The sequence below is a fragment of the Vanessa tameamea genome, chromosome 21, assembly GCF_037043105.1.
Source record: "Vanessa tameamea isolate UH-Manoa-2023 chromosome 21, ilVanTame1 primary haplotype, whole genome shotgun sequence".
Lineage (NCBI taxonomy): Eukaryota > Metazoa > Arthropoda > Insecta > Lepidoptera > Nymphalidae > Vanessa > Vanessa tameamea.
Window position 1 is genome coordinate 6,942,952 of NC_087329.1, and position 56,583 is coordinate 6,999,534.

General features: G+C 32.3%; 1 protein-coding gene across 1 annotated transcript; it reads right to left on the reverse strand.

Annotated features, from left to right (window-relative positions):
* Window positions 1-9,758: 9,758 nt before the first annotated feature.
* LOC113395618 (very-long-chain 3-oxoacyl-CoA reductase-B) lies at window positions 9,759-39,927 on the reverse strand. The gene is made up of 6 exons (XM_026633257.2): window positions 39,645-39,927; window positions 20,558-20,604; window positions 19,189-19,264; window positions 16,742-16,910; window positions 11,376-11,544; window positions 9,759-10,271 (listed from the first exon to the last, which is right to left on the reverse strand). Exons 1-6 carry the CDS (start codon window positions 39,796-39,798, stop codon window positions 9,942-9,944), a joined length of 945 nt encoding a protein of 314 aa, XP_026489042.1. The 5' UTR covers window positions 39,799-39,927; the 3' UTR covers window positions 9,759-9,941.
* Window positions 39,928-56,583: the final 16,656 nt, after the last annotated feature.

The window sequence follows — 56,583 nt, forward strand, 5'->3', positions numbered from 1 at the left end:
GGAGAGGAGGCCTTAGCCCAGCATTGAGAAATTTACAGGCTGTTAATGTAGAGGGTTAAGTGTTAGTTATCCTATGTCTTCTTCACCCCTGCCAACGTCTATCCAAATTTACATGACGATCAGTGGAGTAGGTAAGGTTCATAGTATTAGTTACGATTAGAAAACTATTATCATATTATGCAATATTATTATAAAACTTCACTACGTTAGAAAACCCAAATAAATAAATAAATATAAATAAATATTGGACAACATCACATACATTACTCTGATCCCAATGTAAGTAGCTAAAGCACTTGTGTTATGGAAATCAGAAGTAACGACGGCACCACAAATACCCAGACCCAAGACAACATAGAAAACTAATGAAGTTTTTCTACATCGACTCGGCCGGGAATCGAACCCGGGACCTCGGAGTGGCGTACCCATGAAAACCGGTGTACACACTACTCGACCACGGAGGTCGTCAAAGAGATCATGCAGCTCCTCCAATTCTGTAAAAAGTCACTTCGTTCTCACTCGTGAAATTTTGACAAACGATATATGATGATACGCCATTTTGATACGTGTATCCTGTAAATTATATAATTGTTGTAGTCAAAGTCGCATATCACATACTGACTAAGCGCTCGTGCTCTGCTGTGTGTTTCGAGTTTCTTACTGAATAGTCCTACTGGTCTCTCTCAAGTCCTGTTGGATTATCTTGCAATCAGATTCAGAAGTAAGGTTGCTGTTGCATCTTTGTTCGTGCTTCTAGTAAGTAAGGAGTCTATTTTATACAAACTGGAATAAGTGATGTCACAAACAATTTTCTTTTTTCATCATAAATATATTATAAGAAATAAAATTTCTTCAAATTACTCGTAAATGCCGCTCCGGCATGTCACTCGAATATTGAGTCGCCCGTTACAAATTTATCAAAGCCGTATCAAAATGATTTATTATTTGAGATTTCAATGGAGATTGGACTCGAATTTTACGGTTTTGGAAAATCAATCAATCTATATTCACATAACGTCAGATTGAAGAAGAACTGACTCTCCTGTTTTCTTATTGATTGGTAAATTGTTTTTTTAGACTGTATTCAAATCAAATTTATTTTATTCAAGTAAACTTTACAATAAAGCATTTTTGAATCGTCAATAATTCAATAGTTGCTCTTTTAAAAAAAACTGATTTACAAATATGTTATTCACAATACTATTGTTCAAACAGTCCTCTTATGGAATCCGAGCTGAAATCTAGGCATTTTTGTGCAAAAAGTATTGATAGTTTAATAAATAATAAAATTTATTGATTAATTTAGTCTTCATACTCTTCAAATTTGTTAAATGGTAAATTGATTATATTTTGCTATATCTTTTGTTTTATATATATATATATATATAATTAATAATAATAATAATTTTTATTTTTTGTATTAATATTATGTATTTATATACATAACAAATACATTTAAGTATTTATAACACATATACATATTACTGTAAGTATGCACTGCTAACTTTGTCATTGTTGTTTATCTTTCCACCGACCCATCAACCCTAAGTGAAACCTATCTGTAGACAATGTACTAGATTGTTCAAGTTAAAGTATAATAACAATTGATTATGTCTTTTTTTTTCACATATTTTACCGACTTAAATAATGGAATTAGTTTACTTACATTCTACACATTTATTAAAAATAAGCTAAGTTAATAATTTTAACTGATAAAACCCATAAAAAGTCTATTTAAAATTTAATGATTTTAAAGTTTTTAATACTCCGTCGAGGGGTATGTTCTCAGAGGTAAATTCTACTTCATTCTTGGGAACGTAACGCTTAAGGAAGCCTAGGGCTTCATTGGATGACGCATTATACCTAATATGCCCTTTTATAATAAGTATTCGCGAGTAGACCCTGCTTAGGCCATGTGTTCGCTGTTATTACAGGTCTCGGGCCCTTCTTCTTTTAAGAAGATCATGTCCATGAGAATATAAGTCGATGAACAGCAATTATCGAGACTGACTATTAGTGTGACTCGGACTTCTAGCGGCTTAAAGCGCTTAAAATAAATTATATTAGTGGTAAGGTTTTGGGCAAGCACATACCACTCATCATAATATATTCTACCGTCAAGCAGTAACACTTAGTATTCATGTATCCCGGTTTAAAGGATGACGAAGCCAATGTAACTACAGACATAGGGGCCTAACATTTTAGTGCCCAAGATTGATGGTACAGTGACGATGTAAGGAATGTTTAAAATTTCTCACGGCGCCAATGTCTTTGAGCATGGTGACCACGTAACCCGCTTGACTATGCTATAAAAAAGCTTTTTTTTATGGCATTGGTTGGCGGACGAGCATATGGGCCACCTGATGGTAAGTGGTCACCACCGCCCATAGACAAAGGCGCTGTAAGAAATATTAACCATTCCTTACATCACCTATGCGCCATCAATCTTGGGAACTAAGATGTTATGTCCCTTGTGCCTGTGATTACACTGGCTCACTCACCATTCTAACAAAAACGCTAAAAACATTAATAGTAAGCAGTATTCCTGTATTCCACCAATATCACTTTAGAAACCCCTTCGGGCGCTAAAGTAATCTTTTTCTTTTACTTTTTGATCTTTATTTTTTGTTTGAATGCTTAAAGAATGTAAAACAAAAAAAAATATATATTTATTCTTATTTAATTGTTAAGAGTCTTTACATGTATCCTAAACTATTCGCGATCACTTTTGAATGTTGTATAATTACATAATATGCTCAAGATAAATGATTTTTAATCGGGTTTATAAAACTAACCAAAGTTATAAGAAACCATACATATTATTCTTAAAATTCTCTTCAAACACCAAATATAGTTGTCATAGCCACAGAGTCACAAACAAAAAAAAAACTGGAATATATAACCACTAGTACGATAGTTAAGACGTATTCCATTATGATCCAGTAAATTTTTCTTCTTTTCTTCGTATCTTCTCTCTTCTATAGTGTGGACAGTGAGAGGGCAACGAAAAAAAATAGTGTGCAATGGATAGATTAGGAAGATTCTGCCTTTTTTGCAGAATCCGATTTGCTTTAGCTGAAAGGAATTTAATCGTATGCAACCGTTAGATATAAATCGTTACATACGGTGACATATTATACATATATATAATAAAATTGTAAATACAGTTAGATTATAATCTCGCGAGATTTTAAACTGTCGAAAGATTGTTTGGACACGTGTATCCAAAAAACATGCTCGTTGTTGAAAGACAACATCGTAAAAATATTATGTGTTGGATGAATCTCAGCTATATATACAGTTTATACATCGATCCGCACTGAAACGTGATTAGCTAAGAAGCATCTCTTCGAGAAGAGAAGATGATTTGCCCGGGTGCTTGTCAATAATATTTTACATTTTCTTTTATCGAACTTTTTTATGCTCGAGTTCCATTTCAAAGAATCCTAACTAAATTTAATTATTTTAATTAATATATATTAATGTAATCAGTATTAGATGGACAAATGAATACAATAGAAATGTAAAGAATCTTTTTTAAAGTCGAAGAAACAATAAAATAATAAAGCCCCACAAACACTGGCGTGGGTCTGGAGAAATAAAACAAACTAATTAACTTAAAGGTGATTTAGTAATATCGCTTGATATTAAGCAATATTTTATTAATGTAAACAGAAAATGTTTTTTTTTATTTGCCTTATTTAATATTTTGCCTCAATTATTGATAGTCAAAGTAAAATACCACCGATTTGGAAGAAAAACCGTGAAAGAACCGACGTTAATAAGTGGATTTACGAAAAAAGAAAGCCAGTCAATTCTACATCTGAACTCTTAACATCAGATTAAAAGAGTGTGCGAAAAGGAAATGCACTTGTATTTGCGTACAGACTTGCTCATTATAAATTTAGATGTGTCTTGTGCTACTGACTACTAGACTACCCTCAACTACAGCTGCCGTGTCTGACATCGGTCAGGGCGCAAATTTTACCAACAAATTGGCACTTTTCCGCAATCGAATCGAATTTCCTGTTCGACTACTATACAATGATGCAGTTGCTGTTCTGTCGAAGTTGGATCGAAATATAATCGGGATCTGTCATAACTGATATAAATAATCAGAATTTGCCCTTAGTTTGGATTATGAGAGGCTGCTAAGGCTGAAATTTATTTTTGTGAGGCATAGTTTAAATTGGATCGGAATCGATTCGAGAGTTACCCCTTAGGAGGAAACCATTATCATAAAAGCATATAAAAATCGAAACATTTTTTACATAACAATATAAGTGAATAATTTTGTGTTAACCTCCGCATTTGAATATTCAATTACATTGCAGAAGACAAGCAGTTATAATAGAATTAAACTTATTAAAATTTCTGAGATCCACCGCTACGAAGCCATCTCATTGTTGAAGTAAAAACGAATGCGCCTTATTTAATAAAGTTCGTTAGTTATAAATGAATATAGACAAAATTTATGCTAGATGATAATTCATCTTTTTAGTCAATTAAAATAAACATATTTTGTTTGAAAAAACATGCAAAATATATTTGAAAACGAATGCATTTTATTCAAATAATTAGAAAACTGTTAGGAATTCAGAAAATTAGTAAAACGCAGTAAAAATGAATATGTTTAAATCTCATCTCATCATTGTCTTTGACTTGTATCTATTTATTCTATATTTGACAGTTCGTCAGGATATGTATGCGTAGGGCTTATGCTGACGTACTCTGTAATATAAGTTAGTGCCTATATAGAGAGATCAGAAGTTAAAAATATAGGTAAATTGTTACAAAATTTGTTAACGACACCAAATCCTCATTATTAGACTTTTTTTTTAATTTTTTTAATAAAATAAATGTTGTTTTCAAGATATTACATAATTTATTGTTTTAATACAATTTAAACTTTATTTAAATTAATACCATTAAAAGTTCGGATTGTTGACAATACAAGCGGATATGTGGATAGCAATTACAATTTCATTTTGGTTTGCGGCAGCCTCAAAATATGCGGCAACCCGCAAAGTGAACGGTATTATGAAAATTTCCAACTACGGAGGCAATTCCTGTATGTATTTGCACATGTATTTCATACCGATAAGCAATAACACAAAAGAGAAAGCAATAAGTATTAATTGAAATTCATCGTTCGACTCTTCGAATCTTTTCATAATTTCATTCGGGTATTTTGTACATTAAATTGCAGATAATCACGAAAAGTAATCCAAGTACGACCATCGATCCGATGACAGTTAGTAGTTGGTTTAAATTAAACGTCAGACCGCAATTTGCTCCCATTGTCGAATAAAAATAATCACGTCCCTTGGAAATATTTACACATCCAGCTCATTACCATGAGCAGTGTAACAAATGCAAATGCTATCAGAAGAACTTGTAGGATATCGACGTTGTAGCATACGTCACTCTTCCGCCCCATATTTCGTATTTATCGTCCGTTAACGATGTGACACACGATGAGGAATAATAACACAAGAATCACTATTGAGCCGATGATCATGAGAAGTTGGTTCAAATTAAAACTAAGTCCGCAAGCTGAATCCGCTGTTTTCCTACCCATAATTATTCAAGTTAAGGTCTACATATCTTTTTTGTATTCGTATCCATCGTGTTTATAAATTTTTTTTCATTTTATTTGTATTACAGATAATTTTTACTTTTTAATTTGTTTTACAATTATACGTCAGTTTGACGTACTAAAAAAGTGTCGCTTGTCATTAAAAAATATATAATAGAAAGACGGTTTTATGTAAAAAAATATATATATAAATCGTTACTAATATTAAAGCTGAAGTGTTCGTTTGTATGGGTTAAATTCGGAATTGACCACTCTGATTAAAAACTTTTGTGAGATAGCACATTTCTTGAGAAAGGCTAATATTGTTTTGCTTATATCTTATAACTTTGTAGTGTTTATTTTTTTAACCATAGAAGGCTAATCATACTTTGCTAACGTAAAGCTTTATGAATCGTTATTTAATTTATCGAATATATAGTAATCAAACAATATTTTGAATACTACAATTTAATCTTATAATTGATAAATAAATCTTTTTGAACGTAAAAGCGCGTTATGATTCTCACTGGTTGGCAGTAGCGTTTAATGCAGGTGATCCGCGCAGAGCGGCTAGTAAATAATATCTAAAGTACTTCTAATTAAGTGTAATTTCGTTTACCGTTCTCTTCTTGAAATTGTTTATATGTTACCTCATTTATAGCCTTGTGATTTCGTCTGCACCGATGATTTGTTTCGAGTGTTTTCCATCCCGCGGTATTAGCTTTATAATTTTATATAATAACCTTTTTTTAAGGCTACGTACATTAGCAGCCAGTAAATTTCCCACTGTTGAGCTAAGGCCTCCTCTCCCTTTGAGGAAGAGGTTAGGATCACGCTACTCCAATGCGGGTTGGTGGAATACACATGTGGCAGAATTTCGTTGAAATTAGCCACATGTAGGTTTCCTCACGATGTTTTCCTTCACGCCGAGCACGAGATGAATTATAAACACAATTTAAGCACATGAAAATTCAGTGGTGCTTGCCTGGGTTTGAACCCGAAATCATCGTTAAGATGCACGCGTTCTAAAGACTACGTAGGTGGTGGGTTTTTATGGCTGGACCACTTATGCTATTTTTATTTATGACACTAGCGCCGTTAGAATGCTTTGTCATTACTCGACAGTAACACTGGTTCACCCACCCTTTAAACATTAATATAACGCCACTAATCATAGCAATACTAAAAAGTTTCTTTTAAGTGGTAGAATGTTTGTATTTGTGGTACCTACCCAGACGGGCTTGCACAACACCCTGTCACCAAGTAAAATATATCAGTGCTCATTTGTCTAAATAAATCGCGTTTGTGAAAAAAAAAAATATGTCGGAACTGTTTAGTGCCACGTCCCGTGTCTTATTCATTACACCTGCCATAGGCACAGTATATAACTAATTAAAATAAAAAACCTTAAGTAACAAATTTGTTTAATATTTTCGTAACATAAAAAACACAGACAAAATAAATCCTAGAAACAAATAGTAGCGAAAAACAGTCTTTAAAAAACATAACAAGCGTGCAAATACCTTATAACCAACGATTACACCCAAAACAATACAATTAAAAAACATGTTTAATTCAAGGTTATATTAAGAATACGCACAAATCCGAAAATCACTTCAAAACACGATTGTGAAATCACATATGCCAGTCTAATTTTACAGACCAAACATTAGACATTTTTAAAACGAACGTATAATAACAACCTATCAAATTTTATAATATATTTCATACATCATTGCCGAATATTCCATTATATCCCTAATTTAACGAGTGAAGTTGCACTCAAGGGGTATTGTTACTACCTTCACACATTTGAACATTGACAGGAGCGACGGGAAGACGAGCGGAACTTGGCAGATAGAATTTACTCGTGGTGCCGTTCGGACTTGTACTATTTACAATTTTGCCTTACATTGTGTTTTAGTTTATAGAATTGTTAGAGTAATTATGATTTATTTACTTCTGCTAATTATAGAAGTAATCGTGTTTATTTGTTCATTATTTAAGAAAAGGAAGACTTTATTAGTTTACAGTAATCTTAGAGAGCATGTTTATTTTAGTATTTAAGAGAGGACTTAATAAAACACATAATAATGTTTGATTGTAAAATAAAAAAAAAACTGGTTGAATTAATAAAAATATTGGTATAATTTATGCTTATTTTATAGTCATATAGACTTTAGACTAGTGCGAAGATACTTTAATTAGGATAATTCTATTAAAAGTTAAAAATATCCAACAGTCGTTTATATTCTTCGTCATATAAACAGTATCATGCTTCCAGTTTTGATTTCCTGCAAAAAAAGGTAAAAACAATTACGTTCAATGAAGGTCAAAATTATCGAAATATACGCGATGTACAGTAACACAAACTGCCCAATTATTTTACAATGTTACTTTAATATTCAAACTATTGACAAAAATCCGTGTAACTAAAATTTAACTAATGAAATTATCAATATATCTGGGTCCTATGTTATATGAGACTGAGAAATCCACCGACTCATTGGAGTAGCCTGGTGGATGCCCAATTTTCATGGAGGAGAAATGATTAATTTAATTGTATTTAATTAACATACATATATACTGGCGAATACATAAATATTGGCGAAAACAAGTAACTACTGAACATCCTGTACACGTTCATGACTGTATTGTATTATGAGTTTACTTGAATAAAGAATTTCAATTTCGACAAAATTAAATATCGTTTGCCATATATTGTACAGACGGTACAACCACTTATTCCACCTAGAAACAAATCTTCTTCCCAGGACCTTAATATTTCTATTGCAAACAGCAAATTCATACAGCTCTATTTTTTGTACATTTTTATTAGTATTAACATAAGTTCTTATGGTGATCTATACATATAATAAAATTGGAGTGTCTGTTTGTAATATTAAAATAACCGCGTTTAACTAAATGCATCTGTATGTATACACGGTACATATACCTAAATAACATTTTTTACAATTTTTGTCTGTCTGTTTGTTCCGGCTAATCACTGGAACGGCTGGACCAATTTTGACGGGACTTCCACTGGCAGATAGCTGATGTAATAAGAAGTAACTTAGGCTACTTTTATTTTAGAATTATATGTAAAATAATAATAAAGTCACGCTTTTTTATTAAATTCAAACGCGCACGAAGTCACGGACACAGCTAGTATATAATATAATAGCTGGTAGAATTTTTTTTATCGTTATAAAATATTCGATCAAAATTACTCCACTACTTTTCGAAATAACCGCCAACGAAAAATATTTATAATATTATTATTTGGAGCACAAGTGTGGAAGATAGAACTTATACACAATACTAATATTGTATTACAAAAGGACAAGAAAATGTTATTAAAAAAATGGGCGTATATTCTAAAAGAAAATGATGTCGTAATTATTTTGTTATCAAATTTTTATCTCTCATTTTTCAGAGGGATATGGCTATCACACAGGTCAAATCTTAAATTGACAACAGCAATGTTAGGAACTTTCGAATGAGACGTGATTTTATTAGAAGTGCGAAAGTGGTAGGTAAGTAGGTGGTGGTAGTGCAAAAGTGGTAGGTATTTAGGCAGTCTACTGTAAATTTCTCGAGCAATCCTAAATCCTATTTGTTATCAGCCCGATCGTGCTAGTTGGTAGTGCTAGCTACTAGCACAAGACCCACAACTCAATAGAGGCGTTTATGTAGTCGTAAAAAAAATATCAATTAAAATGTACAACATATTTACAGTTATAATAATTAGTACTTACACCAAAGCGAGGTTAATAAAACACATATATATTTAAAACCATTTTAATATAACTAAAAACGAAGCATTTATTCTAGTACAGTCCCATCTACTAAAGTTTTTCCACACATCCTTAAATAAAGTAAATTGACTACGTAACGCCAACCCAAATGCCAACTATTAACAGTCTTAGGTATGGAGTATTTACATTGACTTTTCATAGACAATATCTACGATAATAGGTAAAGAATTAAAGTAATTAACTTTACACTATCGGGAACCCAATTTGAAATTTATTATTTCGAAAAATCATTGCACATTTTTTTTTTCTAATATGTTTTATACATAACGTCATTCCATTCTAAGTCTAATAATATTGTAAAAAAAAAAAAAAAACTTTTATAGTCTTTACTAAGAAAAAATATTTATTTAACCTTCGATAACAAAGACATAATTTTATGCGAATGTATGTATTCGCAGAAAGATTGTTTAAGCAGAAGACTTAAGTGGAATGACGTACGTACAAAGAAATACGTCTTTGGCAATAATAACATGCAACTTAATTCTAGTGCGTATAATGTAATATTAGTAATTCCAATTTGTTTATACCCAATAAACTAAAAAGAATTATTGCTTTTTGTACTTTCTCAACGCCTTCCTGCGAGTGTTCTCCATACTCCTGGTTACCAACCAGACGCTGAACCGAGTCGCCAAGCCATGGATGGAATTGATGACGTAGAAGAAAACAGTATGTGGCAAGTAGCCCGGAGTCTTTGAGGTAGTTCCGACTAGGCTGATGGCGGATTTAACGAAGGTCTTCGCGGTTGGAGCAATTAATGTGCTCCTTCGGATACCTGACATGTTTGAGCATACGAACCCAGGAAGAACGCATTGGACTATGACGCCCTTTTTACCGTATTCCATATCCAGACCTTCTGAGAACTTATCGACGAAAGCCTGAAAATAATGTTTACAATGAAGCCAATATTGGAAAATTGGGAAAATAATTAACATAATCCTTTACTGAGCAGATATAATACTTTTAAGTGGTGTAGATTAAAAAATACCACTCATTAAGTTTACACTAATAATAAAATATTACGTTTGATATAATTAGGTAGATTAAGAACAGTAAAGAAATATTATCTTGGATTAATTAAAAACACTCGGTAAGTTTTACGGCAATTTGCAGGAGGCGAGAACGGGGCTGAAAGTTACCGGATAAAGTTACTCCGATTGAGATAGTTTAAATGAAAAAAGATAATATCACACAGAGTTCACCGGGAATTAGTAACAAGAACATAACGAACAATAACGAAGAACGTAACAAAATGCCGCCATATTAATCAGACCGGTGTCGTTCAATTAACAATCGAAGTTGATTAAAAATCATCACCTTTAACCCCTCGCTCAATTAATTAGCAAACTGCGTATAAAACTCATATCACCTATTTCCTTCCGTTACAATGACATATTTCTAACAAAATTTACTTTATATTACTAAATTTTAAGCCTTAGAGTTGTAACATTAATATTTCATAGCATGAACCACGAAATTGGTCAGCAGAGTCCTCAACTGTGGTCAATTGGAATAATGTTTCAACTAAAACCACAATTGAGATGCCAGCGTCATCATCGTCGAATTTAATCGAATGAATGAACCCCCCATTATTGTGTCATCTCAACTTGTGACCACAACCGAGTTGAGTTGATTTATTTTATTATAATCAAATGATAATGTATTAATTTCTACTATCAGACACGAAACCATGTTACATCGTTGGCTAAATTCAATTTAATACTGGTAAACGTATCTGCAGACGATACAGACGTAATTTATTATTGATTTTCACAAAGTCCCGAGCAGATCAAAATTATTCATCGACTCTTAATTGTTACAAAATCAAACAACCCCAAAAGCTCTTAGTAAGTAAAATTATTCTATAGTTGATTCTATTGAGGTATTTTAAAATTACTAAAATAATTGAGATCGTTCTATGTTATCTACTATATCTGATAATAGAAAACGTATAAAAACTTAGCTTGTTTAATATGACCTACCTTCGCAGCAGCGTACACGGTTAGTAGAGGGCTCGGTATGATTGACGATCCTGAACCGATGTTGATAACCACACCTTTCCCGCGTTTCACCATGCCCGGTAGAACGAGAGCGGTCATCCGAGTAACGCTTACAACGTTAGCTTTGATCATGTTGTTGACAGATTGCTCCCTGATTGAAGAAAAAAAACAATTTATTAAGACAATTTACATACAAAACTACCAAGTCTCTCTACCAATCTCACCATAAAACAAGTAAAAAAAGCAAATTTATCTCGATAGCGCAAAATAGCTTTATTTTTCTCTTAATGAATTAGCAAAAGAACAAATTAAACAGTCAAAAGAATTAAATTTATCTCATATGTTTGAAATGTAAGCGCGGCGTTATAGCATTAAAGGATGTAAATTACATTTTATTTTATTAAAAAAAAAATCAAAATATACTTTATTCCAGTAGGCTTTTACAAGCACTTTTGAATCGTCATTTAACAAACTATTTGAAGTAAAACTACCACCGGTTCGGAATGTAGATTTTACCGAGAAGAACCGGCAAGAAACTCATTTTATTTATTTAATATATAATAAGTAATAAATAAAAAAAAATTTTAGTTCATTGAAATAGCTAAACGTAGTATTCATAAGTTATCACATAATGGATATAATCCTAAAACGTATTAAGGTTAAATCTATACATATATATATATTCATATATAGAGGTAAAATTTGTTTGTTTGTATGTAGAGGGTAATGTCAGGTACTAATAATCCAATTCTTAAAAATATTTCTATGTTAGAAAGCTTTATTGTTCCTGAATGGTATAGAGTATATTATATATTATTAACACATCATTTTCCAGGCAAAGCAAAATCAGTACAGAAAATGATTAATAATTAAATTGCTTGTATTCAAAAAGTTATTCTCCGATTATCACTTTCCATTGACGCCCAAATTTAAACAGGTGACCGACAAAAAATTACGTAAATGGAATTAGTACCACTCAATAAATGTTTCTTCGTAACAATCTTATATTTTTTCTCAATGGAATTACTTCGTTGAATACATGTTTCTATATTAAACACAATTTATAATTATTCGAATTAAAATTTAGAGAGAAACAAGAAAATGCTGAATAATGAGTGTTAAGTATTGACGATACTCTTCCTGACAAATTTGAGTCAATAGCAAACTGCATAGGAGACGTTGCAGCGCCCTACTGTGTGCGCAAACACAAGTAGATTACATTCCTTTACTTTCATATTTCGACTGGACTACGATTCGTCACGACCAGAGTAAGATTATGTACACGGTCATCACAATGTCCATTCCAAAAATACCGGCTAATATTGAGAATAAATTATGAGTCGCCAGACCCAACGACTGACCCAAGACATCAAGAACTACAATTTCATAAGCTAAACCAGCGAAATTCATCATTCATTAATTCAATCATCAGCAGCCCACACTTGTCCACTGCTGGACGTAGGCCTCTCCAATTGCACGCCACTGTGATCTATCTTTGGCTACTCGCATCCAGCTCCTGCCAGCCGTCTTCCGCAAATCGTCACTCCACCGTGCCTGAGGACGTCTTACCCTACGTTTGCCGATAATATATAATATATAAAACTTGAACGCTAATTTATCTAAAGAAGAAAATATGTATCCACTTAATATTTCTTCATATTTATTTGACGATTGATATCCAATTTTAATCGTTTTTAATCTTTTTTTTATAAAATCAATCAGCGTGCTTCGAATTAATGCCGTTTGAAGTTCTGACGTCAAAGTTTACGTTACAGAAAAACCCATCACCTTTTTTGCTCAACCCGGTACTTGTTATCCGAAATCTGTCTAGTCAATACCTGAATCAAAATAATTATTCTACACGTTATATACACGTTAAAATGTTTTTTTAAGATTGTTAAATAAATATTATAAAGTAAATACATAGGCGATCTCTGCGTCCGTAACTAACTCGTACTTACTTCTAGCGTTACAGAATCATACATTTCTAAACTACTAATTTCAATTGCAGAGCATAAACGCCAATTTTTGATAAACAGAAAACGCCTTAAATTTCTATACTATTCATATCTATAAGGATTGATATTGCGTGGCAAATTAATTGGACTAGTTTTATCGTTCATTGTTCTCAATTTTTTATGCTTATTTAGTTTCTGTGACTTAAATTTCAAGATTTTTTTATAAAATAAGCGTATAAACAGTCGTGACACTGAACCATAAAATAAAACGAAAATAATTAGAGTGGCATTGGTGATGAAGGGAGGATGGCTAATATTTCTCCGATGCTAATATCTATGGCCTGATGACTATTTACCATCAGATTTCCCATTCGCCAGGCCTACCTATTTAAAAATAATATAATTATGGCCCATGTCTGTATTACGATCTGACTATAGAGTACTGTTCTTCCAGAATAGCTCTAATAGGTATGTATTCCTGCAGACCACGAGTCTCAGCCATCAGTCCACTATTCTAACCAGTTCCTATCATCTTTGTGAAGATATATCGTAGTTTCCATCAAACATTCTCTAACATTTATCTACTTCAACGTTCGATAGCAAGAAAATGCTTCGTATAATATTTCAATTTCACCGCAACGGACGCTCGTATGAGCACCTGCTGCCTTTGAAAATAGCTTTAAATTGTGCGGTTGTTGCGTCCAATATCAATAGAAAGATATTATGTGACTATTTGATGTATAACTCTCCTTATGGGACTGCCGAGTAAATGTTTACCGGTTGTGTGTACAAATGTTATGTTTATATTTCTATTTCTTCGACAAAAGTCAAAGCTTCTGGCATATGATGCGTCGTTATATATACATACATTATTTTTTATACATTAGCAGCCTGTAAATTTCCCACTGCTGGGCTAAGGTCTCCTCTCTCTTTGAGGAGAAGGTTTGGAGCATATTCCACCACGCTGCTCCAATGCGGGTTGGTGGAATGCATATGTGGCGGAATTTCGTTGAAATTAGACACATGCAGGTTTCCTCACGATGTTCTCCTTCACCGCCGAGCACGAGATGAATTATAAACACAAATTAAACACATGAAAATTCGGTGGTGCCTGCCTGGGTTTGAACCCGAAATCATCGGTTAAGATGATTTCGGGTTATATATACGAGTACGTCTTAATTATAAAGTGACTTGCAATATAATATAGTGTTTGCCGAAATTGCATATCAGACACGATCAAAATGAATTCAGACCAATGGCTTTACGTGCTTTCCGAGGCGCGGGAGTGTACACACTTCCAACGTCCATCTCCGAGCCTGTTGCTGAACATTTTTCGACAGAAAACTTAATATTTTTTTATCGGTCCGACCTGGGGTTTGAGCACTAAACCACGCAATCTGAGGCCTTATATCTAGCCACTAGACCAAGCAGGCCTTCATGGCTGTACATTGCTTAGTTGCTGACATTTCTTTGAACCAAATTAAACTCCCTATCCAAAGCATAAATATGCTACTTAATATAATAACACTAACATATTATAAATAACTAAATATATTCAGAACAAATAACAAGCCGTCTTGTAAGACGAAGCCCTTTTTTGTCCTCTCAATGATATTCAGACACCGTTAAATAGGACGCGCAGTTTAATTCATAACGTAGTTCTACTGAGATTTGTTAGATATATACTAAAATGTCATCAAATAGGTGCAGATTTACTGGCGCTTTCCATCGATGCTCCAACGAGATAAAATTTAAATAAAAAATCATTCACGAATAACTTATATGATGGACATATATGCCAACTACCTATTTAATTATAAAACCTATTTTAATTCTCTCCAAATTTCGAAAATTCTAGAAATATGCATTTCTTGGAAGTAGGGCTTTGTGCAAGTGTGTCTTAGTGCTACAGTAAAGAAGCAATGCTTAGTGTAAACGCTAGTATTATGACAGGCCCAATGATATAACATACATAGTTTCCAAAGTTGGTAACGCATTGGCTATATAAGGAACGGTTAAAATTTCTTACGGTGCCAATGTCTATATGCAGCGGTAACCATTCACCATGACACATTAACCCAATGCTATAAAAAATCTATCTTTTTTTAATTGGAGATAAAAGAGTCCTCAAACATTTGTTTCAAACCATAGTTCATAATAAATAATGTATTCACGAAGGCTATTTGCAAAAAATTTTGAATTAATATTTTATAAAATGAGTACAGTCCTATTATGTGCACGTCTCTCACGCTCGCGTAAGAAATAGAAGTAAAAACTAAATACAAAAAACTTACTTAAAACATACAAAAAATGACAACAATTTAAAATTGAAATAATTTCGATTGTGACGCTGCCTTGAATAATTAAATCATACAGGCATAGTTCACACCATTATATAATACGATAAATTGATATTAAAAAAATATGTAACGTGGGACAAAGTTTGTTGGAACGAAATTGATTTCGCCGTTTTATGTTTATTAAACAATAGACAACTAAATAAATTAAAACAACAACAAAAAATAAGTCTAAACAATATTATATAAAACCCAATAAAATGGTAATACGAATAAATAAACGAGAGGTGTCGTCGGTTAGAACGATATATATGTACATATATATATATTATATAAAGCGAAAGCAATTTCGTATTCGTAACAAATTACAGACAGAACGGAATAAATTAATAAAATTTGAGATAAGTTAAATGACAAGAAATAAAATTATTATTCAAATCCTTTGTAAATTAAAACAATACCAAAATATTACTTTAAACAATATTTTATATAATACTCTATCTAGAAAGAGAGAGAACATAAAAGATCAGCCAGCAATAAAAGGTCACGTCTGGTGAGGACATAGCGCATTTTCCTCACTTGACGATTTCTGCCAATTACTACTGTAAGTCGCGTATATCCTGTTCAAGTTAGCTTGATCTTTTTGACAGACGGGCTAGTGATGGGAAACAGAAAATATAACATATATAACAGTCGATGAAACGATGGAATGCGTAATTCAAATAAGAATTCAATTTTTTTTAAACTTATTTTTCTAAAAGGAGTTATTCCAGCTAAAGAGACCCCAACCACTAGCCAAAGAGACCGATGTAACATTATACAAGCGTCTATTATTTTCAGTGTTTCTATTTAAATTTTACTTTGAAACAATAAAATGTCTTAAAATTTTCGGATAACGCTTGAATCTTTAGGGCATTTTGTATTATATGTATTTTTTAAAATATTTTTTTTAATACAATTTTTAAAATCATTAAATTAAGAAAATAATATGTTCGTCATTGCAAAGTTATGTCGAACACGAAAAATTGACACCTGTCAAAAATATCGAGCTAACTCGTATAAGGTATGAGAGAACTTCGATCGAAAGACTTACCAATCGGGCAGGTCCAGGAAATATTCAGGATAGGAGTACGATATCCCGACGTTGTTCACCAGCGTGCCGATCTCGAGATCGGTTATCTCTTTCGATATCCTGTCGAATATTGCGTCGCCATCGCAGAAGTCAGCTTGCACTGTCTTTGTATTTACTTTATATTCACTCTCTGTGGAAAAACCGTTTTATAAATAAAAAATTTCAACGTCTTTTTATCAATGAAAACAATTATTGAAGGCGAATATTGTTTTTAAAAGATAAATGAAACAAATCATAATCTGATAATAGCGTCAACGGCGCAATGATTTATGGCCTAGCGGTGTACGCAATCGCAGATTCAATCCTGACCACTTTGGCTATTGTCGTATAAGCTTTAGGCTTAATCCTGAAAACGAGGCATTGCTACTATACTTTAAACTCCTTGCTGTTGCTTGATAAAATGAAAACATAAATTATACTGTATCAAAAACACAGCCATAAAAATGAAGAGATCTAGTCAAAAAATTAACTTTAATAACTAAATTTATTTTAATGGCAAATTTTATTACAATCCATTCTGTGATTTAGTCCTGGTGTAGTAACAAACAGACATACTGTGCGATTTGAAACATTATTCAAATTAAAAAAAATAAACATCCAACAGCATGTAAACGTACTACGACGGATCTTCTCTACTCCAAATATTTTTTGGATCTAATTCCACTACGGTGCTGTAATGCGGTTTGGGAGATAAACATGTGGCAGATTTTCATCCAATATGTGCAGGTTTTACAATGTTTTCTTTTACCACCAAACATAAGATGAATTAAAAACACGATAAATCACTTAAAAATTCGATGGTGCTCGCCTGGTTTTGAATCCAATTCATTTCTCTTGAATTCTCGTATAAAAGTCACTTGGATGCAGTAGTTGAAGACGTTAATTTATTATCTATACCTATACCTAAATCCCTTCTTTTATTGTTTGAATTTTAAATTCTAGAACTAACATTCGATTTTGAAATAAATATTCAGAAGGCTAATTAACTTAGGGCAATGACGGGGGACTGCAAAACGTTGTACGCGTGAAACTATGTGGAGTGGAGCTAGGTTATAAACAAACATATAAATATACATTACTTGTTAGCTTACTATGTCATTTATGAAGCATATAAAATAACATAACATAGTTGTGTGAAAATCATTCGTAATTATTTATAAAGTTTATGTACAATAATAATATAATATGCGACAGGTTATACCTTGTTCTTTTTATATTTAATAGATAGACAGACGGTAATGTACCATTTAATTGTATATGGTCACCACCGCCCAAAGATATTGGCTTTGTAATAAATATTAAACATTCCTTCCATCGCTTTTGCGTCACCGACCTTGGGATCTAAGATGTCCCTAGTGCCTGTAGCTACACTGGTTCACTGAACCTTTAAACCTGAACACAACAAAACCAAGTATTGCCGCTTGACAGTATTAACACTAAGTTCTATTTGGACTGGGTGTTTGGTTAAGTACTGCCATGACCTCTAATTATTTGATAATGAGAATATGATACTAATAAATTAATTTTAATAATAATGTATTAATGTAACTAATCACTCCTTAGGTACGAAGCAAGATTGTTATGGAGCGTCGAGTATCCGAAACTATCAGATATCCGAAATAAAAATCTCTCCGTAACCGTAAGCAAAGCCGATAAATGAAAACATACGAAAATTGTATCCTTCCCTTTTTTTATCCTTGCTATTTAAATTTTATCGAAAATTAATTACTATAATCTTTAAAAAAAAAGCATTTATCTTTCGCTCTTTTTAAATTAAAAGATCTAAGCAAACTTGATTTTAGCAGACTTTTGAAAGAATATTCTATTCACCTTTGTATCGTAATTTTACATGAATAAATTAAATGTAGAGATATAACCGGTACGGATTGTAGAGTCTAACAGGAAGAATAATGAAACGGGTCTAATTGGTTTTAATTTAAAAGGCAGGCTACTTTCAAATTTGACAGGAAGTGAAAACTGTACTTAACATCTAGTGCAAACAGTACTTGGTAGTAGGACTCTATGCCTACCCAGACCAGGTTTGCGCTCATCTGGGTAGGTACCATCCATTCATCATATAGTCTACCGTCAAGCGGGAATACTTACTACTGTTGTTTTCTAGTATAATGGTGAGTGAGCCCGTGTAACATCTAACAATAAGACTCGTGAAATTTCGATACTAGAACTATTATAAACTAACGGTATTTACAATTTAACATTGAATCGCTCATTGTACATTTTTTATTGTTATTCTATTCTATTTCAACAAAGAATAAAAGAGGAGATATTAATAATTATAAAAAAAAATCATAATATACAAAGTAAATAGTTCCTAGGCGAACCGGAAGCCATCGCACTATTGAGGTTTCATATAAACTACTTACATGATTAAACAAATTATACTATACCTATTTCAGCGGCAGTTGCTTTTAACTTGTCAATAGATCGACTGACGAGAACAATATCACAGCCACGGGCAGCCAACTATGGACAAGAATACAAAAATCATATAGAAATCAATTCATATTATATAAAATGACTTGTCGCTCGTAAGTACGTTACGCTACGTAGTAATTTTTTAAGGGTTTGATCGGACATTATGCATAAAAAAGTAGTTCAAGCTTGCTGCTTAGCAAATTTCATCAAATCCGGTTCAGTGGTTTGGCCGTGAAAGAGCAACAGACAGACAGAGTTACTTTCAAAATATATAATAAAACATTTGCATATGTTAATAATTCTTATGTAAATAAATCATTTGTAATATAATATTTATACAATTGTAAATGTGTTGATTTGTACTTGAAAAATATTATGCAAGTATTGTAAACAATCCAATACATAAATAAAGTTCCCCGTTTAACTTAATAAATAATTATAATTCATTTTAACTAAATAGATTCACTGATTAATTTGTTACCGAACCCAAGCAGTAATCGTACCCACAAAGAGCATATTACAATATGTTTCTATGTTCTTGTATGAAGGGGGAATAAGCCAGAATATTCAAAGGGACGAGTAACATGACAATTCATACCCCCACCGAGGGAATGCATTAATAATATAAAGCATTGGCTCCTCCAATTTCAGTGTCTACAAGGATAAACGACCATATAATTGGGCCGTCTGCCACTAGCATGCTATTTACTAGCATGAACATACGAGATTAAAACATTCTTGAATTCAACTGAAAATATTATCTACGTTTTTAAGTATATTCAATAAAGTGAGTCGTATATTTCATCGAGTATATTTTCAGATTCCATTCCATAGAATCTCGGATCTTGCAACAGATTTACTACGGTGAGGCTCCGTTAGGAACGCCTTCAGCTGTTGCATGATATGCTAATATCAATATAAAATGGAAAATCATATATTTCTATTTAAATCTAACTTTTATTTCTCTGTGAATTTTCCGAGCTACTTCATAGATATTTATTTCATGTGTCGTAAGATTTTTGATTTAGTTTTAGTTAGTTGTATATTTTTTAAACGATATCTACATACTTTTTCTTATAATCATGGCGAAGATTGAATGCCCCGTTGGTCTAGTGGCTCAAGGCCGCAGATCTGTAGGTCCTGGGTTCAAAATCGGTCAGGACGATATCAAGTAACAGTGTGAAGATCGTTGAAAAAGAATAGGAGACGCGAGATCGAATTGCTGAGGACTACGAATAAACGGACCAAAAGACGACAATTCTTTTAAGCTCCTGATTCATGAATAATGTTCTTCAATTTTCAAAAAATATTTTTAAACCTAGATAGCTGTAAGTTACTTACTTCTTTGGCATATGCTTTTCCGATTCCATCAGTACTTCCGGTGATTACTGAAAAGAAAAATAAAGTTTCATTATCATAGAATTTGTATTGGCATCGGGATCTTAGTGTGTAATCAAGGAGGTTCTCTTATAGAAGTTATAGACAATCTTAAAAAACATAATTATGACAATCAATAAAATATAGGAATAAATGCGATGACATTTAAAATGGGTTAGACAGAAATAAAATATTATTTCAACTAAAATAAACGTGCATTTGAATGAGTTGTAAGATATTTCTTCATATACACTCATTTTATAAGCATTTACAATGATGCACTAAACTATTTCATGGTAATTTAGAGGTTCAATTTTAATGCTGAATTTATTGCTAGTATAATGTTGACTCAAGACTTAAAATTAAGTAAAATGTGTACTGGGTGTGATATACGAGCGTAAAAATATATGCTCCAATAAACCGAACTAGCCTTTCTCCCAAATTAGGGGCCGGGGGGGGGGGGAAGGTTTTTATCACGGGCTCGCTTGTGCAAACTACCATGACGCCCGACATTTGGCTCATCTTCGCTGGCCTCCAAGCTAAATGAGTTCCCGTGATACAGAGAGCCTCCCTACTCGCGGCTAGCCTATTTGATATAACGTATGACGAAGACCAAGAGTTCAATTACCGGCAAGTACCACTGAATGATTACTCGCTAATTAATCTATTATTATTACTGAAAATCTTTTAACAGGAAAATTTACCCAAGAAATGTGCCACAAAACGTAACTGTTATGCAAAACATCTCCAACATTCTCTCTAGTTACATATCTGACCTCTAAATGTTATTCCCGAGAATAATTGTGACCACGTGGTGTAACAAAATAATCAATTAATCAACACCGCAATGCTGACATTTGGTTTTAAACTTAAAAACGACTAACCGTTGCTTTAACAGTTGTATTTAACTTAATCCGAGACTTGTTCTCTAAACTACCTCGTTTTGTTTGAATTTACAAAGTCTGGAGTATCGTGGCGCGAAAGTTAGGATTTTCAAGAAACTTTCTTTGTGATTCGGCAAAATAAATCTGTTATTATTAAGCTCACCATTCTGTAGGGGCAGTTATATACATACATACTAGCTGAACCATCGGCTTTATCCGCGCGAAATTTTTAAAATACAAACTTCCAATCTCCTTAGTTAAGTAAAATCCGTATTCTTAGCGGATGTCTACACCCTGTAAGGTACTACTACCTGCCAAATTTCAAGTTTATAGGTGTTATAGTTTCGGTGATTTCGCGATTATTCAGTGAGTGGTACTTCGCTTTTATATACATATATTATGTAATAATCTTTATAACATTATTAATTAGAACTACAATAATTATCTTGGAATTAGCCACTAAGATTAATAAAGGTCAGGTTACAATATATATTTACAACAAAATTGTGTATATTCACAATCATATTAATTATGTTGATAGGAACAGTATAAATTGTACCCAGAAAGCATCTTCATCATATTAAAATTTATAGGACACGAAGACCTTACTAATACTTAAAAAACTTAATATTTATGGATGAATAATTATTGATAATAATTATCAATTTTACTGGAATGCATGAAGAACAGCGGTGGTAGGGCTTTGTACAACCGTCTAGGTACAACCCACTGATCACGTATTCTACTACGAAAAAGCCATACTAAGTGTCTTTGGGTTCCTATAAGTAAGTGAACCTTTGAATTTACAAGCACTGGGGATATAAGTAATGTTTTTTTTTTTTTTTTTACGGTGGTGACCCTTACAACGCCTATTCTAATCACCCTTCCGCCTATCAATGATAAAAAAACAAAAACGGATCAATATACATAAGTTTTATATGTTTCACGAATGAGATAATAATTAAATTTTAACACAAAACACTACTGATTCAATATTCACGCAGAAGAGTCATTACTGATGTTTAAGGGTCAAACGTAGCCCCAATATGAGCACTTTTACATATTTAGAGCAGTAGAGGTATTCCATAAGAAACTCGATATTCACTGCAGAACACGAGCGTACAATGTTAGAATGTGATTTATGTCATTGACTTATAAAATGTAAAGAATACAGGTATCAAAATACGATGATCGTAAGTCGGTCTTCAACATTTCACAAGTGAAATAACGGAGTGAATTCTTACAGAATCTCACTGCGTTTGTATCTTATCGAAAAATTGTAACGTATATTTGTTCCCAAACAAACGTTTAATTGTACGATTCGATGTGTAAACCGTCTAAAAACAGATTATTTACGTATTTTGTATCACAAACCGGTATTTCTTTCTGTTATTTAAAAATGTTTATTTTGTTTCTGAATGATGAACATTAAATATAGTTTTTTTTAATTTATCTAGTTTACTTTGTGTGTTTGTTTAACAGGCACGGACTCTGCACCATTCAGCTTTATCATTTTAAGCAACCCTCGATTCCACAGTAGGTATCATTGTTCCATAGGAACATTGTGATATTATCCTCGTTTCTTGTCCAAAGGAAGTTAAACCCACTATAACAGCCACTAAAAAAATCGACGTGATCGATGTTAAATATTATAGAACTTTGTCAAATACAATAATAAACACATAGAATTTATATAACGTTAATTTTACGTAACGATAGCTAACGTTCCGATAGCTTAAGTATAATTCCTGTTTCAAATTCAACATGGCGCGAGAGCATAATCGTATATTCGCTGGATAAAGCTAAGTCAACAATTTACGTTGGGAGAGGGTATTTGCATAATTTGCAATTGATAACGCGAGCAGTTAGCTCAACTACAGACACGTCTGGAGCCTGAGAGTCAATAACAGGAGTAATATGTTAGAATGAAGATTCTGAATTCAATTTTAGAAAGGATTAGTTGTCTTCAGTTCTGTCGTCGCTTATGCTTCAACGATTGCTTACATAGAATAGAATTCGTAATTGAGAACAGACTCCAGATTTTATTTATAGTTCCGGATTTCAATTTATGTACTAGTTATTATGGCAATAAACTAATGCCTCGTGGGTCTAGTACCAATTGTTTAAGCTCGAGGTACTAGTACCAAAGCCCAACTTAGGTCATTACAAAGATATTGGATTAAGAAATCATCTGTATTAAGAAGGAGTCTGGAGATTAGAAATATTTACAGTCTCGGGTCTTGGATAACTTTAACGGTTGTCCGTTGAAGATGTTCAGGCGGATCATTATCCCGATCAATATGTCAGATTACCCGGCCAACTATAATAGGTAGGCAGCAACAGGTACGAGCAAATGGGCCACTCGATGATAAGTGGTCACCACCGCCCATAGACATTGGCGCTGAAGAAAATATTAACTATTCTTACATCGCCAATGCGCCACCAACCATGGGAGCTAAAATGTTATGTCCCTTGTGTTTGTAGTAACGGCTTACTCACCCCTCAAACCGGAAAACAACAATACTATGTATTGCTACTTGGGGGTAGAATAAATGATAAGTGGGTGGTACCTTCCCAGGCGCCAGATGAGAGTCGAAATAGTATACCATTTAGTCTTATCCATTTCCGTTCTCATTTATGAACCAACGACCTGTATCTATCTTTATTTACGTACCTTCAGTGTCATAATTTAGCTTTAATGAAATATAATCCATTAAATTCAGTTATTTACCACAAAGTATCGATATTAACAGCAAATATCTCTACCACGATTAGGTCATCTAAAAAAAAAAATCAAACCAAAACTGAAACGACAAAAGAACCATTCCTAGTAAACATTTAAACTTATCGAGCAATTTTATATCGATATTTTGCAAAACCAACAAGTATGACAGAGTAAACTACGAACAAACGAAACGAACGATTCGACTATATTCACAGTTCCGGCTCTATTTGCCATATTTTGTATACAAATTTTTTACGCATACAAAAAAAAATCCATCGATATTTTTATTGGGTACGTTTCGTGAAATTCTTTATGGATCGTTTGTATGCTGTCAACAGTTTAATATTCCGCTGATGATATTCAAAACTCAACACAATATTAACATACTAAATAACCAGGCAACTGGTGCTATGTGAAAGCCCGTCTTGGTACTGAATCAATTATTCTACATACGTATTCCCGATCGAATGGCGAGTTAGCCAGACTAGATACAGGATACAGGACATTGATGTTTTCTTAATAGATTCTTACCCAGCATGGTATATTTTAGCAAGTGTGAGTAGGCACAGGGGACACATCTAAGTTGCCAAGGTATCGCGTTGTCGATGTAAGGGACGGTTGATGTTTATTTCAGTGCCAATGTATGGTTGTCGGAGACCAATGACCATCAGGTGACCCATGTACGCGTCGGCGACATCAATAAAAATAAAAAAATGGGTTATTTTTTAAACATATAATATTGATTATATTAATTTAATTCTTTCAATGTGATTAAATATAGCCATATTAACGTCAGGTAGAAGGAAATCTTTTGACCTTTGAAACTTCGAAAAAAAAAACAAACCGACATTGTAATTAAAAGTAAATGACCAAGAAAATTATTTCATTTCGTAGGTGACCTTAATGAACATGAAGTTAAAATTATAAAACATATTTTATCGGTAATTTTGTAAGGAATATATTTTTTTAATTGTATAGGTATGCCTTAAAGTACAAACAAACAACACATATTTTTTGTATTAATTTGTAATATGTATTTATGGAAATAGTATAACAAAACTATCTATATTATACGAGTCTGATGCCGTTGCAGTATTCTGCAAAAAAATTAGCAAACCATTTCACGTTGATACGCCATTTTTATCCGTTATTTAAATAATAATAATTAATTTAGCCGAGATGGCCCAGTGGTTAGAACGCGTACATCTTAAGCGATGATTTCGGGTTCAAAAGTAGGCAGGCACCACTGAATTTTCACATGCTTAATTTGTGTTTATAATTCATCTCATGCTCGGCGGTAAAGGAGAACATTGTGAGGACATTAGACACAAGCAGGTATGTGTCTAATTTCAACGAATTTCTGCCACATGTGTATTCCACCAACCCGCATTGGAGCAGCGTGGTGGAATATGCGCCAAAACCTTCTCTTCAAAGGGAGATGAGGTCTTAGCGCAGCAATGGGACATTTACAGGCTGTTAATGTAATGTAATTATTTTAGCCCATATAACTTCCTGGTATTCAACGATAACATTCTACAAAGATTTTCAATTATGTTTGTACAGAGTAGAGCTACAGCTAAACGCGAATCAGAATTAAACACTTCACAGTTCTCATACAGTTCAAAAGTACTATAATTATATTCGACATTGACGTCACATTTTGAAAATCAATGCAATAATCTATACATATAAAAAAATTGGAATGTATGTTTGTAATATTAAAATAACCGCTATTTACTAAAGGCATATGTTTGTATACACGGTAGATATACCAAAATAACATTTTTACAATTTTGTTTGTCTTTCTGTCTGTTCCGACTAATCTCTGGAACGGCTGGACCCAATTTGACGAGACTTTCACTGGCAGATAGCTGATGTAACTTAGACTACTTTATTTTACAAAATAATAATAAAGTCACGCTTTTCTGTTAAATTCAAACGCGCACGAAGTCGCGGGCACAGCTAGTTTTTGTCATAAAATTTGAATATATTTTTATGCAATATTTCTTTTCGCGTCAAGCGATTCGTATGTATATTTATATAAAAATTATAAATTATAGGTCAACGGGAAGTTTTGGGGCTGTTGACCTTAATAATCAAAGTTAATATCAAGTATATATTAATTATAACCTTGACTAAGAGATGTATTTGATAACATAATTTGTCGATAGCATTTCCGGTACTTTAATATCTTAAAATCATGACTAGTTATATAACTAGAACTTGATAACTTGTGGACTCTTCGCCCCCTTGTCAGGTGGGAGTGAAGAGCGAGTGTTAGATACCCTTTATAATTCCCTGTACCCCTTACAACATGTATGCAAAAATTATTGATTGACTAGATAAGATTTGAAAGCGTAACAAACGAACTCACCTTTGGCATATTGTTACTGATTCTCGCCTGGGGCTCCACTCGCGTTTTAGGGGTAAGTCATCAGCTGTTAGGCAAAAAAGTCTGTTAGGCAGGCTTTCCTTGGTGTTCAAGCTTGATTCATACCAAATTTCATCAAACGGTTCAGTGTCTTGTTTGTACAGAGTTACTTTTGCATTCATAATATGAGTATAGATTAGTATATATAGTTACGTATTGTAGAGCGCGCACCTTGGTGTAACACAAAAAAAATTCAGAGTATTCCCCTCCCCCTAAAAGCCTCCCCCATAAAACGCCAACCATCCCAATCTAACGGTTTAAAAAAGATGGCAATTACGGGATGGTACGGGATTGGGAGTAAGAAATTATTACTATTAATGAAATATTATGTATTTAAAAAAATATATAATATGAACTCGCTTTAAGCGAGTTATAAATTCGTAAACAAGCCTTGAATATTTATATGAATACGAACTACCGGTCCTGACTTTGTCCTTTTGGAATAACAATTTTATATACTTATTGATTAGTGTCACATACCAGATCAATTTTAAGCATCCTATATGGATATAATACAGACAATTTTTTTCTTTATCGAAATTGATTCAACTATTTACGAATAATTTAGTTACATACACAATACACTTACAGAACACTTATATATATATATTATATACACAAATTTACCGATTATATGTGTAACATAACTCTGATAAGGTCAAGCATATAATTATATATTGTAAAATGTGATTATTCCTGGTTCCGTATTATGAGTTTGTTTCTAATATGTTTTATTTATTTTATAAAAACTCCTGCGCAGGAGTTATTATAGGTACAAAATTGTAAAAAAATGCCCTTTCTATTTCTTTACTCTCATAGGTTTACGTGACGGTAATAATCAAAGACGATCGGAAATAATTCAGACACAAAACATGCTTTATGAGGTAAACACAATGAACTTCAAAAACCCGTCAAAAAAAAAAAATCATTCAATCCAATTACTAGAACCTATAACCTCGTGATATACAGCCTTGTATATGAATACATACTAACCGTTACACAATTGAAGGAATAGTTTTTATACGTACTAGATTTTTTTTTGGTGGATTTTCAACAAATTTTATCTATAAATTTTACATACAAAGGAATTTCTTTTGCAGGACTTCCGTACAATTTAATGGAGGCTAATTTCTTTATGTTTGTTTAGAAAACTCACTTTCTGCTTTACATATTTATCGAGAAAGCAAGAAAGCGTCATGACTATTCGTTCTTTGTAGAATATATATCACCGGTATTAGCAATACGTTTGATTAAGTCGTCATCATATGCGTTAACAGCGCAATGGTTTACTGGCCGCCTAGCGATTTAAAAAGTCGCAGGATCGATCCTGACCCCTTGGGCTATTGTCGTCCCAACTCCTAACACAAGTGATAAACAAGGTGGGGTATATAGGAATATTAATAATTCCTTCATTGATTTGGGGCATTGTTAGTATTCTTTAAAAAAAATCATGTGTAATGGAAATTCAAAATTGCTTGATAAAGATTTAGGAGCAGAACAGACAAAGAGCAGAGCAGAACATAACATGACTTGCTTTTAATGGCAAATGAATTATTTATTTATTTATTTTATTTATATAAAATTACAAACGAAATTAAATTAATTATTATATTTTTGCTAGCGTTGGAAAACTTAAATTTAGGTTTGTAATAAACGCTAACAACGTCAATGCCACGAGACATTAAATTTATTTTTCATCGGCAATTTATTATTATGATTGGAATTCCTGGTCAATAAACCCTGTGGTTTTAACCTTGTTGTCTCCTTGTATAAAAAAAATCAATGACTTTCGTTTCTCTATAATATACAACTCACTCTTTAAAACGGAATACAGTAATACTCATTATTATTTTGGTCAATTGTTGAATAAATAGCAAGTATCACCAGACTTTATTCAAGTGGTGACTTTGTGATAGCTCAATTATTAGGGAACACCACAGATTATAAGATATATTAATAACTTATATACTAACTAACTAACTAAGTCTGCTTAGTTTGTAAATAAATAAATGAGCATGTCGTATTAACGATTATACTTTCTACTTCCGTACACAGCATTTGTTTACATAAAATACAACCTTGTACTTTAAAGTTTAAAGCCTTGTTCTCCTTGAACTTGTCTCGCTAAGTGAAAGTGGCGGTCTTGTAGAATCAACGTCACAGCCTTCGAGGATTTTACATTTGAATTCATACTGTATTTCCATGTAATAACGCTCAGTATTGAATGGTTGTAAAATACGCGTATAATTTTTACGTTTTAGATGCTTAATAACTAATATTTGTAACATATCTATATTGATTCTGAGCGTCGTGAACAGAACGATGCTATGACTGTTCTGATTCATATTTTAACCAATTGGCAAAAAATCTTTATGAATAACGCACCTATTCCTACTAAGTACGTCTGCGTCACGAAGTACTCCGTTCATTGGTGAAAGCCATAAAAACTTTACTACACTAAATATTCATTTTAAATAACTTTCGTATTTAAATAAATATTGATAATTAATTTGTTTTGTATTTAAAATATATTAAATAAAATTTAAAAGAACATATGATATTAAAAACTTACTAAAATTATTTGGATGCCATTTTGTAATCCTACAACATTAAGTTAAAAAAATTGTACTAGCACCAGCACAATGTATCGAATTTTAGTTCATCGATTGAATAATTCCTGATTCCAGAAATGAAAAAGATCCGTGTAAGGTTTGTACGGGCTGAAGGTAAACGAGAGCTTGTCGCGTAAGTGTAGCGTGCAGTAAATTGTACTGACATTGAATATCGACGGTAGTTAAGACCGCTTGGCGGAAGGTTAACTAATAAAATAGATAAAATAATAATATTTATAATAAATTTAGTAATAAAGATTACAATATAATATGACTATTATTATCTATGATAAACAAAACTTTACCACTAGTACCCAACACAGTACAACGTCGTGACCGATTATATCGGACACTATTAATACGACATTACTAGACTATGAAATACTTAAATACGCCTATGTAAATTCGACAAATTTGTCACGAAGATAATTGTCGCAGTCTTACTTAAAGAGAACCACCATTTCAATGTAACCGTGTTAAAATATGAAGAGGCTGCAAAGCGGTTCGCTAGTATAGTAATATTTTGTTTATTGGCGCTGTAGGAAATATTAACCTCTCCCAACATCGCCAATGTGTGGACCTTGGGAGCTAAGATGTTATGTCCCTTGTGCCTGTTGTGACACTGGCTTACTCTGGCTAAGCTATTCTGCAAGATAATATAGACTATTTGGATGCTCGTTCCGTTTAAATATTATTATTAGGTATTTATATTCATTATTTTCTTAGTGGTAGAGTTCTGTGCAAGGTCATCTGGGTAGTTACGACCCACTCATGAACTATTCGACTTATTTCTGTGTCCCGGTTTGAAGGTTGAGTGAGCCAGTGTCACAATAATCAAAAGGGACATAATAATTTAGTTCCCAAGGTTGGTGGCGTTCTGGAGATGTAAGCACCAATGTCTGTGCAGGGTGTTGAAAATTTCCATCAGGTAGCTCATTTGCCGGTCAGCCTACCTATGTCTCCTACCTCATCGAATAGCTCTACATAAAAATACTAAACCTTAAGTTATTAAATATTAATTAAAAAAAAACTTAATGAAATTTCTTAAATACTTTCAACTTTGTGTTACATAGACACGATAATTTAGTGGAATTTTAATGAGGACGTGAATCTTCAGGATGATAATAATTATCCCTTTATATTAAAACACTATGGCATGCACGAAAACGTTTAGGCCTTTAATCAACCATATTTATATTATTTATTATAATGAGACGAGACTAGACTAGAATTATGTTCGTGTTTTGATTCGGTTAGATTTATCGTTATGATTTAGAATAATTATTAGTTACGCTGGACTAAAATTGTAACAAATTATAAAATTTGTAAGAAAACGAACTCCTTGATGGTATCCGATCACCACTACCCATATACATAGATGTTATAATAAATATTAACTATTCTGTACATCGCTAATGCGCCACAGACTCAGCTTTCAAAGCGGAACACAAGAACACTATGTATTTCTCTTTAGAGGTAGAACATGTCATACCCCCAAGTAAATAACCCTTATTGTATATTTATACGTTGTATGTTATAGCTTATTTTCTACTACATATTATTCAGTCTTAATTTTTGTTTATGTTATAAGTGGCAAACGAGCAGGAGGCCCACCTGATGAAAAGTGACTACCACCGCCCATGGACATCTGCAACAACGGGGGGCTTGCAGATGCATTGCCGGTCTTATTATATGATCGTAGTTTATGAATAACTCTCCGTATACAACTCTACTATACCTGAGCAAATCTAGTAATTTCTTGATACATAGTAATCGGGCATTGATTGGCAAAACTATTGTGAATGTCACCGGAGCGTTGGCACGTGCCTAGATTGGAGTCCGTTGACGAAAACAAAACGAGGCAGCTTAAAGAGAAAGTGTAAAACGAACCTAATCTCTTATTATTGGTTTTCGAAACGCACCGTTACTAGCGGATTTCTCATTTTATGAATATTATAATCACTGCATTATAAAACAGTCCACTTTCCGTGTCTGTTTGTCTGAACGTGGTAAAATGAGAAATCACCGAACGGATTACGGTACGATCGTAGGTCAATGTATTATCTATATACATATACAGAGCAAAATACCACTCACTGATTAATCACGAAATCTTAGAAATTATAACACCTACAAACTTGAAATTTTAAGAACGGATTTTACGAAACTCCAAACGGGGTAATACGGGGAAGTGCAAAGGTAGACACAATACCAAAGGACATTATTTTCCAATCAACCCTAAAAAAGCGAGAGTAACTGGTGCAAATGACACAAAATTATTAAATAAGGTTCTGTGTGGCTCGTTGAACATGTCGGAAAAAATCAAGCCAACTGGGAGCGCATACGTATTGCGATCTAAATATTTTATGTAATCCATTATTCTACACGTGCGGAGCCGACGCGTGTAACTAGTATTAATATAAGCCTTTAATATTTTATTAATCTTAAATAAGTCAGGAAAACTCGTGCAGGCGATGTTATTTGGTAGCTATAGACCATTTTTATTCTTGGTACAATTAAAAAAAAAAACAGTATTCGTATATTTTTTCTCAATTTATTAATAACAATTTTATGTTTGAATTTCGATTACTGGGCATAAACTAGTTAAGTAATTAATCAATACGTAGACAGCGGACAATGTTGAATTAAAGGTGTTATATAAAAGGCACGAAACTTACATTAATTAAAAGGTTTGTGCCATAGATGTGAACAAGAAATATAGAATTTGTATCACATATGATACGAAAGAGTATTGTTCGCATACGAAAGAGTAACGTTCCAAAAAAAAAGAGTTGCTACTTATATCAAAATATTCCGTGCGAGTGCTATACTAGCGGAAACTTTAAGTAAGAACACTTAGTTTTCTTTTCAAAGTTGCCCTGAAGAGCAATTCCGACTGCAAAAGAGTGAAAACCACTTAAAACAAAACTTTAAACACTCTCCGAGCACATATAAAGCAAAAATTAAATAAGAACTTATCTCATTTAAGTTTTTTTTATATGTAACATCTTCCCTCTCACGTTCCCACAATCTGTTGGAGTGATTTTGTCGAAAGGGACGGAATTGTGAAACGGGAAGCCCGGTAAACGCGCGCTATTTGATTTGACCAATCAGCGCGCGCGATCCTAGAGTTGACCGTTATATGATACGAATATGATGTTACTGTTGCTTATTGATGGTAAAGTGGTAACATACTTCTATGGAATTGAAAAAGGAAAAGCTTATTCCAACACCACCACCACTGAACCGTCGATCACACGTCCCTAACCTTACTATATGAAAAATACATGATCTCAAAGATCAATGACCACTTATTAAATACATATAACCTAAAACATAACATATCTGCATAGTATAAAACAAAGTCGCTTACCGCTGTCTGTACGCTTAGATCTTTTTAACTACATGACAGATTTTAATGCGATTTTCATCAATAAACAGAGTGGTTAGGTCGAGAGGTAGGTTTATATCTATAATACATACATATTATACTGTAGACAAACGGGACGGGTCGCTAGTATTATAAGAATAATAAACATATATTTATTTTATAAACTACACTTAAATATTATTCTTTAATCATAAATTATTATAATAACCATCTATTTCGATTCAAATCTTCCTATTTTTACTGTTTAGTAACTAACATATCAGTAACATACATAGACATTCATTTGGGTCAAGGTGAACTGTATCAATTTTATCGTACGCGGTTAGACGTAAGTTGCGTGCGACTGTTATGACAAATAGATATATTGATATAATAGGTGCTAAGTATGATATTTCTTTAATCATATACGATTCATAGAAGAGTTTATTTTCTGTTATTCTCGATAGGAACTACATTTCTAATCAGCGATATTATTTAGTTCCTAAGACACATAAAAATAAGAGCAAATAATTCCTTAGTATAATTTTATAAGCTGCATGTTGAGTTACATGTTGACTAAAAGTGTTCACTTGTATGTTGTGTGTGTGTATCTTTCATTTAAATCATAGATTGTGTTCATTATGTATCGTGGGCTTCCAAATAAAATAAATAAATACTATTAAGAGCATTATTAAATAAAGTAAATTTCGATTTTATATTTCGAACCTTGTTATAATATAAACCCATCTAACTACACGTGTTAGCAGTCATAACGAAACGAACAAAAAGTCGAATAAAGTATATACATATAAACTAAGAAACAGTATTAATAAAATAAGATTTCAATAAATAATTCAGGGTCGTTGCTGCGGAAAATTATAAACTGCTACAAAAAATACATCAGTTACTATAAAAAGACATATCGAGTTGCTCGATTGAAGTCCATAAGCAAGTATATTTATATTAATAATATAATGAGGTAAAATCTGTTTGTTTGTGTGTAGAGAGTAATATCCGGAAATAAAAATACAATACTTTAGAAAGCTTTATTTTTTCTGAGTGCTATAATAGGATATACGATATATTTATATAATAAAATTTTATATAATAATAAATTGCACCTACGCGAAGGGGCGGGTCTCTAGTATCTTCATATTGTAATTGGATATTATTGAATAAAAGCGATGAGGCAAAGAGGTTTCAGATTCTTCACTTATAAACCTTTTAATACAAAAACAGGTTATGTTATTTGCCATATTCTTTGGTACTTAATCATAAAGTCAACTTATTTTTGTTGCGACTAATTTATATGTTGCTCTTGGTAGAGAGTAATTATATGAAATAGAATTGCATTATATAATTGACATCTAATTAATTGACAATAAAAAAATATTACGCTTTTCTAGTCTTTTTTTAATTTAATGGAATAGTTTTATGATATCACAAAAACAGACCCCTGTATATATATATATATATATATATTTTTTTTTTTTTTTTAAACAATCAGCAACAACCAAACAATATGATCTTACCGTAAAAGCCTCGCTTTTTTTAATCTTATACGTGTATTGTAAAGAATAAATAAAAATGCTACCCATACAGCAATACTTGTGTTCCGGTTTACCAACGTTACTAGACACGAGGGAGATAACGTCTTAGTTCCGGAGGCTCGTGACGTATTTAAGGATGATTAACATTTCTTATAATGTTAAATCTCTATGTTGCCCACTTACCAACAGGTGGTTCACTTGACAGTCCGCTCATCATTACATAGTATAAAACATTTTGATGCATTTTTTTTTAATAGATATGTAGATTGATTCAAAAGGGAGGTTTATATGTATAACAAATGCACAGTATAGTAAAGAAACACTGATCATTTTAGAGGTATCTAAACTTCTAAAGTGATGTCGTAAATAATTACATTTTTTGCGCTTACAAAGCAAACGCTGGCTAAACCCTACGAGATAGATCAACTTAATGTACTACAATATAACACTTTAAGAGATCTTCAAAAAAGTCCGCGATGTTATATGTCTATCTTTTAGGAATAACCCAAAATAACCATTTTTTATCTATTATTTTTTGCGAGAAATAATGACTTATTTTCGAAGCGATTTTAAGAAATACAGCATTAATCCTTGTCCAATTAAGTAGCTACAATAAATACATTGTGCATTTTATATAGATCAATTTGGCCCTTTACAGCGCGTAATTGAAATGAATATTTTCGAAGATATTACAGATTTAAAACGCAGTGACATAGCGATTCGTATTGTCTAACGACTGAACAACTGTGAATGTTGTAAGACATTCTGTAGTATATTAAGTATCAGCATTGCACCCGTGCGAAGACGGGTCGCTAGTTCACACATAAAACAATCCTTATAAAAAACATTGAACTTTGTCTTTCCGTACTATTGACTTCTAAAATCGGTCGTATATCAATAACTTTTAAATGTCAAGGCAATAACCAAAAGATTTCGCTACAAAATGAAATAAACCAAGATTAAAATATATTCTAGTCTTCCTTTTCTGTGTAACCTTTAGATATATCGACTTACATAGGTAAACGAGTGCCAATGCGATAACCTTCGTCTGGTCGGATTACCTTTTCGCTTCCGATATGGATACAAATAATTCAGATTCAATACAATTTAATCCTAGCTGTTATTTACGATTATTGAAAAAAAAAAAAAAATTAATCAAACAATTATTAACAGAATTATGAAATGTCAGAACATAATTGCTATTTAAATAATTAAATACCCAACTATAAATAGTTTTCGCACAGTGGTCGAGAGTTGACACTAAATTTAAAATTAGAGTATATAAATATTTATGAACTTGTGAAGCATTTTATTAATACTCTTTTTGGATCGTTTTTAGGGTTCCGTATCTGTAAATGAAAAAGGGAACCCTTATAGCATCATTTCATAGTCCGTCTGCCTGTCCGACACTTTTTTACCGAAACGCGCAGGTATAAAGATGAATTTAATACCGAATACTGAAATCTGCGGTCCCTTGACGCTGTGACATAATCAAACCTCTGAGTTTACGCAATAAAAAGATACGGCTGTTCACAAATGGAATCAAAACCTATATAGTTAAATACCAGACAAAAAATAAATTCGATTGAAAATAGAGGAGAAAATGTTACTGAACTGTTTTTCTTTGCCTATTAATACATAGATGTACAAATTTTATTAAAATATATATATATACAGAAATACTATAAAATTACTTAATTAGACTAATTAATTAATGCTTCCCCTCTCCTACTATTATGCTGTACCAACAGGGTCCATAATGATCAATTCAATGTAAACTTACCACATAAGTATATATCATGGAATAATAAACGTTTGAGTATTCAGTATAAATTGAATGCTTCATACAATAAAATATTAAAAATTTGATATTCTGATAAGATTTATTTTTCATTATTTACTTTGTTATCAAACAAATATCCGCACTTCATACAAATCACAATTACAATAGGTTAACTGCAAGGCGTATTGTTAGTGCCATTATTCCTTAACCAATTAAGTACAATAAACGCATTGAGTATTTAATATAGATCATTATGGCCCTTTACAGCGCGTAATTTAAATGAATATTTTCGAAGATATTACAGATTTAGAACGCAGGGACATAGCGATTCGTATTGTCTAACGACTCAACAACTGTGAACGCTGTAAGACATTCTGTAGTATATTAAGTATCAGCATTGCACCCGTGAGAAGACGGGTCGCTAGTTCAAACATAAAACAATCCTTATAAAAAACATTAAACTTTGTCTTTCCGTACTATTGACTTCTAAAATCGGTCGTATATCAATAACTTTTAAATGTCAAGACAATAAACAAAAGATTTCGCTACAAAATGAATGAAACCAAGGTTAAAATATATTCTAGTCTTCCTTTTCTGTGCAAACTAGATATATCGACTTACAAACAAGTTAGTTCATATGCATCGGCCGGTAAGAAATTCAAACGGTTGCCTTAGTCGATTATTTTGCAACCATTGATATTAACAACAAAGGAATTATATGGGCTCAGTTTACGGGTACTCAGAAATACATACTATTTATGTTTCGCGGTCGAATAATTGATTAGAATAACCCACTCAAGTGTGGGTCAACCTTTACAGACAGACATAGGACGTTCCACTTATGAACATCTTGCAATGTGTCAACTAGTTGTCGCCCGCTGATTCGCTTGCGTTCAAGGGGTTGGTCTTCAAGTTGTTAGCATTAAAGTCAGTCCTTTCTCGAAATTCAAGCTTGCTTCATAAAAAATTTCATAAAATTCGGTTTCATGGTTTGGCCGATAAAGACCAACAGACAGACAAAGTTACTTTCGCATTTATAATATTAGTATATATGTAAAGTAATCGATCGAGTATTAAAGACATCAAAGTGTAACAAACAAACATACTTTCTCATTTACAATATTAGTTAGGATATGAATTGATACGAAGTTGTCAAATTCGCAATGTCTAAACATCCTTCTCGGGGAAAAGTATTCATTTCATATGAAATAACTCTCGCCCTTTTCCGACAACTTGAATGATAATATCACGATACCCTTATCACTGTTATCGTCGAGATTTATCAACATTGCTCAATCTTGTTTCGTACATTTCGTTCAGACGAAATTAGATCGTTTTGACAATGCTTGAGCTATTTATACTTAAGTCGATTAAAAATCAATGTGGAAAAAGGAATACTAGCGACCTTTTGCACAATACAGCACAGGTGCAATGTATTTATAAAGATATGATATAAATATATATTTTTATCATATAGCTTTCAGGAATAATGAGGCTTTCTCCCAGGTAAAAAAAATATTAGAATCATATCATTAGTTCCGGAGATTACCTAAATACAAACAAACAAATTTTAACCATATATAATATTATTATAGTATATTATACTGTATAGCACAGAAGTATCGACATCTGCTTCCAAAAAATGGTAACATTTTAAAAGCTGACATAGATATATTTTAGTTCTAATATTTAGAACATATGACAAAACAGAAATATTTAAAACACTTCACGGTAATAACATTATTTAACACGTTACTTATTAGAGCTTACCTTTTAACATATTTCTAACTTATTATAGAGTTTTTGTACTTGGTAAGTTAAGATGCAATTATTATTACATTGAGACTTGAGCTGATGGGATGACGGAGGTTGGGAGCTCTTTAATACCAATGAAACCTTATCTCATTATGTTATTCTACTGAGATGAACTAATAGCCGACCGCCCCGATTTCGCATGTGTTAAATAATCATTTATGAACCAATTAGAAAATCAACAAGCGATATAAAAATGTAACAAAAAAATAATGTATATAAAAATATCGTGATATTCCTTAAAGTACGCATTGCAAAAGCAATAATCTTTATTATTGTTTGCACAAAATGTTTAAAATTAATGTTACTTATTTTGATAAGGATTCATACTTTAGGATTCATTCAGAAAATGAACATTGTCCTCGCAAGAACCTACTTGAATTAAGCATATTTCCATTTTTATTTCGAGTTCTATTACTTATCTGACAATTTTAATCCAAATGATTAATTATGGCGTGGACTCTACGACTTTGAATTAAATAAAGAACAAAAATATTAATTCAATATGTTATACGATAATAACGCACGGAGGCGGAAATACAAGCACAAAAATGTTTAATCGTGTTTTTTTACGAGAATGCCTTGGAGCGATCACTTCACATTAAGATTTCGCGAGAATTAAAATCCGTCCGTACAACGTAATTAAAAACAAAATTCAATTATTTTTTTTATAGTGTAAGTAGGTACTAGGCATAGTGTCTGTGTACGACAACAAGACATAATCATACGTACTTTACGGGTCGATTATGAGTTTATTTAACTGCCTCGATGGCCTAGTGGATATAAGGACACAGATCCACAGGCTTGAACCCAAATCCCAGAAACCAAAACCCCAGGTCGGGCCGATAAAAAGTTATTGGGTTTTTCTTTCAAATATTTTTCAATAATAACCCGAAGTCTTGGAAATAGAAGCGCGTACAATGTCGTGCCTCGGAAAGCACGTAAAGCCAATGGCCCCATCGGATAATGAGAGAGAAAATAGAGTTTACCTGTGTTTGCGCACATACTTGTGCACAAACACAGGTATTACATTATAATATGTCCTGCGCAGTTGGTTTCCCTTAGCCGCCGTGACGACGACGACGCGATCAGGACGACATCGTCATGATTCGATTAATACGTCTTTGTAAGTGATTTTGATTATAACGACCATGATAATAAAGTTCCCTACGTTCAGCGATACCAATCCATTTAATATGTATCATGAACGTCGTGTTTGTAAAAAACGAATACATAAATGTAACTTTTGGACAGTCATCGTTTAAAATTCTTTGACCTGTATTAAAGTAGGCAAATCATTGACAATATTGAAATATTTTCGTGGTTACCATAGCGACAATTAGATTTTTTAGTCACAGTCGCCATGTTTGAAAATTCATAAACATTGTATATAAAAAAAAAATATTGCTCTAATGCAAGTTGATATCATTTTATAATCGTGTTATTACTTAAACCTTATCTGACTGTAAACATAACTATATGGTTATATAATTATTTGAGACAGATAAAAATCAAATTACGTGCATACTATATTTTTTCTTTAAAATTATTCGCTAACGACAATTTTAGTATTTGATTAACACGTCAATTATATTGATGATTAATAATTAATAAATCGTACTTAATATTTTATAATTTATCATGAAGTAATGAATTTAGTGAAATAGGTATTATTAAAACGTGTTTAATTGTACAATTCGATCGACCTTTGCAAATGTACCTACGTGACATCGGCAAATCGGGAACTATGCATATTTTTACATATATACGAGAAAGCTAAATAACATTATCGATGAAAATAATTCTATGTAGAATCATGATCAGTATTACAAGAACGTAAAGAAGATATGAAAATTAAAAAATAAATTGTTAGGTAATACTTACAAGCCCACTTTCCTTTTGATTTGAAATCCACTTTGTTGACTGCCGGCCCAATAACGTAAGTATAAACTAAATTAACCACACATTTAACGATATAAAATAGCAAAGCTAGTAGGAAAACTATACCGATCTTTTCTAAATAATTAAATTGAGCCATTATTTAAAATGTAATTATATATTCACTTTGTAAAAATTGAGGTTATGTTTAGAGAGACCGCTCACTACCAATTGACACAATTCACGCATGCGTACTGACGTCCGAAGAAAGTAAGTTTGCGCATCGAACGATCCGAATTCCGAATGAACACGTACGATAAGAACGGAATGTTTCCGGATTGAAAAGAGATAGCGATTAATAATAAAGCGCTATTTCTTTCACACGCGCACGGTTAATTTTGAGGGGCAAACTGGGCACGCTACGTTATAACAAATAGATGCAAGATAGAAATGTAAAATTTTATTAAACCTAAAATTGTTATCTTGATAAGCGTAACTTTAATATTTGTTTTTTTTTTTTACTTTTTGCCTTAAAAATATTGTTTTATTTGAAGTAAATATATTTTATTTAATTACCAAACAAACGTTAAGCGTAAGTATGTTTTGTATTACCTTTATTAAAATATATATATATATATTATTATCGAATGCATTGTATTAGAATTATATTTATTTAGTTATTTATATAACTTTATGTATGTATCTCCAAAACAAATTAACTTTTTAAGCCAGTTGATAAAACCTTCAATAATAAATCATATGTTTTTGCGCAATAGATATATAATACATTTTTTTTAATAATAGAGTCATTTTATTGTATACTATAAGGAAGACAGGGTATTAATATGTCATAGGGTACTAATATGACTTAAAACATACAATGTAAAGTCAATATGGCTTAGGCTGACTAGCTATCGACTATAATTAGGTATATTTATCATATTTTCGTATGTCTATAAAATAATGTTGTGGGATTATGTCATTTTTTATCGAACAAAGCCAAAGTGGATTGCCAGTAAATAATATAAATTTTCCTAAATAAGATATTTTTTGTTTAGAAAAAAATCGGTTTTTTCCAACATTAATGTCGCTGTAGGAAATATTAACTATTCCTTACACATCCAATACGCCACCAACCTCGGGAACTAAGATGTTATGTCCCTTGTGCCTGTTGTTACACTGGCTCAATCACCTTTCAAACCGGAACACAACAATACCGAGTACTGTTGTTTGGCGATAGAATATCTGATGAGTGGGTGGTACCCAAACGGGCTTGCACCGAGCCCAGCCACCAAGTACATATGTAGCATTAAAAAGTAAAGTTATTTATCCGATAATATCTATTTTTAATGCTTAAGAATAAAATAACAAATAAATACTTGAACTATTTAAGTACTTAATTAAAACTGTAATCAACACTAACGAATAGCTAAAGTAGAATAAACTTACTTAAGTTAATAGATTGCTTTCAGTGATAAGTCGCATTGTACTTACACGATTTTCAGAAATGTTATGAAAGTTATTAACTCAGTAACTTCTTCGGGTCTCAGAGCTGAAATACTTAAGGTTACTTTACAGTCACAAGCAGACGCGATGCCCATTGTGTAAAAAAAATGATTACGAAATGCAAGCAAGGGTGGCTACTAGCTAGCTTATACCAGCCCGGAGGAATGAATTTGGCAGAGTTGACATTTTCGTGCCTCGGGAAGCACGTAAACCCGTTGCTTTGTGATCTCAACGGATTCGCCATCGAAGTGAGACATGAAATAATAAAATGAGTTCGAATTTAGAATGACTATTGGCGAATCTCAACGTTTGGTGTTATATTTAATATATATCCTCGTATAAAATGTTTAATTCAAATCGAATACCTTTTTGATAGGTTTTTTTTTTCCTAAAATCGCTCTCTCCTGTAAGATATAAACAGCCTTACTCGCTGGAAAATTTTAATTAGCTTCTAAAGTTGATACTTGTTAATTTTGAGATAGTAATGTTTTCAATTCACTCCCTAAGAGAGAAGTTTGTTAAAATAATTCCGCTAACCATCAAAGGCAAGATACTGAGAACAATAAAAATGATTGATAGGTACTAAAAATAGATAATAAATAACACATTTTAATTTGCATTGCATAAAAAAATATCGCGACCTTCATATACAGAACCTGCAATCATCAGACACAAACCTTAAGTTCTGGTTTCCTAGACTTCAATGTCGTTGCAAGTCGGCTGCCATAATTATGACAGGCGTAAAAAGTCCTTTTAATATATTTTATTGATCGCCTTATACATAACAAGGTGTTTAAAACGTTGACCAGATAACCTTCATATTGTTTTAGTTATAGGAATAATTAAGAGTAACTTAATAAGTTGGTCTAATTATAAATATAAATAAATTGAAAACACTTGGTTTAAGTTTGTTACAATAAAAACAATGGCAACACAAAATGATAGCAGTTCGTCTGTACTTATACTCTGGACCTAAAAATTCGCAGTCAGAAAAGGCCGTTTATGTAGATTTTTAGTATGGTGAAATAAATATTTCTTTTTGTTGGAAAATGAAAGGAAATATTTATAACTGGACTGTAAAATAGTTAAGTCCTTTCAATGTTGAATTGCAATAACAAAATATAATAAAGGTGAGTGTGTTTTAAATTGATGCGTTTAGCCAGGATTGTATCAAGTGATACCCAATATGATATGGGTTAGTGCATATTAATTGCAGTACAAATGTCCATGCTCGTATGATAACGGGAACTCCACTTATTAAAAAATAAATATATAATATTTTCATGATTTCATTTTGTAGTACCGAAGTCTCTTCAAATGTAATATAAAAATATGAAAACATTTGTATTAACTTGCAACAGAAGTTATTTTAGCTTGAACATTTTTATTCCTTAAGTATTGACGTTTGAAAGCTCCCGTAGGAAATTTAAAACTGCATTCACACTGCATACTTGTAAATTGGTTCATGTTTAAAGTACAAAACAATTTAAAGAACATCTTGCCATTTGTTTGTGATATAGGTACGTTTACAAATAAGGAATTGATTTAGATGAGATTTGGCCTTTTTATCGCCTTTTCTTGTAATAGTTTTACGGCTGGGCTAAGACCTCCTCTCAATTTGGGCAGAAGGTTTAGAGTTTATTCTACTACTCTGCTCCAATGCATTGTATACACATGTGATAGAATTTTATTGCAATACAGATTTCCATTTCCTAATAGAACGGTAACATTGATAACTCAATTAGGTATTCCGACAAACAGCAATACGTATTATTGTGGTCCGATTTGATGAGTGAGTTAGCCAGTGTAACTACAGGCACAAGGGACATAACATCTCAGTTCCCAAGGATGATGGCGCATTGGCGATGTTAGGAATGGTTAATATTACTTACAGCACCATTGTGTTATGGATGGTGGTGACCACTAACCATCAGGTGTCCCATATGCCCGTCCGCCAATCTATACCACAAAAAAACATGCACCTGTGCATCGATCTTGACAAAAAATCTCGCTCTTTATTTATTCTTTAACGAAGTACGAACACACTGCAATGCCTTATTCCAGTTTGACTAAACAGTGCTAGTCTACTCTAGCTATATACATATTTCTACATATATAAGGGTTCTAACACATTGGACGTCACGTTTTTAGCATAGGGTATTGACTGTAACTGAAATGTATTTCTATTCAAGTAATCTTTACAATAAATCATTTTTGAATCGTCAATATTACAACTAAGCCACCGTTTTTGAAAGAAGCCTCTAGAAGAAACTGCAAGAAGCTCGCATAGTTCTTATTGTATATGCGTATACCATTGCCCATTGCAAAAACGTTCTCTGTATCGTATGCAAGCGGAAAGCAGGCGTTACAAGTTTGTTTTTATTTCTTGTATTAATAGTATGGATGTCAGTCATCTCTGTTATTCAGATATTTTATTATAGTATAGTTGAACTCGCATAACTATAATACAAATAAAAATAAATACATTTTAATACTATTTGCAGACAATTGGATCTTTGCAGCACAAAAAATATCGGATTTGACTGTATCGGGAGGCAGAGTCGTGAGGGATTACCACAAATACGTCCTAAATCCAAGATTACGTCTGATGGAGCTAAGTGTAGCCATTGATCTCGATGCGGCGAGAAGCAAAGTTATTTTTAATTATTATTGCTGTGAAATTCTATTAGTTACGCGATTATTCGAGAATAATTTTTTGTTTAGAATATTCTATTTTAATTCTGACGTTACGTTATTGATACGTTATGACATATTCTTAATTTTCACAATTACAAAATACGTATACGTCCTTCATCAATAAATATTTAAAATGACGACTGACATACAACTCGAAACATAACCGGTGAATTCTTTAGGTAACGTGACCTCTAAGGAAGGATTTTTTAAAATTCGTCACCCAACGTAATCCTTATTAATATAAGGGATTAAAGTTTGTATGGAAATTTTTGAGAGTTTGAAATACGGTATTCTTAACTCAATATTTAGGTTTCTACTTCTCAATTAAAGAGAGCTGCAATGCAGTGTTTTTAAAATTCGTCGCCTAAGATGCTGAAAATGGTGATTAAATTTTTTTTTAAACAAGTAAACCCAAGAGGTTCAAATAAGAGGTGCATTTTTGTATGAACGATCGTCGCTACACAGATAGTTTGCCTTGACCGAGGTAGAACGACGATATGGGCTACAGTCTAACAAAAAACTCTAATATTCAGATTCTCTGGGTTTCTAAATTATGTTTCCAATGGGGTATCCCGGCTAGTCTATGTTATGAATAGGTACATATTTTGTTTGTATTTTATAGTTGGTTCCTTATTTGTAGTTCATTGATGATTATATTACTTTTTTTAACTCATTATTTTATTATAGCTTATTAGTTATATTTTAGTTATATTTAAAAGTATTGTATTTTTTTCTTGTTTTGTCACGGACCAGCGACTCCTTCTGATACAAGTGTTAAACGTATTTTAGGTACAATTTATGGAAAGAATAAAAAGAAGTGAATATTGTTCTTCAAAGCAGGACTTTAAAGAAATATGTGTTTTGTGTTTTTCATTGGCATTAACTCCCACTTTTATAATTACAATTAAAACGGAATCGACTCAAATTGGCAGTTTATTTACAAGCTTCATTTAAGGAAATCGACGAATTGAGAGAATCCTTCAAATACACATCATATTTTTCGACCAGAATAATTTTAGTTTGACCTTATCGGATACAAGGTAAAAGACCGCCAAATGAAATATGATTTAAATATTTTGTTTACTCAAATTATATTATAAATTCCGTGAAACTATCGGAAAAGTGTATAAACTTTGCACGTATATAAAAGTCAAATGTTTATTAAATATAGAATTATTCAATAGAACACAAACGCAAGTATTTGCATACCTACGAACATATTGGAATATACTTTTTTGTATTATAATTATTTCAGTACTCTCATGAACACTTCCTGGAAATTGCACCAAAATATCTCTAAGAACTTGGGAACTACTAATGATACTCTTACGAAGCTTTAGTTATTTATATATACTGCACAGTACTTTAAGAACTAATATACAAGCGTATTAATCATTAATAATTCTCTGTGAAATAGTTCTTATAAATAAGTAACACTGACCGCTAAGATGGGTTTGAATAGATTCGCTAGATAGTATGTGCCGCCCTAATAGCATCTATAAAGGGGACAATGCCTTCGAATCGGTAATAGCAATTTCGAGATCCGTTCTAACGCAATAAAGACCCTTTATGGAGAGATGTTTAGGCATGGCGGTACATTTCTATAATTCATAGGCTCTTATCATGGAACGACTAAGAGAACTTAACACTGAGGTCATTGACTTGGTCCTGTTAATATTAAAGGAACAAAATATCTCCGGTCCTGAACTTCTATTCAATTTCATTAATATCAGTATTCGATATCTAGAAACACGGTAGCGTGGCGAGCCAATTTCAAGTAAAGAACTGGCGAGCACCGTGTGTATAAAATATACTTAATTGACAGTCAAAATCTACCAATGCAAATTTATAATCAATATGTTCTTATGATTTATTAGTATATATAATTGGAAGGAAATAAAATATTAAGTATCTGTTAATTCAGATTTGTTTTTGTAATGCCTACGCTCTGTGTTACTTAAATGTATGCGTGTTTCAAGAACTTATTTTTTGTTCTATCTGTGAAAATTCCAATTAAGTTTACGTCGTTTGAATGATACAAGTGATACTCTCTGATCTCAGGGAAGTTCAAGTTTCACGAGCATTATCTTAATCTCAAACTAGCTGAACACGCGGCTTCGCCAGTATTAAAATCATTGAATGACAAAAATTCCTCAAGAACAGCCATCTTGATGTCTGGTAGATATTGTTATAGGCTTAAGTATTATAATGCAATTTTCGATTATAAATTGAATTATTTTTCTTAATTTGTCAATGATTTTTCGCTGGCTTTAAGGATAAAATAATAAATCCTAAGAAGACTTGGATATCTAAAACTTTTTGAAAATCTATGAAGAGAGTACCTTTAAGCCACACTGAACCAGCGTCCTGGACTGTCGAGCAGACGGACGAGCAAATGAGCCACCTGATGGTAAGTGGTCACCACCGCCCATAGACAATTGCGTTGTAAGAAATATTAAACATTCCTTACATCACCAATGTGTCACCAACCTTGGGAACGAAGATGTTACGCCCTTGTGCCTGTAGTTACAATGGCTCACTCACCCTTCAAACCGGAACACAAAAATACTGAGTACTGCTGTTTGGCGGTAGAATATCTGATGTATGGGGGGTACCTACCCAGACGGGCTCGCACAAAGCCCTACCACCAAGCTACCACTTAATTACTTACTAGACTACATCTAGTGTAAGTTTTGATCAAATAGATAAGGTTGACAACAAAGTTCATATCGTTTCATTTTTATTTATTTTGTAATAAAAAATAACAATTATTTAATCAATAATGTATCCTAACTGATTGTCTTCCTACCGTTCAAATATATTTTCAACACCTATCTAGAAATCACCCGGTTTCGACTTGGACGACTCATTCGAATATGTTATAACAAAATAATTTATTTACAGAATCTTCATATTAAAAAGCTTGTTTTCCAATCTAATATATAAACGATCCAAAATCAATTTCACTGATTACTTCGACGCTATTATTAACGAATGTAGCATCAATTTCGTCTCATGAATTTTAAAAGGGAATTTCGCCATCGACGTCTCACCTGTTGGGATATCAAATAAGCGTAGCCTCGGTGGGATTGTACGCGTGATTTTTTTTAAATAAAATTATCGTAATATCTGATTGAAAATGTAATGTATGTGTATAATTTTTGATTGTTCGATTGACGATTTTTTTTTAAATTGTTTATAGATAGATGTTCAGGAATTTGCGATGTACGCTTGTGACTTTTATTTTAAATTGGTGATGTATAACATCATTGTTGGTCTAGTGGCTATTTTGTAAGACACGTTCTGTTAACGGAAATGCATTTTGTCCATTTTTTTAATTAAACACATTATGTTGTGCCAGGTTAATGACTTTTAACCGATGAAAACAAATGGAAGATATGTATTTGGAACAAAGTTCTTTTACCCGGCTTAAAGTAGAGTGAACTGGCAGAAATCTTCACGTAAGGTAAAAATGATATTATAGGCGAATCTTCTTTCTCTTTCTCTCTGTATCTTTCTACTACATACGGTTTAATAAAACAGTACTTACATAAACTGATTTCCTGTTGTTTTAATTCATATAGGCCTTTGAAAAACAATTTTATTTCTTTAATATATTTTAGCGTGTCCGTTATTTTATTCATAATATTTGGCGAAAGCAAGTTCGTTACAACCTGGTGTCCAACGGAACCACCCTTTTTTATTGTAGATTTTTTTTTTCATAAAGTATTTTATAAATCAAATAATTAGATGTTTAATTTATTATGAAGTTAGTTGACACATAGACAGACTCTAAGACATTTTGATGTTGATCAGAAAACTACCGCCAGTTAAATCAATCAACCTAAGTTTCGGAAAACTTGAAACATGTCGACTTCGATCACTTCTTCTGAAAATCAAAATCCGTGAACCATTTAAACGACCTCTATCTTGTAATACAAAATGAAACATTTTCAATAAACGTAGAAGAAAAGTTGTATCTAACTAACGACCTTTGAAACAATTCAACGGATCCATTAAAAATACAAAACTTAGTTCAAGAAATTAAGTAACGTAAAAAATTACACCAAAGGCTGTGTATATTTATCGCTTTAAAACACGAACAAATGCGAGATAAAAGAAATCAGCGATCCGCTGTATTGAAATAAAAGAAGTAAGTGAGAAAGTTGAAACAACACAGAGTATGAATTATATTTTGAAAATTTATTACCCTCTTAACACGCAGCAAGAAAACACTGCCCAACCTTAGAACATTAAAATGACGGCAACGAGCTAAAGTTTGAGAAAAAATAAGCGCCTACATTTGTTTGCTTGTAAATTGCGCTGGAATCTTTGTTGCTTGCAATAAAAGTCACTTAAAAGGAATTTCCCTCTAAATTAAGGTGAAAGGCCTTACACAGGCAAGATTGAAGAGGGTCTCATTGTGAGATGTGGCTTAGGTACAATTAATTAATTCTACGTTCCTATGATGTAAAATTCTTCGCTAGATGTGACTTGCCAGCGTTTTTATAAAAATTGATGCTCTTTTGAGATTAAAATCCATTAACATATATATGTTTTTTATCATTGCTTGCAGGACACAGCTCCCAAAATACAGATGACAGAAAATGATTGCATTTTCTGTGATGACACTGATTTTTATTATTTTATGCACAGGTATTGCAGAAGGTATGAAAACTAAATGCCTAATTCAATTCTAAAAACAAGACTACGGCTAAATTTCGATTTATTTTCAAAAAGGCAAAAAGCAAATTCGATTTCCGAACGAAAATAAGTATACCTATCCTTACTATTTGAGTTGTTCGTATGTAAGACTTGTGCTTTAAAGTTTTTTTTTTCCTTTGGTGTATCTATCTTTAATTTTTATATTTTTTATGTATCTGCTTTTTTATTTGGCCTAAGACCCAATTACTGAGCTACTAAGTTAATTATATATGCTTGAATTGATTTTATGTGTAAAATCGCAATAGCAAGAACCATTTCAATAATTTCGAAAACGACTTTAATAGAGGCATCCAGCCTAAGCCCAGTCTCACTGAGTGCGGCAATTACTTTTCTTGATTCAAAGTGTTCAAATATTTTTTTTACAGTTGAAATTTTTACAATCTATTACAAAACGTTTAATTTAACCTGATTTTTATCATTATCATTGCAATTGTTTCAATGAATGTAAAATTCAATTAAATCAGGTAATTCTTTATTTCTTACATAAACGAATACTATCTGTATTGATTTTCTTCTGGTCTCTAATCAATCAATTTTTGTTCTTAAGAAATTTTGAATTACAATACATTTGAGGTCTGAGGAGCTTTACCGTCTTTACCATAGGGCAAATGGGGCCACGTTCCCAGAGCCCCCATCCTGAGAGGGCCCCGAAGAATCAACAATTTACCAAATTAAACAAAAAAATATCTAGCAAAAGGGCCTCAAATTCATGGGTGCCCAAGGGCCCCAGCATAGCTTGAGACGGCTCTGCTGCGGAGTATATTCCATCGTTTTTTTTTTATAATATTCCTCACATGTTTTGTGTTTCAACAGGAGGTTTACGTGTCGTGTTTATTCTGCCCAGCACAATGTCTAAGTTAACCTAAGTAGCCTTAAAGGTCATTAAATTTTTGGTGTATTCAGAGTATGCAACTACTCGTATTGATGTTTCTGACTTTTTAAATATGTTTTAAAGCTTGCAATCTGCTTGTTTTCATTGCTTTGTTTTCATTTAATTCTATATTTCCTTGCGTTATTTAAAAAATAAATTAGTTTAAATCTTCTTCTTTTTTTAATTTTCACGATATTTATAAAAATAAACAAAAGAGAGCGCTAATACGATCTTAGAGTGAAGCGATTGAAGCCGTTTTAAGAAACGATGGAAATAAACTTGTATACAAGTTACGCAAGTCGCCCTCGCACCATTTGTCAACGAAGACAGATGATGTAATGACGTAGATCTGTACACCTTGACAGTAATTATTTAATAAATTAAAAAAAAATCGTTTTCTTTTTATTTATAATATATGGTGCCAGAGACAATATTTATTGTCTTAGAATTTAATTTAAATAACTTTGAATCTATTCGATCCTATGAGATGTGAATTTATTATACGGCTCAATAGAAGCTGCTGGTCTGAACCAGATATTTTTTTTTGTGACGTTATATTTTTATTTTATCATAGTGCCCAAGGAGGTGAAATGAGATCTCAGCCTGAAGAGCATTCACGTCAGCTTCATAATTTTGTTTAATTTTTTTTATATTCTTTGAAAAAAAAACTCACTTGAACTTGAAATAAATTTATTTTAAATTTCAGATAATCTAAAATATATTATAAGATTCTTATAATAACTGTAGAAATTATTATCGCCTGAAATAGTAACAATAATGCAATAATTATTGGATTTGGTAAATTGCTCTTGAAAATTTGCAGGCGAAAATAAATATAATACTATTAAAAAACCCTCCATTTTGTTTTTTCTGTTAGATGTTCTTCTTGCACAGTATGCTTACATTTATTTAAGTATCATATTTTGGCACATAAAGCAAATTTAGCTAATACATAGATAATAGATACATGTACGGTTACAAATTACTCTTGTTAAACGCATGCGTTGTATATAAAGTGTACAATAGAAAGTTTTCAATGAAATAGGATCGTTCATTGTGACGTTAGTCGCACCTGACAGCTTATTTAAAATATATATTATCTATACTAATTCTATACTAATACTAATATTATAAATGTGAAAGTAACTCTGTCTGTCTGTCTGTCGCTCTTTCACAGCCAAACCAATGAACCGAATTTGACGAAATTTGGTACGAAACAAAATTGAACTCCAAAGAAGGACAGACTACTTTTATTGCCTAACACATGACCAACCCCTAAAACGCGAGCGACGCCGCGGGCGCCAACTAGTTTAATATAAATATCAGCTGAATTTAAACTTATAGATATATATTGCAATATATACTTATACATCGTTGTATATAACGATGATGTCCGAGTTTCAAATGCAAATTTTGTTTATATGAAATTATAAAAAAGCGCCCATTATTGTTTGAGACATACGTAGTCGATATACTTTGCCACCTTGGCTATCATCATCATCGTCATCAGCCCACATTCGTCCACAGCTGGACATAGGCTTGGAGAGGCCACATGCACGCCACGGTGGTCTTTCTATGGCAACTCGCATCCAGCTCCTGCCAGCCGTCTTGCGCAAAACGTCACTCCACCGTGCCTGAGCCTGGCTGGCACCTTGGCTAAATAATAATTAATTTCTATGTGTATAGATCCAATTATATACTTCTAATAGATACTTCTAACCGGTAGTTTTTATCAACTTTAATTAAATGTAGGTATTGTTAAATTTAAGTTACTTTAAAATCAATAATACTAGTTGGGTTGAGTGGTACAGGGTATATATAAAAATATTTAAAATATAAGATGTTTAATGAAATTATTCCATATATAATTAGAAACATTACAATGATTATACTTGTAATAGAATTAATTATTTAGCGATAGGAATAAAATTGTACATCTTATAAGTAAAAAAATGCAACGGTCTTTGCGGAATTCCGACTTTAGATTACCAATAATATGAACACAGCAGCGTTGCAGATTTATCGATAGTCTGACTATCGATAGTTGACCTCGAAAACTATTCAGTACTATCGATAGTATCGTTTTGATCAATACTATCCATACTATTGATAGTATCACTAGCTCTCTGTAAGCAATACTATTGACAGCAGCGATACTATTGATACTATCGGTAGTATCAATAGTTTTTGACTATCGATAGTGGACTATCGATATGCAACACTAGAACACATCACATATATTTTCCTACTAGTACTAGCAATAGTATCGGTTTAATTCATGCAATATAATTTATTAATAATTATAATAATATTATTATTATTTCAGCTATAACCGTAGTAAACTATTTTTATCAAGTTGTCTTATCCTATAATTTGAAGTGCAATTAAATTGAGATTTTTAATTAGTTTTTATATACCCTTATAATCATTGTTACTTCTGTTAGATGCTCTTAATAAAAAATAAACAAATAACGCTGCATTTTTCATATTTGTAATGATCTTACAAAGCCCAGCTTGAAATTCGTTCGTGGGGTGACATTTCAGAAATACTAATCTTGAGTCACTCAGAACATTTAATTTTATACATTCCAACTGGCTTATATACACAATTATTTTATTATTATTGTCAAATGACAATATAACAAAAATACGTGACCTTGAACTCTATTTTGAACGACTATGATTCCCCTCTATCCCAGTTATACAACACTAATGCTTAGGAAAGAAGCAAGGAGTATTGTTATTATTTCTAGCTAATTCTTTAAGCTGATCCAGTAAAGATATTTTAATAAACATCAAACCTTTGTTGCTAAAGCATACTGATGTTAATGTAGGAATTTTGCCCAACTTTTATCAAAGGTTTTGTCCGTCGTCAAAGTTATTACTGTCCCGGTGGAATTTTAAGAATTTCAACGAAATTTGTTAAATGAAACCTGGCCTCGAGATTAAATTTAACGACCTTTAAAAAATGTACAATGGTTATAAATCGGATCCATGTATGTTACCACCATGAATGCATGTTACCACACAGTTATATTTTTGAAATCACTTGGTACTTGCAGTTAAAGACTTCTGACCGTGTCTTTATATAGTAAGCCGTATACTCGTAGTTTTCCATCGTAAACTAAAAATTACTTGAGTATTTTTGAGTCAAGGAATTCAAGGTCAAAGGTAACAATCATCAACAACAATCTATTAAATTATAAATAACGTTAAAAGTTATCTTTTACCTTTTGTGTAAATTGCTGTGAAATATCTTTGGAAAAAGATTAAATTTGCCGCAGTTCGTTCCCTGCTTTGTGTAAAGTTCTAGCTTTCGTCTTTTTCAATGTGATAATGCAATCTGCAATCTAAATTAAAATCGGCATCGTGGTCTGGGGAGCTGTTTTGTAAAGAAAAACTTAAAACTTACTGCAGAACACGATCGTTAAGTATCAGAAATTGTTTATACCAAATAATTATTGAAAATCGTTTGTCTTAAATAAGCCTACAGAAAAGTCTGCGACAGCATGTGCCTTTTAAGGTAAACTATAGGTTATTTGCGAAGCTATTTCTTCCAATTAATTGTTAATCCTTATTCTGATACATATATTCTGTAAATATATATCTTATATATTTTTTTATGATATCGGTAGGCGAACGAGCAAATGGGCCACCTGATGGTAAGTGGTCACCACCGCCCATAGACAATGGCGTTATAAGAAATATTAACCATTCCTTACATCACCAATGTGCCACCAACTTTGGGAACTGAGTATGCCCTTCAAACCGGAACACAACAATACTGAGTACTGCTGTTTGGCGGTAGAATATCTGATGAGTGGGTGGTACCTACCCAGACGGGCTTGCACAAAGCCCTACCACCAAGTAAAAGTATCTATAAATAGTTGCCGAAATGAGGCAAAAAAATTTTGTACGTAAAGCATGTTCCAGTCCTTCGCATCATAAGACGTTGTGCAATTGTCTTTTACACTATAACATTCGAATGAATAGTTTATGAGATATTTTCCCATTTAAATTATGTGCAACGAAAAATATCATTCGATATGTTTATCTGGATAATTGACCGTAACAATAAATTTTAAACTTGGCAGTCAAAATTATTAAAGTTTGCTGTGGAAAAATTTTGATCTATTTTTCACAATAAAATTACGACCCAAATCAATTTTAATATTTCTGATTTATGATATAGTTATATGTAATTATAAACTTTATTAAATAAACATACTAACTTAATATTATCTTGCGAAGCGCAATTCTTTTTTTCTTTATTTAGAATTTGCTACCGTGCGAAGACGCGACGGTTCTCTAGTTTGTTTTAAACGCCGAAAAATAACTTTATTGCGAAGAATTTTAAGTCAGCATTATATTTACTCCCGATCAACAGTGGAGTTAACATGTGAAATTTCCGTTATTCAATTAAATTCAGATACAATGCACTATCTGAGAAAATTGAAGAATTTAGATAGTCCTGAAAGATTAGAAGCGTCCATTGACATTTTAGTGAAATGGCTTCGCTAAGAAAGATTTCGTAGAAAGTAGTAAGAAGTTACACATATACATAGATTATAATTCTAGGTTTTACTTTATAAAATTAACTTTGAATCAATCCTAAAAGATTTTATAAATAATAACGCATCCGCAAGCCCCCTGGTGTTGCAGATGTCCTTGGGCGGTGGTAGTCACTTTCCATCAGGTGAGCCTCCTGCTCGTTTGCCACCTGAGAAGAACCTGCATGATGCTCAACTGAGCTTACTTTTCATTTATTCCTTCCATTATATCAATAAAAAGTTAGGTCAATGAATTACAATTATATTTTTGATGAGTAACAATGATATGTCAAATCATACAAAGACTTAAAAAAGAGTCCTTTTAATCGTAGACACCAGTGTGACAAATATTTAATATACCATCTCAAGCTTTTCTATTACATCATTCTTTGATATTTTAGATTTGTATTTCAAGGAAAGAGCGTTCTCTTTCCTGAAAGGCCGGCAACGCACCTGCAAGCCCCCCGGTGTTGCAGATGTCCATGGGCGGTGGTTGTCACTTTCCATCAGGTGAGCTTCCTGCTCGTTTGCCACCTCTAACAAAAAAAAAAACATACAACCAGCTCACTCGATCCTAAGGATGCTACACATTACACAACACTGATGTTTATGAATAAAACATTTTTTTTTCCTGTATGTAGTCGTACTGTTGGCCCTACTGGCCTTTACATCGTTAGAAGGCGAATAAAACAATTAGATGTTACTTACAAACATATAAAATAATTAGTGAATCTTGCCATCGAGATGTAGAAATGTCTACAATTTGACATAACGCCATCTAGTAGTCATAAGTAACAATAAACATTAATTACGTGTACAATATTATTATTTATTTTTATTATTATTTATTATATAATAGTTTAAAAAATGTATTGTATTTCTTATTTTTAATTATTATGCTTATGTTTGATTCATATTTTCAATAATTATTGTGTAATATGATAATGCATGATGAGACTACCTGTAAGTAGTAGAACTTTTGCCTTGATAATTTCGAAATGTAATTTTTTATTTTTATTTTGGATGTGATATTGTATCTACTGTTGGTTGTCCTAATGAAAATAAAATAAAATATTAATAGAAAGAACATTAATCTCTTTCTAATTTGCCGATTATATTATTTAAAGCAAAATTAAAGGACACCATTGAGAGTTGATTTAATGACTCCATGAAACATGTTTGTGACCTAGGCGATAATGGAGTGAACTATATTACACCAGTAGGTAGGCGAGATCCCCGCATCGATCTCGTTGAACACAATCAACGCATGAAGGTCATATGTAATAATCTCAAGGCAGACAACAAGACAATATAGCAGTGGACGTTTGTAGGCTTAGAAGAACTAAACGATTAGAAATTAAAAAGTTGTATTTTTTTTTTAATTAACTTAAATGTCTATAAAGTATTATACTTTCTCTAGAAAGATTTGTTTATTATTATTTTTTTCTCTTTTTGTTCTTTATTTTATAGTACGTGATGTAGTTTAATAAGTTTTTTTTTACTATAATAATGAATAATACCATGTGTGTCAACGATCGAGGCGCATGCTGAAACGCTTGCATGCTGCATGCTTACCATCAGGTTGCCCATATGCTCATCCGCCAACCAATGCCATAAAAAATATTATTTAATTTGGAAATCGTATACATATAGAAAGAGACAGAGAGAAAGAGAAAGAGAGGTGGAAGGGACATAACTTTCTCCTTACGTGACGATTTCCTCCAGTTCACTTTACTGTGAGCCGCTTATAAGAACTTCGTTCCAAAAACACAAGACCTTTCAATAACTCCCTAAAGCATATCTCCATCGCCTACATCATTCGCAAAGGCAACCTTATTATTCGGGGTCTGGATTCAATAACATTGTACACACAATGCACCGCAGATGGTATTTATTGATGGATGCGCTTAACAGAAAATTCTCCCTAGACAGCTTTTACGAATTGAGATGGAGTAGCTATTTTCTACTCTTTTCTGTTGAATTTATTTTTAAATATTATCTTGATAATTAAAATGTCTGATTATAATTGAATTTACTAACCTACATATTATTTAAAGAAATTGTAAAGTAGGCATTGAACGTGGCTGCGGCAAGAGTGATCGTGGGCTCAAAAACAAATTAAAAATAAAACAATGTATTTGTCTTGGTCTAAATATTTTTCATATGTTTGTTACCAATCCTCGAGTCAGATCCTAGCAAAAACCAAGTATTTTCTTTCAAATAGGCTTTTTTAAGTACCTTTGAACCGCCATGATACAGGATTAATTTGTTTGTAAAGCTACCTCCGAATTGAAATGTAGATTCTAATGTAAAAACAGCAATAAATTCTATAGTTACACCCTTGTCAATGTCAATTCATAGGCAAATGAACATTTGATTATTATCACAATCGCAAATAAACAATATTGTTTCGTTTAATTTATAATTATGTCAAATAGATTTAGTTTAAGTTACAGCAAAATTATACCGAATTGGAGTTTCCTTTAGATTAGTCCATGTAAAAAAATAATATACATTGACTGATTGAAGATATTTGTAAAATCTGCGGACGTCTAAACATTTTTATGGCATAGGTTGGCGGACGAGCATACGGGCC

What these genes read in the sequence shown, in the direction of transcription:
- LOC113395618 (XM_026633257.2), bottom strand. Translation starts at nt 39,798, where the DNA reads ATGGCTCAATTTAATTATTTAGAAAAGATCGGTATAGTTTTCCTACTA. An exon ending in GAAAAGCATATGCCAAAGAA is followed by an intron (nt 19,265 to 20,557) that starts GTAAGTAACTTA and finishes TCTTGTCCATAG; the next exon opens with TTGGCTGCCCGTGGCTGTGA. An exon ending in AGCAACTGCCGCTGAAATAG is followed by an intron (nt 16,911 to 19,188) that starts GTATAGTATAAT and finishes GTTTTTCCACAG; the next exon opens with AGAGTGAATATAAAGTAAAT.